The 55,673-nt window shown below is 42.5% G+C and overlaps 5 protein-coding genes and 2 non-coding genes across 11 annotated transcripts; 1 reads left to right on the top strand and 6 right to left on the bottom strand.

The window, feature by feature from the left end:
* Positions 1-206: 206 nt before the first annotated feature.
* Positions 207-13,044, bottom strand: baz2a (bromodomain adjacent to zinc finger domain, 2A). Of its 4 annotated transcripts, none has more exons than XM_054783363.1 (30): positions 12,975-13,044; positions 11,303-11,426; positions 10,403-11,191; positions 8,323-10,092; positions 7,968-8,213; positions 7,462-7,842; positions 7,322-7,382; positions 7,031-7,139; positions 6,830-6,931; positions 6,520-6,742; positions 6,320-6,381; positions 5,987-6,052; positions 5,523-5,909; positions 5,195-5,449; positions 4,883-5,097; positions 4,724-4,798; positions 4,455-4,626; positions 4,321-4,383; positions 4,097-4,241; positions 3,401-4,011; positions 3,003-3,312; positions 2,730-2,885; positions 2,491-2,651; positions 2,324-2,392; positions 1,950-2,233; positions 1,722-1,857; positions 1,499-1,645; positions 1,145-1,389; positions 914-1,057; positions 207-829 (listed from the first exon to the last, which is right to left on the bottom strand). In XM_054783363.1, exons 2-30 carry the CDS (start codon positions 11,424-11,426, stop codon positions 670-672), a joined length of 7,668 nt encoding a protein of 2,555 aa, XP_054639338.1. In that variant the 5' UTR covers positions 12,975-13,044; the 3' UTR covers positions 207-669. The 4 variants fall into 4 exon arrangements, with proteins under 4 accessions (XP_054639338.1, XP_054639327.1, XP_054639316.1 ...); XM_054783352.1 differs by lacking the exon at positions 12,975-13,044 and adding an exon at positions 12,593-12,680; XM_054783341.1 differs by lacking the exon at positions 12,975-13,044 and adding an exon at positions 12,485-12,666.
* Positions 13,045-13,833: 789 nt separating this feature from the next.
* Positions 13,834-18,528, bottom strand: LOC129185847 (prostaglandin E synthase 3-like). Of its 2 annotated transcripts, XM_054783384.1 has the most exons (8): positions 18,362-18,528; positions 16,576-16,689; positions 16,376-16,445; positions 16,197-16,295; positions 15,064-15,153; positions 14,592-14,648; positions 14,454-14,481; positions 13,834-14,374 (listed from the first exon to the last, which is right to left on the bottom strand). In XM_054783384.1, coding segments are annotated over exons 1-8 (480 nt in total). In that variant the 5' UTR covers positions 18,364-18,528; the 3' UTR covers positions 13,834-14,354. The 2 variants fall into 2 exon arrangements, with proteins under 2 accessions (XP_054639359.1, XP_054639367.1); XM_054783392.1 differs by lacking the exon at positions 15,064-15,153.
* Positions 18,529-26,552: 8,024 nt separating this feature from the next.
* On the bottom strand, positions 26,553-34,959 carry naca (nascent polypeptide associated complex subunit alpha). The gene is made up of 8 exons (XM_054791296.1): positions 34,870-34,959; positions 34,263-34,337; positions 27,836-27,921; positions 27,574-27,651; positions 27,328-27,474; positions 27,100-27,228; positions 26,890-27,012; positions 26,553-26,669 (listed from the first exon to the last, which is right to left on the bottom strand). Exons 2-8 carry the CDS (start codon positions 34,330-34,332, stop codon positions 26,655-26,657), a joined length of 648 nt encoding a protein of 215 aa, XP_054647271.1. The 5' UTR covers positions 34,333-34,337; positions 34,870-34,959; the 3' UTR covers positions 26,553-26,654.
* LOC129194642 (small nucleolar RNA SNORD59) lies at positions 26,738-26,812 on the bottom strand. Its single transcript, XR_008573775.1, has one exon. It is a non-coding gene; the product is annotated as a small nucleolar RNA SNORD59 (small nucleolar RNA).
* LOC129194647 (small nucleolar RNA SNORD59) lies at positions 27,728-27,799 on the bottom strand. The gene has a single exon (XR_008573777.1). It is a non-coding gene; the product is annotated as a small nucleolar RNA SNORD59 (small nucleolar RNA).
* Positions 34,960-35,259: 300 nt separating the features above from the next.
* Positions 35,260-38,403, bottom strand: prim1 (DNA primase subunit 1). Its single transcript, XM_054784068.1, has 13 exons — positions 37,985-38,403; positions 37,372-37,529; positions 37,173-37,279; positions 37,025-37,098; positions 36,818-36,954; positions 36,660-36,718; positions 36,471-36,580; positions 36,288-36,379; positions 36,069-36,201; positions 35,924-35,993; positions 35,740-35,852; positions 35,484-35,582; positions 35,260-35,396 (listed from the first exon to the last, which is right to left on the bottom strand). Exons 1-13 carry the CDS (start codon positions 38,094-38,096, stop codon positions 35,377-35,379), a joined length of 1,284 nt encoding a protein of 427 aa, XP_054640043.1. The 5' UTR covers positions 38,097-38,403; the 3' UTR covers positions 35,260-35,376.
* A 5,106-nt stretch (positions 38,404-43,509) lies between these two features.
* Positions 43,510-53,283, top strand: LOC129192483 (rho-related GTP-binding protein Rho6-like). Its single transcript, XM_054796575.1, has 5 exons — positions 43,510-43,784; positions 44,268-44,355; positions 50,681-50,790; positions 50,866-51,000; positions 51,087-53,283. Exons 1-5 carry the CDS (start codon positions 43,665-43,667, stop codon positions 51,330-51,332), a joined length of 699 nt encoding a protein of 232 aa, XP_054652550.1. The 5' UTR covers positions 43,510-43,664; the 3' UTR covers positions 51,333-53,283.
* Positions 53,284-55,673: the final 2,390 nt, after the last annotated feature.

The raw sequence follows: 55,673 nt of genomic DNA, 5'->3' as shown, positions 1-55,673 counted from the left end.
TTCTAGACAAGTCTATGAGGTCATCTGTACAATCACTACAAGCTATTTCTATTAAATAATCCCAGCTATTGTCATCTTTATATATATTTATATAGACTATATAATACAAATATATTGAGCAAAGAAATGTTTCGGTATAAGGTATTACATTTCCGTTGAATAGGTAATAGGTAAGAAATGGACAAGCTCTTTTTTTAGAGAGTTGATCCAATGTGTTTGTTGTGGGTTGCTAAGCAGGTCCGTTACGCAGTCGCTTGGCTGCAAAAAAAAAAAAAAAAAAAAAAAAAAAGTGATGAAAAATGTGAGAGGTAAAATACTTGGGGCCTGAAACTGTGTCATTGCCACAGAAGGGGCTCGACCCAATGCCTCGCTACGATTTGGGGCTTGTGAAAAGGGTGTGGCACAAACAGGAGTTGAAGTGAGGACCCACTAAAGGAAAGGGATGATGCTTGGGAATGAGAACAAGTTCAAGTGAGTTCAGTTGCAGGCCTTAAGATGAGGCCGGTGGAGAAAACAACAAGAGACAAATACCCAACTCTATACAGATATACCTTCACAGGTGAGAAATACATAGCTGGAGGAGCCTCCTGACAGTCTTTGCAGTAACACAGGGTTGGTGAAAGCACCAATAGTTATCAGTTCTACCACCAGGAGGAATGTTGTTGGCTTCTATTTGTCCTTGTTCGAGTAGAACTCAGCCCAGCGGCTCTCAAAGAAGCGTCTCATGGAGTGTCCTGCCATCCCCACCTCTGAGGTGTCCTCATTGAACAGCTCACAGTTGTTGAAGACCAGTTGAGCGTCTGCAGCAAACTCCTCACAGCTGCAATACCTGGGACAAAGTAATGACGTACATTAACAATAAGTGTGATATTGTAAAAGAGACACACAAGACTTGTGGATGAGCCAGCCTTACCCTCCCTGCAGAAGCCTTTCTCTCATGGTGAGGAAGTCCATGGGGTTCTTGACAATACGGCGGTACCCTGGCACCAGGCGTGGATTAACAGGCTCAAGGAATGGCCATGCGTCTGCATGAGCCTCCATCTCCATTAGGATGATCCTTGCAGGAAATCAAATGATTAACATGCACACACCACAGAGAACCATTTAAAAAAAAAAAAAAAAACAATCCTGGGCGGGGACTGACTCGCAGAAGGTGAGGTCCGGCTGGTTACGGGTGGTCATGCGACGTCGTTTGGCGGCCCCTCCTTCTGCTGAGTTACGTGAGGATGAAGAGGCTGCAGTTGTCACTGTTGCCGCTGCCGCCTCCTTGTGCCGCGTTGCCATGCCTGAGCTCCGTCGTGGTGTTGTGTCATCATCTGAGCTGTTTTCTTCATATCTCTTCTTTTTCATCCTGGTCCTCTTTTTGGAGAGTGATGACTGGCTTTCGTTCTGAAAGATTTAATATAGGGGCTGAAGAACAACCCTGACAATCTGTTGGGAAATAACTACTGCAAATGACATGCTCTGGCCTGGAGCTGCTTCTTTCTCGAGTTCTGACCTTGGCAACGCAGGTTGGACAAAACCAGTCCCCTTCAGGCACCTGTGTGATCTTGGGCTTCAGGCAGTACATGTGACAGCCCCGATCGCAGCCATCACACAGCAGCAGACACTCGTCGTTGTCGCCTTTCCTGCACACCTGGCATGTCTAGAAGAAAGTGTCATAGTCAAATTGTGAAGGCTGGACGTTAAAAGTCCAGTTGAATAATGGTGAACCTTCTTACCACTTTAGTCACAGATCTCTCCCAAGCAATCGCTTTCTCCAGCTGCAGCAAACACAGACACAGCTGAGGGGCACTGCGGCAGCGATCTAGAGCCTGCCTCCATGTTCTGAGCCTCGAGGTGATCTCACTTTCCAGACTGGAACAGGAGAGAAGCAGCAGCATATCAGATTTAATATTAGACACAGAAATAAGATCCTCCTGTGCTGTGTGCAAAGGCTGTTCTCCCACCTGATGACATCCATGGGTTGTTCTTCTCCAGGGGTTGGTGTGAGAGGAGCGAGGCGCATCACCTCAGCTGGGTTCCAGAGCGGCTCCTTGAGGTAGCGCCTTTCGATGTTCCGCTCAAGATTGGCGAGGCGCAGCACAGCCAAGTCGAGCGGGTGGGTGGCGATGCGAGGCAGACCAGACCACTCCTTCTTGGTTCGTACTATCCAGTCATCACGTGGGTCAGCATCATGTTCGTAGTACTGGAGGTCCTCGCGGGTGGAGTCTGGCTCTGGGATTGTGTAGGGCTTAAATGGCAAGAGAGTGATTCCATGTCAGCCACATGTGTGTGTGTGTGCGTGTGTGTTGCTGTTGGTAAGGACATCTGATTATAATACCTGAAAGTCCATTGCTGGTACCTCAATGTTAGACTCAGCATCATTGACTATATTCTGAGGAGGAGGAGCCTTAAAGTGAACCAAAAGTAGTTTATTTTGTGTTACTCTACTATCTATGAATTACTTGTATTCCTTAAAGATCTCTGTTCTCATGATTGATTTATCACCTTCAGATGAAGGTCAGAAGCCATGACTCGCTGCTCCAAGTCCTCCACCCACTGGAGGGCATTGATGTCAGTCTCCATTGCTTTTTCCTGGACTTGCCAAGGCTGTTGCAGAGCCTCTATCAGCACCTCCTTCTTCTCCTCCTTGAGCTCAAACATAGGATCTAACCGGAGAGAACATTTAGAGAATTAAATTAAAAGTTCAGATACTTTCACAGTTTTAAAAGTCTGTTTTTGCTCACCATTGATGGGTTTGGTGCACATCTCCTTTAGGCTCTCCATGTGTTTGGCCAGGTGTTTATGAAGTATTTTTTCTCTGACGCCTCGTGGATGGAGAGCTTGCAGAGTACTAAACAGCTCCTCTGGATCCTTGATCCACCACCAGCCACGCACCATTGCTACAAGACAAATGAAGTATTATGACCACTAAATGACCACAGATGCTGATGTTTATCAGTGGCAGGGTTGACTCTACTACACTACTACGACACACATTTCAAGTGTGACCTACGTACATGCTGGGATGGGCTTGACCACCAGTTGTGTAAAGTACTGCTTCTCGAGATCTTGGAAAGACGACGTGGCAGGGCGACCTCTGCGTTTTGCTGCAGCCCCACGTGGCCCCCTGCGGGCAGGGCTACTGCCTCTGCTGCCTCTCCTCCGCCTGCGACCTGGTCTGGCGGGGGTGGTCAGAGCTCGCTTTGCAGCACGAAGGGGTGGAGGCTTACAATCGGGAATAATTGATGTTGAGGGTACTTCCTCTGTAGCAGCCTCCCTCTCTGGGTCAGCAGGAGTTTCGCCAACAGAAGTAAAGGGTGTGTCCAACTGAAGGATGGAGAGAAATTGTGAATTACTACTAGTTGCATTATTAGAACTTTACAAAGTTATTGTTAATTCTTAAACAGCATCAAACCTGCATGAGTGGAGCAGCAAGTGTGGGTGGTGTACTCTGCACCTGAGAGGGGGACTTAGGGGGTGAGGAGGGCAGACAGTTGTCATCACATGGTTGTTCGGGGAGCAGGGTGAACCACTGGCCTTGGTTCTCTGCGGCATCCTTCACAGCCTCTTCCGGTTGACTGCCCTCTAGAGGCTCTGTCGTGTTAGTGTCACTGGGCACTGCATGCCTTGATTGGCTGAGCCAATTCAGGAAAGCTGTCTGTGAAAGATCTTGAGTACAGGCGCTAACCGGAGACCCCGGCCTATCCTCACCCCCTGACCTGACACTACTTCGACGCTGGCGCCGGATTTTTGCAGTGCGGAGGTGGAGCTCCACCTCAGGTTTGATTTTTCGTGGCCGTCCTCGTCCTCTTTGGCTACTCATGAGGGATGCTGTGCCAGGCAGGGGGTCTTCCTCCGGGGATAATGTCTGGGCTTGAGGGGTAGCAGAGGAAGGTGAGGAAGGCAGAGTATGAGGAGGAGTGGTGGCCATTGGAGTGTCTTCTGTTTTGACAGGCATCTCTTCTATTTTGGACTCCTTCTTGAGCAAAGTGACCGGCACCTCTGCTATAACCACGTCTCCTGAAGCTGAATGGAAAATATTGGAAAAAATGAACAAGTGGGCAATTTGTTTAAAGTTGATTGTCAATTAAAAACATTTATTCAGACTAACTCAGAAGCTCCTCTGGACCCTCAACTAGAACTCCTCCAAGATGAGGGAGAGCCAAGTATCTTCGTCTGTACCGGTCCTGCCCCAACATTACAGACCGCATGGAATGAGACGACTGAAGCAGCTTTTTCCGGAAGAACGCTTGCCGCTGAAGACAGCCCAAGGTAGAAGATTATTTCACTGAATGCAACAAAGACTTAATAGTGTGTCAGAAAAGCATGTCTTACCTTAGTTAGCTTTTCTATCTGCCTTTCAAGCTCAGGAATGCTGGCATTGGTAGGGCTTTCACTCTGTAGAAGGTACCCAAAGCTTGAATTAAGAATTTTTATTTCTATTTCATGCAGTTACAGCAGATACATACATCACTGAGTTTGGAGTCTTCTTTGCGACCACGACGACTGCTTCTCTCTGAGACAACACTGTCTTCCAGAATGAGGTTGTCCTCTTCAGCCACCCGAGCACTGCGTCGTCTTTCCTCTAAACAAAGTTGTTCTTCTGAGCGCCCGGTGCGACGAGCCAGTGCAGCCTTTAGTCTGTGAGAAAGTAAACAACAAAAAAAAAATCTCCAGACAACCTTTAACGTTTCACCATCTACAACATTTCCTTAACTTGTAAAAACATGGATCGTACTTGCGCAGTTTGCCCTCAATAATCCACTTGTTCTTCCTGTAGTTTGATATGTTTTCCAGTGTGTTGTCAATGTCACTAAAATGTAAAAAACAATGTAGAAGTGAGAACCATTTGTGGCCAAATACAAATTTGCTGAAAAGGAAAATTTCTTGCTCAAACCTTGTCACAATGTTGCTTCCGTTGAGCTCCTCCACCACAAAACCCAACACAGCTGCCTTGGTTTCAGGTGACAAGACGTGAAAGGTTTTGGTCCTCAGTGTGTTGCACACCTCCGTCTCATAGCCATGAGATTCCAAAAAGATGCGGAGAACCTCAGAAACTGTGCTGCGGGTCAGCTGGAGCTCAACCAGCTTATCGCCAAGAATCTTTACTGACTGATGGTTAACAGCAAAAAAAAAAAAAAAGATGGTAGTAACTCCAGAATTCAGTTTGCATTGATAGAGAAAATGGTCAGAATTATATATCACACACCTGATAATATGATGGCAGGCCTGGATCATGGAGTGCAGCCTCCATCAGCTTTATGAGCAGATCTTGAACCTCCCCCTGGCTTTCGCCCAAGCCAAGCAGACCCTCCTGCAGGGTAGCAAGACTGGGGATGTCCTTGGGTACATTGAGACCAATCAGTTTCCCATAGCCATGAAGAAACTCGACCACAGCTAGGCAGTGAGCAAAGGCTGTGCCAGAGAGAACCACACCAGGCACACGAGACAGCTCTGGCAGTGGCTACAACAGAGAGGGAAGGACATTATCTCCTTGAGATTTGGAATCACATCTTTTGCATAAAAGTAAAACTCACTTTGTGGTCAGTGAGACACATGTCTTCAGTGGGTTTCCTCAACTCTTCTGCTATTAGCTGCTGTCTCTTGCGTTCCTCCAGTCGCCTCTGAGTCTGCGCTCTCCTCTCCGCGGTTCTTTTCGCTGCGAGGTCGGCCCGAGCTGCTGCCTCTGCCTCAGCCTGGGCCTTGGCCAGGGCCTTTGCTTTACTACGAGCACTTAGTACTCTCTTGCCCTGGGCTATTCTCTCTTCATCCGTCTGCTGGGCTGGAGGGGTTGCTTCAACCTTGACTGACCTTCGTCGACCTGGCTTCCTGGGCTCAGCAACAGACTGTGATGCAGGCTCAGGGAGCTGTAGGGCTGACGGGTCTTGGGGACCCGCTTTCACCTCCAAGGTCTGGGTCTCTTGCTGTAACAGGAAACACAGGTGGTGGCGAGTAAGCAGTGATTGTAAGGAATGATGATAATGATCCTTTTGAGCAATACCTTAGCTCTCTTTTTTTCTTCTCTCATTTTCTTCATCTTTACCTCCTCCATTCTCTTCATTCTGGCCTAAGTGATTAAAACAAAAATCAGAAGTTTAGTTTAGTTTATTAAGGACAGTGTGCAGTTTCATTAAAAAGATGTCTGCACCAGATTTAGTTCAGAGCTAATTTCCATCTGTAGTCCTGACATCATAAAATACAATACAAAAATATAATAAAGTGCAATACAAATACAAGAAACTACATATAAATACCAGGTACAAAAAATGCAATAAAGTGAAGGAGACAAGACAACTGTGCATCAGATTAACATCATAAACACTTAAGTACAGACCTTCCTCTTCATCTTCTTCTTGATTTTTGACATTTTCTCCTTTTCTTCCTCCGTGAGTGCTTCTAGAATAATGCAACATAAAAAAGGTATTTGTCAGAGCAGAAACATTTTCATTCAGGGCTCTCTGCACCAGGCCTGAACTATACAACGACATACCCATTATATTCCTTACCCCTCCACGAATCATCACAGTCACTCACCCTTTGACTCAAGTCTCTTCAACAGCTTGGCGTCCACTTTACTAAGGAAGTCAATCATCTTGGCTTTGGGGGGTCTACCTGGCCGGCGGGCCTGCCCTGTCTTCAGACCACGAGCCCTGCTCGGTTTCTCTTTGTCAGGGTTTGGGGGTCGACCTCGCCTGCCAGTGATGGCCATGATCATAGAGGGAATCTCCTCATTAGCCAAGAGAAACCACTTCATACCCTGCCACACATCATAAAGAACAAAGTGTCCGCATTTTTATATTCTTTCAGGAATTTTATATGTATAGTTAAATGTAAAGTTAATAACCTCTGGACTTTCTCTTTCTTCATAAAAGTCTCCAACAGGCATGCGTGGGCTGAAGCTGAAGTGTTCTCTGGTGACAATGCTGTCCTGGTGTTTCTTCAAGTACTAACAAAATGCAATTAAAAGGATATGATCATAAATGTCTGTCATTATATCACCAGAATAATTGGCAATCACAAATGCCTTCGAGTTTGGAAGTACTACCTTAATAATTTCCGGGAACTGTTTCATTCGCCTTCCGCAGGGTGTGTAATACCAGGTTTCGCCCTTCATGCGGTTATCCAACTTTTTCACACGAATCTCTCTCTTCCATCTGTCATCAAGAGAGCTTTATTACATCATCGTCAAAGGTGTTTGAATGTCATGGTAGGGCATGATAACATAGCTTGATTTGCCAGTAAAATACAGACAGAACGTTAAGACCAATAAGCAGAAAGCAGTAGCTGCTTTGAGAAAAATACACAGTAAAAAAAAATTGGTAAACATGTATTTTACCCATGCATCAGCGGAAACTGGACCTGCTGCTCTGTGGCCACCCTTCTCCTGTGAGATTCACCTGTTGAAAAACACACACAGGCTCAAGACTGGACTGTTAAACAGAGCTGTACCTTAAAGTGTCTTCACATCTTTATTACCCGTTGTGGAACTTTGGTCTTCATTGTCATCAGGATCACTGGCAGCTGTTTCAGCATCTTGCTTTGGTGGTTTCATATCCTTTCCAACTTGGTTCTGTTTTCTGGCTCTTTTCATCTTGGGTTTGTCAAAAGGCGAGCTGATGGCAGAGGGATTAGCAAGAACCGCTTCGATTGTGGCTGTGATTGAATCCATCTCCTCAGATGTAGACCCAGTCTTTTCACATTTGTCTGCTGTTTCTATGACCGGTTCTGCTTTGACAGACGCCCTCCTCCTCCGCCTTCCCTTGGCTACCACAACATTGTCGTCATCCTCCTCTTCGGCTTTGATCTTCTCCACTTTTGGGGTTCGACCGCGGGGCTTTCTCTTGGCCTCTTCAGGAGCTTAAAAAAATAGAAGGGGCATGACAATTATATTTAATTCCTAAGTAAAATGTCAAAAACTTAAGAAGGCTTATTACCCAATTTTCTCATCCATAAAATGTCAAAAACTTAAGAAGGCTTATTACCCGATTTTCTCATCCATAATGCCTTTGGAGAATGAGGTTTACAAGGTTTTTCTGGGCTTTTCAGAAGTCCTCCAGTGGCTGACAAAACCTGATCAGTGACTGGCTGCAGTGGGTGTACAGCGGGGCTCTGTGCTGGGGTACTGAAGGCGATGAAGTTCTCGTCTCTCTTCCGGAAACTCGGTGAAGTCATGGTCTCGATTGCCATTGTTGTTCTGCGAACTGCACTAGAGTCTGGTGTATCATGACCTAACAGAGGATAGAAAAAACAGCATTGAAAATGTATATGAACTTCAACTAATGAGAGAAATCACAAGCCACAGTTATGTTGCTTTGACTTTATAATTCCATAAAGTACCTTCATAACATAGATGGGACACCCCAAATGCAGTACTGTTTAGGGAAGACACCAGCATGGATTGCCCTGCCCCAGATAGCTCCAGCTCACGGGTGGAGTCCAGTGTGTCATCTCTGGAGTAATCGACAAAGGAGCCGCCATCTGTAGTTGTGTCGTACACAGAAGACTCTTCTTCATCAGTATGTGAAGAACTGGCAAACCGAGAAGTGTCGTTGCCCAGGTGAACACTGTTGCCAAAGCTGCTAGAGCAATGTATACGTGAGCTGTTGCTGGACATATCTAAGAAGGAGCTCATATGGATTCTTGTCAGCGTGCTGCTAGCTGAGTTGCTACCATAATGGGAGGCAGTATGTGAAGCGTGTTCAAAACTTGTTTCAACTGTCTGGTGTTCGGAACTGGGGCAATGAGCTTGCTCTGCCTTCAGTACGTCACCAACAATTCCAGTGGATATGGGCTCCTGCTGCATATTGCTGGACTGTTGCTCAGTCTGCAATGGTTGTCCTGGAAGATCGGATGATTTGTGAGGGCCGGTATCTTTGTGTGCCTCAAGCTGAGGAGGACCCTCTTCTGCCTTTGTGCCTTTTTCATGTGCCAAGGCTTTCGTTGTGTTGCCATGACAAAGGTGGTCTGGCAACTGATTAAGCACACTGACAGGAATCGAGCTGGCAGGATGCTCCCCAGACCCAGACTTGTGGACCACTTCAGAAGATGATGCAGGATGCACAGTTGCCAAGGCAGGAGGGACAGAAACAGGTGCAGTCCTGGAGGCTTGAGTGGTTAGTAGAGGTAGGGCAGAGAGAGGTCTGGCTGAGGGGCTCTCATGGGCAGATGAGGGTGAATTGTGCCCCTGTGGTGGCGATAATGCTGCAGATGCAATGGCCCCACCAGCACCAACCACTAGGGCAGTGTGCAAGGAGTCATGCTGGGCCACGGGTGCAGGTTTATTACCAGCAGATAACAACACGCCAGGAGACAACTTTCCTGATGATGATGCTATTGAAGAATGAACACTACCTGATGTGTCACAAATTGATGAGTTTGATTTTAGAGCAGGCATCAGAGGAAGTGTGGAGCCTTGAACCATTTGTTGAAGAGATAAGATGGGTGTAGACCCAGAGTAAGAAGATGTGGAAACAATGGCAGGTGCTAATATAGCTGTAAGTGGTCCAGAAACTGAATGTTGCATCCGAGACTCAGATGAAGGAGATGAAGAAGCCGATGGAGGTCCTGAAACTTCAGGCCTTGAACTTTCAGTCAAGCCTGGAGGCGTACAAAACTTAGTATGGGTGGCAGGCAAGGAGGAAGAGGACCCCACCAGCAGATGTTTAGATCCAGGAAGCATCATCTCTGTCGCAGCCGACGCAAGAGACTTCAGGTCATGCCCCATTGGGGGTGAGGAATGCATGGGAGGAGGAACTGATGATGATTGGGGTGGGGTAGATTTAACATCAGGGTACACACCAATAGTGGACACGGGGGAAGCCGTAGGAGAGTCAACAGCTGGAGCTCGAGACACTTGAGAAGGTGTTAAAACCTTATTTTGAGAAGACTTTGAGGAAGATAAAGACGCTGGGTGCGTTGTCCGAGGAGGTGTGCTTGCTGCAGGCCCTCTGACAACTTCTGGCTGCTGAGCCGTTGGCTTTTCAGAACTATGATGATCACTTGTATGTCTAATGTAAGCCGAAGAAGAGCTGGGTGCCCTTTGAGCAACAGCTGTCTCCTCCGTGCAAATGTGGGATGCGTTTGCCTCGTTTTCGTCCATCGTATGCCCTGAGGAAAATACAACATTGAATCAGACAGAAAAATGGTGGTATGATAATAATGGCATTTTTGCTCCAACAGTGGCATCTGCTGGTTAAGCATAGCTTACAAGAATGAAACTAAAGCCCAATAACAAAAAACCTGCTCCAAATCAAGGAGACATTTTGCTTGAAATGATAAGAAGCAAGAATGCCACACAAGATATATTAGTAAAACAAGTAACACTTGTCATTATGACAAGTGTACAGGCAATGGCAAAAAGAAAACAGGAGAAAAACTATACTTGGGAGAAACTAATCTAGCTGTGTTGAGGGGTCACCTTGCATGGAAGAAGACACGTTGCTAGGATGGGGTGTCTTCTCCCCGCTCCTGAGAGAGCCGCCGTCCTGCACAGTCGATGAGGATGTCACCGCTCCTGAGGGTGCTCCCTCTGTGTCACGTGGGGGCGTAAAATTCTGGGCCACCGGGAGTATAATCTGACCTTGAGGCGTCAACTGCTTTGGATGCTGAGGTGATGGCAGAGATGTATGTGTCTGCTGGTAGTAGGGCATCCCATTTGGCATGACACCGTAGTGCTGCGGTTGCTGGTGCTGCGGGAGGAGGTGGGGTGGCCGCTGGTGGGAATGGAGGTGCTGTTGTGACGGAGGGGATACTTGCTGCTGGTGGAGTGGTGATGGAGAAATTCCAGAATGTGACGGGCTCTGAAAGGTACCATACATACTGCGGGACGTGAAACTGGCAGTTTGTGGACCCGGGCTACTCCTGTTCCAAAACTGGCTGCCAGTAGGGGGCATGTTTGATGGGCCTGCCGCAGGGGGCTGCTGCGGTCGTGCCATATCCCCATTGAGTTGGTACTGTCCATGAGCCTGGAAGTGATGTTGTGACAGAGGCTGCATCATCCCTGGTGCAGGCTGCTTTTGGTGCAAGCCATGGCCAGTAGAAGGGGCCAAGGTTAGACTGTACTGAGGCTGTCCCCCCCATAGGTAGCCCACATTGCCCTGGTGGTGGCTGCTGATATGCGGGTAAGGACCGGAAGGTGGTTGAGAACCAGGTGCACCAGACCCGTGTACAGTAGTGACGCCATTCACATTCATTTCGCCATTCATATCTGTCAACCACAAGAGGGAAATGTGTATTTACAGATTTCAGATTTTAAAAAACTAATTTGAGTGGAAATTTCAGTGGTGATTATAATATCTAAAAAAATAATAATACGCACTCTTGCCTTGCTGAGGAAAACTCATGGAGGACCCATTAGTATAAAGAGAATCCCCTGAGGAGAGTTTCAGTCCTGAGTTTGCTGAGGAATGGGTGCCATAGTTGAAATGATTATTCGCCTCCATCTATTAAAAAACACAAACACATTAATACATGTTGAGGAATCACTTCGTGACAATTGTGCAATAAGGTAACAAGACCTAACTAAGCACGCGTGTATCACTCGTTTTTTTCCTGTATTGCTCATTTAATATAATTTCAATTTATTTCATAATAAACTTGGCAAGTGTCGCCTGTTGTCAGCACCATTTTGCTCCAACAACAAGCGTCAAAATGTCGCACCCAGCTACAGCGATGAAGATGCCAGCGAGGCCCAGCGGAAGAGTGGACTAAAAAAGGTCCATCATTACGGCTGATGAGGTTGCTAAATACGTACACAGCCTCGAAGATAAATGCAAACACAACACACTGCCTCGGTCAATTCACCATTGAAGGGTCAGCACTGCTACGTAAACTCAAAAGGCCCGATTCATATACCTACACCATTCGTCTTCGCAACATTAAAGTAACCCTAAATACTTGATTCCTAATTCAACGAGGCCATTACGAGCGCCGCGTTAGCCAAGCTGTGCTAGCTCCATTCTAACAAAAACAATTCACACCAGAGCAATGCTAGTCCATTTTTATACACCATAAATAAAAGTTCAAGTCGGTGAGAAAAAAGGGTGACATGTTTCCATTCACACCCGAGACAAAATATCCCCCTATCAACTCCAAGGTTATTATGCTAAATCGTCACAATGGAACCTAGCGACTCAAAGCTAGCTAGCAAAATAAGCTAACCGATAGCATCCTTGAGAGTCATCAGGGCTGCGATGTTAGCAAACAGCCCGGCATCAAGCACCGCAACCACGCCGCTTGGTATCCATGATGACCAGCGGTAATTGATATAACTATGTAAGCAATGTGTCACATGGTGTGTTATTAAATGCTAACGACACATACGTCGCCTATTAACAACAGGATGCGTGCTGCCTTTTGTTCGTGGGCTAACGTTAGCTAGCAGCCAGATGAAGTTACATTGTTTACGCTGTACGCAAATAGGCGATTTTTGTAACGCATCATCCTTCCCACACTGCGCCGACTTAACTTTGGCTGATATTTCAACTGAGAACTACCAAACCTTTCATTCCGCTTATCTTGGAAGGCACAGGTGTCTCCACAGCCTTCGCCTTGATAGAAATCGGAGCAGCGATGACACGCGATAAATAATAAACAACTCTTCCCTAACCTTTGGGTTTTAAATTAGCAAACATGGCTGGTGTGGTGCGGTGCAGCCATGATCACACAGGAGAGCGAACAGAAGCGGTGTGAGCTTCTCCACAATAGCCACACACATCCGGTCAAATGAGCACTGTTCTTCAAAGTAAAATACCTTACTAAGCTTTAAAAGCAACTGCACACAGTTAATAACAAGCTAATGTTCTATCGCCACTACTAGTGACTATAATTACTAAAAGTAATACTAGTCAAAGTCAAGTTGCCCCGTCATTCTTGTCAATAGGTTTACAACCACGCATTTCACGACACTTTATTGGAATGTATTTGGCAATGGGTTTTAAAAGGTAGATTATCAATAACCAATCCCGGTCGTCTTGTTTGGTGGTACTTACCACGGGCACTATAAATAGCAAAGAGTCACTTTTATTCCAAAGTAGATCAGAGTGGAAACAGGAAATGTTGACTGCATATGCTGAGGTGGACTGGAGAACGAAATCAAACGGTAAAGAGGAAGTACAGTTGACAGAGCTTCGACGTTTCTGGGTCCAAGCGCCGGCTTACAAAGAAACCTAACGTACTACCCCTTTTATAAACGCTTACATATATTAAATAATGCCGCTAAACTCCACGTGAGACCAAAGAAATCGGCCATGTAACTTCACAATCGCCTCGGAATTTCCGATTTCACCAACCTGGCTCGCAACTTTCAAGCAGGGCATAGGCCACGTTGGCGCAAATTAAATCAAAAGACACCAAATTGAATATATTGTATCATTTTAGCAGATTATGAGCAATGAATGAATGCACTCCATTCAACACCCAGTGTGATTCACTGGTCAAATGTAAAAAAAAAAAAAAAACTTTTTCTTAAACTGTTTATTAGAAATATGTTGACAATAAAAAAAACAAATGTTCATTGTAATTCAACATTATGTCTCCCCATACATTTTGTTGAAATTGCAATAGAATTTGGTCATTACACATCACAGCATCTCTCCAACACTCCTTTGCCACAAGTTAGGCTCTGTTCTGGATGGGGGGACGGGGGGAGCAGAGAACCTGCCTGGAGGAGAGCAAGAACTCATGTGATGTTGAAGCCCAACCAAGATTCAAGCCTGCTGCAAATGTTTTCTACTTGCTCCTGCAGGAAGAGCCGTTGACAATTACTGAGTAGATGGTTATTGGACAGATGCAAATATTTCTGCAATGATTTCAGAATATACCAATTACATAGACTTTAAACGCGTAGTACTGGGAAACATGTAAGCTGGAGATTGAAGCTATAGAAACAAAAAGACCAGCTTCCTGGATATCTTATACTAAAGGCTTCAGCGGGATCCCTTCCAATTTGCTCTCTTTTTTTTTTTTTTTTAAACTACACTATTTGTTTGCCAACTTAAAACCACAACAATGGAAAAGAGTGTGCCTAATTTCAATAAACCACAATTCTGATAATCTCTTTAACACATATTGCTCAATTGAAGACAAGCTTTTCCATTCAATAATATGTGCTTCATTGGTAATATTACAGTAAAGCAAGATACCTGACAGGTACAGTACAACAAATGGAAGTGGAGATAGCTGCTCTGTACAATACCATGCATATCAACCTTCACTAGACTGACTGGGCAGGAGCTTGGAGCAGAGGTTATGCATTTTAATATGGCTGCTGGCTGTACACTAGTTTTTCACTGCCTTCAAAATACAATGTGTAGATTTCAGTTGCTTCCTTTCAATGCTGGTCTTCTGTTCTTTGCAGAGTATCAGTCCCTCTATTCCAAATCGGGCATTTCTGAAAGTACAGCAAACAATCAGTATTTTTATTCCACAATCTCATATAATGAAGCGACAGGTAGGTAAAGGTTTCTTACTTTCATCGTCACTGTCTGCAGTGTCATCCTGGAGAAACCAAAAGGTGGTTAAACGTTACACAAAGAGCAAGCAAATCGCTCAATAAAAACATACAGATCTCATTAGCGAAGCTTGTAAAACAAAAAAAGGAATCTTACATCTTCATCACCATCAAGATCAGGTTGAAAATCACCACCTCCCATGTTATTCATCATCTGTAATAGCAAAAGCAAATAATTCACTTTGGGACATTAAAAAACAGCAACAGCGATCTTGTTCTTTTTATCTTCTAAAATGGTGACTATGATCCCTCAATGGATTCTATCGTCATAGGAAACAAACACAAAGGGCAAATTGAATAAAGACTTAATGAACAGTGCTGGTGTACTAAGACTACTGTGGGTCTGCGCACTGGTACTCTCTCCTCCCCTGTGACTATAGATTTAGACTGTACCATGTAAGGAATGCTGCTCCCCTAGATGGTCTCCTGTTGTTTCATTTATGAGCCTTTATGATTTTTTGCACAAAATGCAATCCATCGTCACCCATTTAGGCAGTATTTCCTAATCCAATGCAACTAAAACGTATACTCCATCTCTATTAATAAACAAAAAATGTATAAGTGCTTACATCTGAGAATTGATCAAAGTTGCCCATTTCCTCTTCTGAGTCATCTTCCCACTCTTTCCAGTTGTTAAAGTCAACACTGAGCCACCTTGGCTGTGAAGACACACCCCATCAAAAGTCATCATACCAGTCAGATGTGTTTAGTCCATGTCCACATGAATACAGATATACAGTCGTCCCTCGCGACTTTGTGGTTCAAATTTCACGGCTTCACTCTTGACTTCACTCAAAAGGCTTTTATTTCTGGTTTGAATTATCTCACAGCAGGCACAATAATCAGTAATAAAAACATGGACTATCGTGGCAACATGAAACTCAACTCTCAACCCTACTTCCTGTCCACCACTCACTGCTCCCCTACGGAACACATTTATACCAACACTTTTTTACGTCTTAAATGGCTTACTTACTCATTTAGGTCTAGTAGGGGTGTTAGTTCATGTCTAGAAAGGCTCTAATGTTAAAAACCATATCTAGTAGGTCGTAAACAGGTTCTCTCTGCAAAATCCTTCCATTTATAAATAAGGAGTTAAGAATTAAGTGTGATAAATGAGTGATTCATGTATTAAAACAACACTTCTATGCATTTTGGCCTCTCATCCACAAGTAAACATGGAAGTAAAAGCTGAGCTTTCGGGAATTTTTCAAAACATTTTTTGGCTTCAGTGTTTGTGTGGACGAAAAAAACTGGTTTGTGTAATAAGAAATGTGCGACATGTCAAGTTTTTAAATCTTATTTAAAAACAGAACATTAAGTTATTGATTTGCAGGCTGCAGTTTCATTTCGTGCAGCGATAGACGGACGGGCGATCAAAAATACATCCTTGATATTTCCTGGGCTCCATGTAAATGTGCACACTTAAGATAATGCACATCTAATGTCTCAGTACATTCATGAACAGAGGCGTTATAATGTGCAACCAAATCGGTTATGGCAGCTTTTTCAGGCTTCTGACTGGCCAAAATGTGTATAACAGTTGGTGAATGTGTTTTAATGTGGAGAGAGGTTTTTTTTAAAATACTTTTTTGGGTGTTTTTTTTTTTTTTTTTTTTTTTTTAAATATCCGTGTTCGTGTGGACATGGCCTTAAATTTCCCAAAAGTGCACATCAGTGACGTTGTCAGTGCGCAACCAACCTGAGACTTCTCTTTTGTAAGCCTCGGCCATGACTTCCCTGGTTGTGCTTTCCGTAAGTAGCACGACACTGATCTATCTGTGCGCTTGTGTTTGGATTCCTGCATGAAAAGGACAGAAATGGTGAATAAGGAAACATTTCAACGTAGAACGGCAATACTTACATAATTACAATACTTACATTTTCGTCAATGGCTTCAAAGAGTTCTATTTCGTTCTCATGTCTGACATTGTCAGTTCCTCCAACACAACTGTGAAAAGAAAAAGAACAGAACCACTTAAGTACAGAAGACACGTGGCAATAATGAAAAAAACAAATGTTGTGGAACATGTTTGTGTGAGACAGGCACATCCAATGCTTTCATTATCATGCATACATACCTGAAAATAAACTTGGTTTTATCAAAACTGACATTTACATCTTTGCTGTCCACTACGCAGAACTCTATAAAAACAGAGTCCCTCCGGTCGTACCACTTGGCACTTGCTGGATGCCTGTGAAGGAACACAATGGTGCATCTTAATCTGAATTGATTTAACCTTTATTGTACAGAGTTATTCAAATAGAATGACTTTAATAAAATGAACTGGTTTTATGACGCACTGCTTCAGTTCTCAAGCATCGTAATGGAATGGAATCAGTCACCATTTGAAAGAGGAGTTTTCCAAGTTTCGAATGGCTGCCACTGTCGCATGGCTGGCTGTACAAATGTCACCTCTGGCAATGTTGGTCAAACTGGGGCCAAGGGTCTTGCTTCTTTCCGCTTGGCCTGTGAAATCCCCAGATCTCACCGTGTGTGATTTTTTTTCTCTCAAAAGTTTGCGTTTATGTTCCACCACTACCCACTAACCTCGATGACCTTAAACATTGAATAACAACAGTGATCAACTCAGTAGGCCGATATGCGCCTGGGAGGAATTCTCTTATTGCACTGTTGCCCGTGCTGCAGGTGGTGGCCACATTGAACACTTGTAAGACAGGAAATAAAACCTGATTGAGAGTAGAATACTTGTGACTTGGCTGGAGTTTAAGTGCTTTTCCTTAATAAAATTATGCATAATGAAATGTGTCCATTCCTATTCAATACCCCTGTATGTATGTGTGTGTGTGTGTGTGTGTGTGTGTGTGTGTGTATATATATATATATATATATACACACACACACACACACACACACACACTTACTTTACTTTGTAGCTTTAAACAGAGGACTGGAACATGTTAAGAAGGTCAGAGTTCGAAACCTACTTGTTTGAGTAGAAATATGCATAGGCCCATAGGAGGCAACAGGTGGGCAATAGTTCAGGTATAACAGCCTCAATTAAAGTCAGTAACAGGTGACCATGGTGTCCCGTTACAGTGGGCTCCAATATCAAGACGCCTCTTAATTGAACTCAGTCAACAACTAAACCTACTTATCTTTAAAATAGGGCTATAAATTGGGTATTTACCTACGGTTATGATTACTATTCCACATTATGATTATTACTCCACATTATCAATAAGGACAAAATTCATTGATTCACCTTATTTTAGTACGTCAGAGGCAAGATACAAGTATTCGTCTAAAATGAAACCCTAGCCACTACGCTAAATGGCCAACCCTACTGTGTTCGAGAAACTGCTTGGTAACTGCCATTTTCCTCTGCTAAGCAATGAAGTCGTAGCCCCATGAACCAAATCCCCTTAATCATTATGGACGAAGCAACCAAGCGAATGTAAAAACATAAGAATCGGATCAAATATTTGCTTGGCTATTAACTTTTAAGGTCAAGTGAACGCCACAGTCCAAACTTCGACACGGCTCTGATAGTGGAGAGACTCCAGAAGCTGCTCGAACGTCGTTTGAATGAATTCTTTGCTAGCCAAGCTAACAACAGTAGGTTCGTTGAGCCACGCGGTGCACCTGACACATGCCGTAATGTAAAAGCAAATCGTCGTATTTCCAACGAATCCGTGCATAATATAAACAAAGTGGCGTCTTGTGTACTTAAAAAAAACATTCTAAACCGGTCAAGGAAGTTAGCAAGTTAAAAGGTAGCTCCCAATTCAACGAGGTAAAGGCCAGCCTCCCGCCTTTACCGAAGCATGTTTTCAGGCGGCTAAAGTTAGCCGGTAGTAATTCCCCATTTTCCTCCCGCACCGCACTCATGTCACACAACTTACATGTCTCGACGTGATGTGTGGGTCTTTTAAGTAGACAGAACAATCTAGTGAACAGCTCCGGTGCCTGCCGAGGGTTGGAACGTTGGCCACACACAGGCAACGAAAAACGTCACTCGAGTGCGCAGGTTGTTACGTAGTGAACGTTGAGAATAGCAATGGAGGCGCATGTCGGCCTGCTGCTACGACTATAGTAGTAGTAGCCGTCTGGTCGGAGATTTCAGTCACAGCTGTGAGTGATAGAAGAAGATAACAAGGATGTGTATTTCAGTAAAAGTAAAAAAAATTCAAACCTTAATGCATTTTTTTAGCACTCATCAAAAATAGTAGTAGTATCCTGGTTAGTGATGTTTTTGACGTCTATTGATTTGAGAAGTGAAACAAGATGCTATTTGCCTGCATTGCCCCTGAGTTCATATAATTATGCTAGTGGTGGTAGTAATATTTTGATCCCCTGCTAATTTTCTTTTGTTTACCTCCTTAAAAAGACAGTCCATAATGTTTATGATAGATGTTTTATTAAGAGAAACTACAGTGGCCCACAGTAGTAGAGAATCTGGCTTGAATGACGCCCTGGGCCACCAGAGTTGTTGAGGTTGTTACATGTTTTAATTTATTTATAAGGAATGGGAATGTTGCTCTCTTTTAAAGCGGCTGTATCACCATGGTAACTTAGGCTAAACTCATAAACAACTTTGAGCCTAAAATGGGCTATGAAAGCGCCACCGTTTCACTGCATAACTCATTCGGAGATTGCGTCACCATTTATTGAGAACCCGGTGGACGTGGGAACAAGAACAATTCGGCAGCACTATGACAGAAGTGGCTATAGCCAGGGAATAGTGTTCCCTGATTAAATGCTCTAGAAGAGATATAGATTTTCATCTGTGATAACTATATAATAAATGTACTCACTTTTTGAGCTGAACACCAGGAATAAAATGCAATATGAAATAAATATCAAATAATTAGGCCAATGTTAGCAGACATATATGTCACAGCAGTCCTTGCGTGACTACTCAGCCTGTTAGTCTTATAATACAATATTTGCAGGAGGAATAAGCACTCTGCGGCATCAATTAACTCCAAAAAAACATTTATTCTAACAATAAGGAAATGTTTGTCACAAAGAAAAAGTCACCACAAAACACAACAGTGCCATCTAGTTGGCACCACAAGGTACAGCATCCTATTGCCGTCAAATATAAAAAAAAATTGACATATTTCAAAGATTAAAAAGACAGTTGTTGCTAAAATTTATTTATTTTCTAAAATGGATAAATGTTAATATGTCTTGTTAAAATGTAAGTTGTGCAATGTTGAGCGTTGATAAATGAAAAGACTAGTAGGGTATATATATATATATATATATATATATATGTATATACATATATATATATATATATATATAAAGTAGGGTATAGTTAGTATAATAATCAGTGTTAACATCAGGGGCGGATCTAGTTTTTTTGAAAAGGGGGGGTGTGGCCGAGGCCGTAGGTCGAGGCGCTGGAAATCGAGCGGGGGATCGGGGGGCCCTCCCCCTGAAAATTTTTAAAAATTAGACCTAATTTCCATCCTTGGAATATATCGTTTTAGCCAAAACATTCTATTTATAAAATTACCGGCAGTAGGAGAAACCCATTTTAGCTCAATTTCCTGAAATATTTTCCAATTTGAAGCAGCTGTAAATTCCGAGGATTTGAGTATAATTTTATGTCACTGGGGATCGCTTTTCTGGTTAATTTTCATTGAGAATAGACAACAGTTTTCCTTATAGTCATGATGCCAGTACCTTTATTTTGCACCTCCACCTGAATAGCCATGTACAGCACACGTTCAATATCCAATGTAAATTATCAGCCTGACAGTGGGTTCAGGAATAGCATGCGTCTCGGTTGCATTCTGGCATATGCGTCCACCACGCGCCTATAATTCAGATGCATGTCAGATGCGTGTCCCTATGGACATACTGTACATCAGAATCATACAAAAAAAATCGTGGGTGCCTCAAAACGGGGGAGGCCCCACACCCCCTCTAAATCCGCGCCTGCAACACCGTCGCCACCAATAGCAAACCTTTTAGCAGTCATAATGTTTTGAGAACTCCCCATAACGGTCCATAATAATTGTTGGTCATCTTGTGTAAAATACATTGGCTGGGATCACTTCACTTATGAGCGGAAGTACAATAAAATGACGTCAAACGCCCCCCGTTTATGTGAACGCACACTGAGCACAAAGTCGAGAACTGGACTTGACAACTTGACAGTAAATTGATAACTACCGTTGCAGTACAGTTTCATTGTGTTTAGGGAATTTAGGCCTGGGTTGGTTGAGCCACTTTCGCAGAATACCCCCGTCATCTTCTAGTCCCACCGTCACTCAACTAGCAGTCAAGGCTAAACCAACTCACATTGACTCACAATTCCCTCCTTTTTATTTCACACTTTCGTAATGAAATAACATTTGTTTGAGAAACTTGGTTTGTGATATAATGAATATAATATAATATTAAGAATGAAAGTTTTACCTTTTGCAGTTACTGTTGTAATTTGATTTTTTTATCATGTAATTAACCTAAGGGTCGAGGCACAGCGGCGAACATCCCCCATACTCGCTTTGGGTCGATCCATGTTACGTGGTGGACGTTTGATGACGTCTGAGCAGCTTGGGGGCGCGAGTATCCCGCCTGTAGAGGGTGCCCATCTGCCACACGCATCATGACTTGAGGAAATGAGTGCAATAAATATTTTTTTCTTCTTTCCCCTTGGGTGCCCCCAAGAGAATGCCGCCCTGGGCTATTGCCCATATGGCCCATAGCTAGGACCAGTACTGTTTGCAATCGTCCGAACAACAACAAGGGAAAAGGAAAATCCCCTTTATATATATATACTTTTTATTGTAAGCGTAATGTAAATAGTGAATTAGTGCATGGTGAATATAGGAAGTGAACAAATGTATTAGCAATTGATGTGAAACGGAGAAGGGGTAGGATTATGTAAGCCATACACAGGGATACGGCGGGAGGCAAATATAACGCTGAGCGATTTGTGAGGTCTGATTTTTTTAGTCGGCATTTTTGTGACGCAAATGTATTACTCTTTTGAACGCATATTGTTTTGAGAAGGCAAGTCCTTACTTGTGAAAACCCAACGACTACCTGGAACTATGTCCATCACCAAAATCCTGTTTTTGGACTACATTGCTGATGGGGATGTCATACAACTTCATGTAAAAAAATTCAAACTAACCCTTTAAATGCTGAATTCCAGCCAATTACATATACTTCCTGGCACTGATGTATAATGTAACAGTTCCCCAGGTACCAAATTCACTGCTCCCATTGCATTTCTCAATACCATATACCAAATGTATCAAATAAAAGTTTAGAAACTCGTGGCAAGTAGCTTATTTGTCTCATTATTGATAATAAAAAAAACATGCAATGACAGTTTAAAAGAATTGACAATACAGTTAGCTTGCCTTAAAAGTGTAACTTTGAGACAAATTTGGTTACTGTTACTGCACTTTCAATAAAGCTGAGTCTAAATTTAAAGACTCATGAATCTAAACTTAGAGACTAAAATTCTAACCCCAAAGCACATAAAAAAGTGTTGAAATGCAGAGGTGTGGACTCATGTCACGCGACTTGGACTGGAGTCACTATTATGATTGGATGGACTTTGGATTTGACAATATCAAAGACTTGCAAATCGTCTTATAGTGATAATAATACATTTGATTTTAAAGTGCTTTTCTAAAAACTCAAAAGGTAAATGGCCTTTCACTTGTATAGCTCTTTTCCACCTTCAAGGAACTCCGACACTGTTAGCACATTTACCTACTGAAAACACAGCATCAGGAACACCTGGGAGTTCAGTATCTCGCCCAATGATACTTCGACACGATCACGGGAGGAGGGAACCCGCAACCAATTGATCAATATTGCGATATACAGTGGTGTGAAAAGTGTTTGCCCCCTTCCTGGTTTCAGATCATCAAACAAAGTTGGGACTCAAGCAAACCACAGTGAGAGCCATTATCCACAAATGGCAAAAACACAGAACAGTGGTGAAATTTCACAGGAGTAGCCAGCCAACCAAAATTACCCCAAGAGCGTAGCAACGACTCTTCCAAGAGGTCACAAAAGACCCCACAACAACATCCAAAGAACTGCAGGCCTCACTTGCTGTCACTTAAGGTCAGTTTTCATGACTCCACCATAAGAAAGACACTCGGCAAAAACAGCCTGCATGCCAGAGTTCCAAGACAAAAACCACTGCTGAACAAAAATAAAATTAAGGCTCATCTCAATTTTGCCAGAAAACATCTTGATGATCCCCAAGAGCATTGGGAAAATACTCTGCGGTCTGTCAAGACAAAAATGTAACTTTTTGGAAGGTGTGTGTCACATTACATCTGGTGTAAAAGTAACGCCGCACTTCTGAAAAAGAACGTCATACCAACAGTAAAATACGGTGGTGGTAGTGTGATGGTCTGGGGCTGTTTTCCTGCTTCAGGACCTGGAAGACTTGCTGTGATAAATGGAACCATGAATTCTGCCGTGTACCAAAAAAAATCATGAAGGAGAATGTCTGGCCATCTGTTGGTGACCTCAAGTTGAAACAAACTTGGGTTCTGCAGCATGACAATGATCCAAAACACACCAGCAAGTCCACCTCTGAATGGCTTTGGAGTGGCCTAGTCAAAGTCCTGACCTGAATCCTATTGAGATGCTGTTGCATGACCTTAGAAAAGCGGATCATGCTTGACAACCCTCCAATGTGGCGGAATTACAAGAATTCTGCAAAGATGAGTGGGACAGAAATCCTCCACAGCGCTGTAAGACACTCATTCAAAGTTATCGCAAACACTTGATTGCAGTTGTTGCTGATAAGGATGGCCCAACCAGTTATTAGGTTTAGAGGGCAATCACTTTTTCACACAGGACCATGAAGGCTTTGATTTTTTTTCTCCCTCAATAATAATAAAAATTATTTCAAAACTGCATTTTGTGTTCAGTTGTGTTGTTACTGACAAATATTGAAATTAGTTTGATGATCTGAAACATTTAAGTGTGACAAATATGCAAAAAAATAAGACATTAGGAAGGGAGTGAACACTTTTTCACACTACTGTATACAGTATATACAGTAGCAGCTTCTTGTGATATACACTGTATACCATGAAGAGAAAAACAAAGTATGTATTTTTGAGAATTGGACAGTGTCATGTCAGCTGGAATCAGCACTCAGCAATAAATAAAATGCATTGAAGGTATTTTTATGCTGTATAAATGAATTCAGTTGCCAAGATTAAAAATTATATTTCCAAGCTCACTCCGGTTTCCTCCCACATCCCAAAAACATGCATGTTAGATTAATTGGCGACTCTAAATTGTCCATAGGTATGAATGTGAGTGTGAATGTTTTTGTCTATATGTGCCCTTCGATTGACTGGCGACCAGTCCAGGGTGTACCCTGCCTCTCGACAGAAGTCAGCTGGGATAGGCTCCAGCATACCCACGACTCTAGTGAGGATAAGAGGCATAGAAAATTGATGGATCAGACTTTAACATAGTAACAGAAATTATTCTTTTCATTTTCTTATCCTCTTAATGAGCAACCTGCATGAACAGCAAACAGAAACAACACATAAGGAGTCAGTGCCTCACCAGCCATGAACCTCACTGCAATGTGCATACAGCCAAATTTATTAATTTATACATCATTTCTCCTTGGGCTGTCGTGATGGGTGTGTGTCGCGTGGGAGGTGGTTCTTGCGGTTTTGGTGGTGGTTGGGGCTGCCTGAGAGCGTGTGGCTGGTCCACGGCGTGTGGCGGTTTGGGGGTGGTGTTGTGGGCACTATCTCTGGTAGGGGTTCCTGTGTTGAAGTGGACTGTGCTGAGGTAGCCGTTTCAGGGGGGTTGGGTGGGCCGAACTGGGTGCCCTGACGGACTGGGTTGGGCCTGGGGTGTGGCTTGCCCGGGTCTTTCCTGTGGTGTGCGGCCTGTCCTGTCGTGTCCCTGATTTCTACCCTCTGGTTTCGGGTAGGGTTGGGGGGTGGGAATGTGAGGTCCCTGTCCTTCCTACGTACCAGGAAGGACAGGGACCAGTAAACATTCAAAAAGGACTTTCGGGCGGTCCATGGTCGGGCATGCTGGAGGTGTAGGGTTGCTTCGTGGTGGCCCCTCTGCTCTGGACAGGCCTCAGGCTCAGTTGCCTCTCAATTTTAACCGCACAATAAACACTTAGGGCTTGGTGGGGCTAGATAGGTGAGGGGCTCACCATACATCAGCTGTCCCCAAATTTTTAATTACCTCAATAATAATTCATAATGAACGTATGTAATATACTGTACAAGTTTCAATTTTTGAAAGAAATTACTAAAATCTAAATAAACTCAGGCCACTCGGGGTGGTCTGGCTCACTTGCCCTTCCCAGAGGGGGGTCAGTTGATGCTGGGCCTTTCGCGGGCTTGGGGTTTGCGGCACTTCCCTTGGACTGACCTGGGCCTTGGGTACTTCTGTGCACTTGTTGGGTCCGGCAATCTCCAGAGGGCGTCCAGGCTGCTGAGGGCCTGCATGCCACCGTGGTGGCTTGGGAATGCTGCGTTGAGGCGTGGTCTTGCTGGTAGGGACCATTGTGCTGGGTGGCAGGCGGTCGATCGGGGTCGTGCGTCTTGGGGCGGGGTCTGTCGGGGGTGCGGTGCTCGGTGTTCTACCTATGCCACCCAGGCAGTAATGGTCAATGTGTTTAATATTCTAGTTAATATTTTCATTACCACTGTTACGACTAAGTGATATTTTTGATACAGTACAGTGGCTGTTCATTTATTTCTAGTATGGTCCATATGACAGACATTTGCTGATGTAGTCCTTTTTGTTGCCTGTGTTGTCCCTCCTCTTGTCCTCTCACACCCCTTTGTCTTTTCTCCTTCTCTATCCCCTCCTGCTATGGTCCCACTGCTCCAAATTTGCATAAATTAAAATCCTAAGGAACAGGATAAGACTATCTTACACTTTCCACTGGCAAGGAGAATCTGTTTAGCATGTAAGGGCATCTACATCAACAATACTATACTATCTGCCCCAATGGCTAAACAGGACCAAAATTTTTTTTCGCACCAAGCGTTACTACAAACTTACCTTAAATGGAAGCCCCGAAAGTAAACCGCGGCCAAGCAGTGCGCTGCCGCTTGAGACAGCAGTTGTTCTCCAGGCTCTTCGAGGAGCTCATAATGTGAACTTTATAATGTCCTCCTTTTTGTTGAAATAAAACCGCTTCATGCATTTCCATCTCAACCTTATCTGTTCAGGAGTCCAAAAACAGCTGGTGCGCTCCATTTCTTTTGCATCCATTTTAAATACTTTGTTTTTACCTCCACCAAGGTACTTCATAATGTTCAGCTCTTCTGGTTACTGAAGCAAAAAAAAAGTTGGGTCTCCTCTTCCCTCCAGAAATGGACATGTTGAGTCTCCATCCCATTCCATTCTCCTCCGCTTATCCGCGTCCGGGTCGCGGGGGCAGCAGTCTTAGTAGGGAAGCACAGACTTCCCGGTCCCCGACCACCTCCTCCAGCTCCACCGGGAGGACACCAAGGCGTTCCCAGGCCAGCTGTGAGACATAATCCCTCCAGCGTGTCCTAGGTCTTCCCCGGGGCCTTCTCCCGGTTGGGCATGCCCGAAATACCTCACCAGGGAGGCGTCCGGACTAGATGCCCGAGCCACCTCAGCTGGCTCCTCTCGATGTGAAGGAGCAGCGGCTCTACTCTGAGCTCCTCCCGGATGACCAAGCTCCTCACCCTCTCTCTTAGGGTGAGTCCTGCCACCCTACGAACAAAACTCACTGTTGAGTCTGCAACTGTTTTGAATTACATGGGATCCACTTAAGGGTTACATCCCAAAGTGTAGACTGGCTTGTGTGCAGAACACCAGCTCTGATGATCCATCATACAATGCAATAATTCTTTTTTTCTAGTGCATGTTAACGTCGAGTTAGCATCTTTCCTTGTACAGTATGTGTTATCTTCAGCATACCTGTCAAAAATTGTATTTCGAAAATAAGGGCGATTTTCTGAAGGGAAATTCGCTGCTGTTACGTGGCAAAATACGAGCCTTAAAGCATGCTTTCAATTCCTACAAACAAGAATGAACCGTCCTTTATTTCCCAAAGAAGGACTAACATTTTCATATTGTCAAGCCACAACTTTATTTCCATCTCGGGTATAAATTCTATAAATGAGCCAATATTGAATCAGCAACCACTTAAAACACGTCTTGCCAGGGTCCTCTTTACATCGTCAACTCCTGTAATAAAAACAATAATTGGTCAGCAACAGTGTTATGATTTCCTTCCTCAATAGGCTCAAGACCCTCTTTCTCAGGACAGAAAGGTTGGCTTCAGTTAACTCAGAAGAACGAAAGTCACTGTATTAAATCATCACTGAAAGTTCTTGGTTGAGCACACCATCTGATATGGCCTACTCAAATTATTAAAGCGATTTAAGAGGTAGTCTGGAAAACTTACCATAATTGCATTGACAATGTCATTGTTGTTATTTTTCAGGGCACGCACAGCCTTTGCCCGTGACACGTTAGCTTGTGACATGACAAGTTCAATGTCCTTGACTTCAACTCCAGTCTCGTCAACCTAAAAATAAGGCCAGGATTAATGACTCATATTTAGAAATACTTTTGCCCATTTGTCTAATTATTGGGGGGGGGGAAGAAGTAGTACCTCTTCCTCTTCGCTCTCCTCCTGTACTGTTGGCGTCTGTGTATTTTCCTGGATATTTGATACAGCTTCTCCCTGCACCTTGAATTTTTCTGCAGCAGCCAGCTGTGCTTGCTGAGAAAGATCTTCAATCTGTTACAAAATGGAGATTTAAAAAAAAAAAAAAAAAATCAGTTCACAACAGCCATAACACAAACAATGAAAAGGGTCCATAACTTGGCTACTACATACCTTAGCTTCACCAAATACAATATATGTGTCTGACGCAGGACTCTTGTATACATCTGGTTTGGTTATGACAAACAAGATGTTTTTGGACTTGCGAATGGTGACTCTGGTGACACCTGTTACCTGCCTGAGACCAAGCTTTGACATTGCCTGTATAAAACAAAATACACAAAATGAAAAATTAAAACATGTCATGTGGGTATGGTTAGGGTTTGACCAAAGGAAACAATTGAGAAAATGTGAGATTACCTTTCGTGCTTTCTTTTCACTGCGGCTCTGTTTGGCTTTACTGACAGGTTCCTCATCTAATTCAGCAGCAGCCGCAACCTATTAAAGATAAAAATTAATCCAAAAAATGTATCCTTAAATATAGAAACAGAAAAATACTCGTTCAAAAATGTTTTCTTCTCAGGACAGAAAGGGTGGCTTCAGTGAGCTCAGAAGAACGAAAGTCACTGTAAATCATCATTGAAGTGTCAGAACAAAATGGTCTAGAGCAAAGAAATCTTACTTGGGCTTGCTGTGTCTGTGTTTGTGCTGAATCCTGTTCCTCCAGCTCAGGGACTGAGTCGTCACTCTCCGACTCTGTGCCAGAGCCTACATTAAACCAAAACAAAAGTTGTAACACAAAAACCCTTCCAGGCATGCATGTAGAAAATGCTTTTATCCTGGGCAATGAAGATGGTTTAATAAATATTTCACTTTGCTCGTTCAACCACATTTCTTTTAAAAAGTTGTGTGCAGGTGGCCAAAAACATTAAAAACCAAACATTTTTATAATCCGGTACAGATTAGACCTTCAAAACCAAACAAAAACCTACAACACAGCAAAGGTTTCATGGTATACAGCATGTGATTAACAATATGTCTAGGCACATGGGATACTACCCGTTTAACGACAGCAGGACATAGCAACAAGAAAGAGAGAAGGAAATACCCTCATTGTTCTTGATCACAGGCTCCATCAGGGCTGGGGTTCTATCAGGTGTGGGGGCAGTTTTGAGTGATGGGAGAGTTTCTGAATTTATTACCTCAACGTCAGGTTGGACAGGGGCAGGTTTTGCAAGGGCCTCAGCAAATGTGAGTTTTCGGGAAGTTGGTTCAGGGACAGAAGATACAGCAATAGGTTTGGCAACCAATTTGGTGTCCACAACTGCTTTGGCGCTCTGTACAGGAACTGATTTAGTTTCTGTATCAGGCTTGAGCTCAGCCTTCTGCACAAATTTATCTGACTTGGCAGCCTCTGCCACAGCAGTCTTGGCCTGTGGGGTTGCCTTTGCAGTCTCTACAGGTTCAGGGTTGTCCTGAGGGTCTGGTTTGGCAGTATTGTCTTGTGGGGCAGGCTTGCCCTGGGAGAGTGGCTTGGCGGCCTCCGCAGGTGCGGGCGCAGGCTTGCTCTGGGGGAGGGGCTTGGCGGCCTCCGCAGGTGCGGGCGCAGGCTTGCCCTGGGGGAGGGGCTTGGCGGCCTCCGCAGGTGCGGGCGCAGGCTTGCCCTGGGGGAGGGGCTTGGCGGCCTCCGCAGGTGCGGGCGCAGGCTTGCCCTGGGGGAGGGGCTTGGCGGCCTCCGCAGGTGCGGGCGCAGGCTTGCCCTGGGGGAGGGGCTTGGCAGCTTCCGCGGGCGCAGGCTTGCCCTGGGGGAGGGGCTTGGCAGCCTCCGCGGGCGCAGGCTTGCCCTGGGGGAGGGGCTTGGCAGCCTCCGCGGGCGCAGGCTTGCCCTGGGGGAGGGGCTTGGCAGCCTCCGCGGGCGCAGGCTTGCCCTGGGGGAGGGGCTTGGCAGCCTCCGCGGACGCAGGTCTGCCCGGTGGGGCTGGCTTGGCAGCCTCCGCGGACGCAGGTCTGCCCGGTGGGGCTGGCTTGGCAGCCTCCGCGGACGCAGGTCTGCCCGGTGGGGCTGTCTTGGCAGCCTCCGCGGACGCAGGTCTGCCCGGTGGGGCTGGCTTGGCAGCATCCGCGGGCGCAGGTCTGCCCGGTGGGGCTGGCTTGGCAGCCTCCACGGGTGCAGGTTTGCCCGGTGGGGCTGGCTTGGCAGCCTCCACGGGTGCAGGTTTGCCCGGTGGGGCTGGCTTGCCCTTCACAGGAACAGGCTTGCCTTGAGTGGCTGGCTTGGCAGTGTTGTCCTGTAAGACTGGCTTTGCAGCCTCGACATCAGGTTTTTCCTCTGGGCTTGGTTTGGTAACCTTCATGGGAGCAAGATTGTCCTGTGGAGCTGGCCTGGCAGCATTCACTAGAGTAGGTTTGTCCTGTTGTGCTGGCTTGGCAGCATTCATAGGAGCAGGTTTGTCCTTAGAGGCTGGCTTAACAGCTCCAGGGGAAGTGTTTGATGGTACCCCTGCCTTAATAGCCTCAGTTTTCTCCAGGTTTGCACCTTCAACCGTGGCAGGGTTGGCCTTTGATACCATTTCAGGGGCTTTAGCTTGCAATCCTTTTATGGTCTCTGGGGTTACCGTCGGGGATTTACTTCTTTCACTTTGAGATTTTTCCTTAAAACTCTCAGGCATGTTCTTTGGCTCAGTCTTTATTTCCTCTAGAGGCACTTGCTTAGATTTGTGTTCTTTTTTAGATGCATCCACAGTATTGCACTGATTTGGCTTTTCAGGTGCAATAAGTGGTGGGAGATCATCATCAGCAGGAACAGAAGCAGGTGTGAGGAAAGCGACTTGAGCCAGTGTGGAAGCCGCTGCGCCTGCAGTAGGCTTTGCAACAACTGGTGATTTTTTTGGATCAACTTGGGCAGGTTTGGCATCAATCATTTGTTTGCTACACACCAATTTGCTTGCTTCATTGACCCTGACATCCTGAGGGACAAAGGACTCTCCTTTTTTGACTTTTTCTTGTTTGCCAGCCTTTACTATCTTTGGGGCAGAACGAGCACCCTGAATAGTTGAAGGTGAAGAAGCTAAAGGAGATTGCAGCGGTGACAATGGGGTTGAGGAGGGAGTAGATTTGGGTGAGGTGGGGGAAGAGGAAGAGGCAGACACAGAAGAGCGTTTTCTTCTGCCAGGGACAGCCTTTGGGGCTGAAGAACCCTGAGAATTTTTGGGATCTTTGCCTTTGGACTTTGTAGGAACAGTTGCTGTCTGACGTTGCTGGGAGGAAGCTGGGACAGGAGGTGTAGCTGAACAAGAACAGGATTCTTTAATTTCTTTTGAAACAGGAATCGTTGCCCATGCTAGTTAACTTCTCAAACCAAGATGCAAATATACTTTTAGGGTTAGGGGAGAAAAAAAATACGGGACTTGTGTAACACCTGCATTTGATGCAAAATTTTCCAAATACTTGTTTAAATTCCACACAAAACTAATTTAGTCGGGTGCATACACCTAGACTAATATTTGCTATGCATTCTACAACCATTTCACACAACATGCAAACATTCTGAATTGAGACTTGCATTGTAAAGGAATTGGAAATCAATACACTACTCAAATTTCAACATCCATCTGAATATACCCACTAAATGAGAATCAAAGTTCTAAAAAGCAAATGCAAAGTGCAGTTTCCAATAGGCTGATTGTGTGTTTATTTGTACTTTTGATACTGCTACATTATGTCTGTTAAACTTTCCCTTTCAATTTGGTATCAAATTAATATGCAGACTTAAATCACAGCCATTGCAAGTGGACAAAAGTGAAGCTCAAGTTCAACCCATTCAAACGGAAGGATCCCACAATTGGCTGAAAAATATATGTAGGATGAATACCTATCAGTGCTCATGTAATCAAAATTTGACCATGAAAAATAAAAAATTTGAATCAGAATTACTTAATACAAAATTAACCAATTAATAATATTCAATATTTCAAGTTATGGAAGTTTAAGTTTTTTAAGTGTGTAGAAGTAGGGGGTACATGGCTTCAAGTCAAATGTCTGAAGGAGTGAGTGAGTGAAAAGTTTGGGAATCGCTGGGAACGAACAAGGAACAGTTGGTAATAATAAAACGTTTGTCAATTTTTCACCGACTAACCGTACATGCTGTTCAAAAATATCCTCTTACGGTTTATAGTGTGATTAAGACAATAGAAAACAAAATTTGGGGGGGGGGGGGGGGGGGGGGGAAGCAGGATGAGCAAAGATGGCAAACTCCTCTTTCTGGTGATTGCCAGAAAGAGATGATTGAATGGTCTTCTAGAGAAGTGCCATGGGTTCGTTCTTGGGATTTTCATTTTGAGCTAGCTCGCCATCCACATTCACACCATCACGTAAACGGAGGGTTACATGATGGTGTGAATGTGGATGGCTAAGATTAGTTTGGGATTCCGCCTTCAAGGGATCACATGGCTTTGTCATTACTTGCAGACATCTTTTGAACCAATTTTGGGGAAATTGTGAGGACTGTTTGTTGCTGTTCCACACACTTTGTATTGTATATTTTCATTTGAAGGTTCATCCAAGTCCTGTGCTGTGGAAGAAACGGTAGCCTTAGAAGACAACTGATCAACATGAAAATTAGCTGAGGCCCCTGCTTGGTCAGTCACACCTTTATCAGAGACAGGCACTGCTGCTGATTTGGACTCTTCACTTTGCTTGGTTATGTATTGGAATATGGCTTCACCATTTGGTTGATCACAAGTGGTCTGAAAAGAAGCTTCTCCTAGGAACTTTATTGGTTGGGCAGGGCTAGAGCGTTCTGAAAAATTATTCAGTGGATTGGCCTTATATAGAGTACAGAGAGCAATCTCAGACGTACCAGAGGAATTCATTACACATGAAGTTGACAGAGCAAATAGTGCAACAAGGGCAAGGGAACAACAATTTTGGTTGACAATAAACCAGGTAGTTTCTGCCCAACACAATGTAGTATAATGTTCAGTTGTGAAAATTACTTGACTGTGGTTAACTGGCAGGGGTTGCACAATGCAGTGTCCAAAAAATGCAAAAAAACCCCCCAAAAACATTGCAACGCATCCTTGAGGCAACACATGTAGACAAGTCTTTTTTGTGTTGCTGGGAAAAGACCGATATAATCACTGAACACCAAAACTATCAACTTTGAAATGTGATCATTTTGAAAACAGACCATTGTCACTTTCACTAGCCAATAAGATTGGGCGCTTGCTATTAGGTACTACAGTACCGAGTAACAAAGTCAATTATTTGTGGAAAGGGGTTTTAAAAAAAAAAAAAAAAAAAAAAAAAAAAAAAAAAATCAATCAATGGCATTATGAAACTTTCTTTCAAAATATAACTTTACTGTCTAAATGTCTATTAAAGATGTATTTAAAATAATGTTTTGAGCCTACTGCAACTCTGCTCCACACGGTCCTTAGTGGTTTGCGAAGCAGTTGGGGAAAAGTCAACAGTTAAGAAGCAGAAGCAAACCTGGCCAAACGCTATCACAATTCAAAGCTTTTGTTTGGAATCAATTTGGCTTTGAAATGAACAAAGGAACTAAGATGGACAGAGTATGCAGTTTGGAACTCTTTCGGTTCAGTTAGATATTCAGGGAATATGACAAACTTATCTCACGAGACACCAGATATTTTCACAGCAGCAGTCGCTGAAGCCGGCTGATCCTAAGCAAACTACACTGGATAACACTAAAATGCTCCCACCCACCCCAGTTTGAGCTCAGAGCTGCAGAGTGGGCGCATTTAATCTGTAAAGATTTGCACCCAAACAGCATAGAGCTGCGTTCCATGATGGCCCAACTTAAGTATATGGTGAACACAGCTGTAGCAAAGATGGATGAAGTAAATAAGGCAGTAAAAATATCTCGTAGTTCTACACGGAGGGTTGCCCTGACGTGTGACGGATAGACATCACAAGCTACCGACTTGTGATTACATAACATCGCACAGCATCGATAACGAATGGGAGCTGATTACACATTTTGCAGACAGAATAAGAACAAAAACTACAGATATCCCGATCCTATATTGATATACATCAGGCCAATATCAGGAAAAAAAAAAATCTCTTTAATACCGGCCCACGGGACGGCAAATGGGAAACACTTATCCGCCCGTAATGCCGTCTGGAAAAAAAACCCTCCAAAACGTTCCATTTACATTTGTGTTCATATTAACCAAGCTGCAGCGACTAACATTGTTACGCTGGTTTATTACGGTGATGAAACACTAACTTGAAAGTAAAATACTCTCCACCAATACGCGATTGTATGCTAGAAATAACCATGAACACAAATCTAAATGTAATTTGAGAGCACACTAAAAGGAATAAATGTAGGAATAAAAAAAAAAGTAAAAGTTTCGCTAATTGTTAAATTTGTGATCAACTTGACTTTTAGGTTTATATTTCTAGTATGTGGTGGAAGAACTCCATAACAGACAGCAATTAAATATTTAGAAATGTGCGAGTTAACTCCACTTTGAATAAAACCCCACATCATTCTTGTGGCGGGCAAGCGTTCATAGCGACCTCGCTTTTTGATCCTTCGATCGACTCTTCCTATAATTGTGAAGCAGAATTTGTTCACCCTCTCATAGGGAACATGCGCTGGGTTTAGACCGTCATGAGACTGGTTAGTTTTACCCTACTGATGAATTGTTGGGTTGGCGGTGCCAAATACTCATTTTAAAATGTGAATATAACAGGTAATAACTCTGCAAAAAACTACATGCAACAACTTGATTTGCAGCATATGTAAATATTTGTAAAGTTGAGTTTTTTTAAGACCATTAATGTGCACACAAAACATGCTTTCTAAAAAAAGATGTAGTTGTTGGCGCAAACCACCACACACAGTGAATAAACACAAAGGGATCCTGGATTACTCTGGAAGCAAGGTCAACGAGAGCAACAAATGTGCAACACTTGGCTGCTGACTGTCAAAAGTTATCACCTGTTCCATGCACTCCCAGTATCACCAATTAAACCACACAAATGTGCTAATTCACCAGCCTCACAGAGTACCGGGATCCCACAAGTGTCGCTGTTTGCTACAGCACTGCATGCATAACAAAAGAGTATATACGAACCCGTCTCCACTTGTGGCTGCTGCATCTCCTGCTCTGTAACAGGGACAGTTTCTGTTGCTTCGCCAGGCATGGTTGCTAAGAAAAGGCGGAAGAATTACCTCAAAAGGTACAACAAGCAGTGACGTGTAAATCCTTAATTAGCCATGCCGACAAAAAGCACAAGCGTTAAGGCTTCCTGTCAAACATTGTCGGACTGGTAAAGCAACCCATGCTGTAGCTTGCTCTATGGCTGAGCTCTATTAGCTAGCGAAGGTTGCTTCTTTAAGATAACATCGATTGTTAACGACTACTGTGCGTACGTCTTTAACTTCGAAGCATATACAACTGTTTAAACCAACTTATATGTTGTCAAACAATACACGCCTTTAATTAATAAAAATGCGGCCTTAGGAAACTGCATGCCAACTACAGAGACTTCAGGCTCCCCCATTTTGAACTGGCTATCGGCAGCACAAAGCCGCATATAATGTTGACAAAGGCGACAACAAATGTAAAATAGCTTTACCGAATAAAAACACTACTTTAACTTAACAGATTCGACTGTTGGTATAGACCGTACTGTTTCGAAAACGGCTGGATGATATTAGATTGACAGTGAGATACTCACCAGCTCAAGATGCTATTTCCAAGATGGCTGAGAGAGAGAACTTGTGACTTCAGTTGCTAGGGGATATCCGGTTTCTAATATTAGTTTCCGCTTCCGGGTTACACAAAACTGCAGTTTTTATTTATTCTCACGCTAAATGCAGCGAGCTGGAGTTAATTTGCAAAAGTAATTTTCTGTTACTTTTTCAATGAAAATACTTTCAGTGTAACAAAATACTTAGTCTCTGCCCACATTTTAAGAAACATAACTAATCAAGTAAATACCCAATTTTATTTTGTCAAATAACCCAATTTGACAAAATAAATTAAAAAAAACGTATTAATTAATAATAATAATAATAATTATTATTATTATTAATTATTATTACACAAAACAGAGACAGCATTTCAGATTGTATCACATGTATTTTACAAACTGTGAAGCACAAATGTAGAAATTATCTTTGACATTTTATGGACATGAATATTTCTGTGAGAAATGCAAGTTTGCATCGTCAGCTGCCGGAAATCAAAATTCCTTTTGAAGATCTGAAAAGCAAAAAAAAAGCTAATTAATTCCATGTATAATACAATTTAAGATGTCAATTGTTCCTCATTATTCCAAATACAACATACCACTCTTTTTGAGAAGTTCTCCTTTCCACGACTGAGATACTGCATCCAGAAACTGATCAAAGTACTTTATATACTTTGCAAGGCTGGTTCTTTTGTAATCTGTGCAAAGAGAACCCAAACCTATAATTGACAACTTTGTGATAATATTGATTCACAAAATGACTGCCAACTGTCTGTGGGGAAAAAAATGCATGGATGAATTCCACATTTTCTTTAGTGTCCACAAATATTGTGTGGTGGTGTATAATTAATTCACCTCTGATCTTTCGTTTCTCTGCGGCTTCTTTCTCATTTTCCTTGCCGTCTACCTTTTCCTCCTCCGCTGTTGCTTCACATTGCCTGGCTCGATCCAACTCTTCACAGATCAGGCTACAAAGACATTTAAATATCAACTAAAACGTCGAAAGACTATACACACACACAAGATCATTATTTCTGACCTGATAGTGGGCACAGTGAAAGGATCAAACTTATCCAGGTCTTTGATATTCATGGGAACGGAGATGCGCCCTGACCAGAGTTGAGAAATTGAAATTGTCACCATCATGGTGCCACCATGAAGCTTGCTCACTCACATCTACCTACCAGTCTTAGGATGGACACTGAAAGGGCTCTTGAGCAAATGGTTTACCCCTTTACTGACATTCACATCGAGTCGTGGGTAACAATACTGCAACATAATTTCTTTCTCAAAGTGCTGACCCTTCTTGGCAGTTGCCTATATGTAGAAAGATAAACACATTTGTCATTAACTTGTTTTGAAAAAAATATATAGAATTTTGTGACACAAAGAGCAGCACCAACTTGTTTCCTAGTAGCTTGTTCCACGATGAGTTGCCACCGATTTTCCGGTTTCCTCTCATTTTTGAAGTCCTGCTGTAACTCTTTTCGAACATGTAGAACAGAATTAAGGGTCAGTCATGCTCTCATTTGAACTTTGTAGGAAAAGGCTATGATGACACGCACACACAAAAGTGAAAAGGATATCTTCAGGCACAAGGCCCAGCACTTTGTCAACAGACTCCTTGCGTCCCAGTATGTCCTGGTCCTGCAGCGCGTACATGGAAAAGTAATCCTCCACAACTGTCAGAGACTCTCTGTTGAAAGTATAAACAGTAATTCACACCAGAAATAAAAGTTGAGGTCAAGGCAAAGATCAAAAGGTCATTTTCATACCTGATAAAGGGATGAATTGGATCTGTCAGCACCACTTTCTTTACAGTCTCTTCACCACCCTGTGAAATGATAAAGCAGTCTCACAACACAAGCAAATCCACAAGGACTCATGCAGCTATCTTCTTGTACTGGTCTAGTTAGATCTAGAATGCTGTTACCTTAATCAAACTGAGGTATTCTGCCACGGCAGATCGAGCGGATACCGAAAGCTTCCTGGCAGATTCATCACACACCCAACAATGAACCCCCCTTCTGCCAGAATACACCCACAAGAGGTGCTGGAAACCAAAGTCATCTAGAAGAGCGCACAGAAGTTGTTACATCAAAGTCAGTATTTTGTAAAGGAATTCATGAGGCTTATAAACCTCGAAGAGCTCTGTCCAGGATTCGTATGGCGATGGTCATCAGAGTCCAGCACTTGTGACAAATGTCTGCAGCACTGCAATCAAAGTTTGAGCGGTCTCAATGACTGTCAGGAAATACACTCCACAATTAATCACATGATCCAATTACCTGCAACAGCTTCTGACATCATCATAGTCCGTCATGTCGATATCAAACACCAGCTCCTTCTCCAGAGCCTGGAAGGATCCAGACTTCACCGTGTTGTGCTGACTGGGCTGTGAATAAAAATCAACAAAACAGTCATATGATTAAATGGACTGAATTATACCGTGGATTGTGGAATTTTGTCTGTATTGTGCCGGTATACTCTGTGACTGTAGACTGCTCCAATGTCAATTTTGTATGGATTCATTTTCTGCATTTCCTTCTCCAGCTCGTTCTGCGTGGTAAAAGACTGGTAGCGGACGTAGATGTCATCTTTGAGGGTGAAGGAGAACTCCCGGTTCTGGAAGTAGTTCTTCTGCACTAGTGTAGCAAATAGAAAAATAACATGTTTCAATAAACAGGCATATCTCAATAAATTTGAATGTCGTACGAAATGTATTTGATTTCAGGAGTCCAATGAAGACAAAAAAAGACCAATTAAAGGCTTAGAAAGTTTTTGCAGTTAGTTGGTTGATTAGTGTCTGAACCAGTAATTCTCACAATTGAACTTTTTGACAAATTTTCAAATTTTTAGATACTGAATTGGGGGGGTTTATTGCCTGTAAACTATACTCAGACATCATTAAGAACTATATTCTTGAAATATTTCACTCTGTGAGACGTGAATCTGTAGAATTCACTTTTTGAATAGAACTACTGAAATAAATTAGCTTTAATATTCTAATTCTAACTATATGTGTTCATACATTGAATTTGAAGCAGAATAATGACTTCAACAGGTACGTGCTGTCAAAAATAAAATGCTGAATGCTCACCTCCTCCATAGTTTAGCCAGCGGTGGTACTGGGCGAATGGAAACAGTCGTCGGTAGTAAAGCGGTAGTAAATCCGGCAGACTGGCCTGGTCATAATCTGAAGATGACGGCATAACGTTGCAATATTAAAGTGTCGTTAACTTGTGATTAAAATGTCTCAAAATTGTTAGTTTGATACATCCACCGACTGACAACTCGGCGTGTTGCTTTCCGACTAACACAACGCGGGAAAACACTTCACCAAAGCACAGAGCCAATCAGAAAAAGGCTTGCTCAGTAATATGCCGGAAGTCAGATGTACAGGAAACATTGGTGGGTAAAATATAATTATGAAGAGTAAGCAACTATATTTTCTCAACGACAAAGTCGCACACGGCGTTTAAATGCTAAATACAAAGCTTTACGATGGACGACATTTGTTATACAAAAACGGAGCGGAAGTGTACTCAGTGCTAGCGGAAGAGAGGACGCTTCATGGGATATGTAGTCGATTAATGCAAACAGGACGTACATTGGCATAGAGGAAAGAATTGGTTAAGTATTGCGCATTAAATTATGATAAATACTCGTATGTGTATCCATAAGCGGAGAGCCTATCAAAACTACCAATAAGGCTGTTAACGCTGGTCGACGCTCAAGTTGTCTGTGCCAGTTGAGCGTTCAATCAGGGACCTACATGTTGACAGTAATGCATTTGTTACACCTACAGAGGACAGTAGAGTCACACTTATTAAAATCATGTCCAGGGTTTCGGTTACGGTTTACACAACATACAGTGGGAACCAGGGGCGTATTTAATCATTTGGGGGGCTAAGGCAAAGCCAGTCATTGGGACCCTCCACATCCTTGTACTGCACTGACAAAGGTTTTTAAACATTTATTTGAATTTCCAATTATTAGGCCCCTTTTTTCCTGCTTTTGAAATTTGTTACCGTTATCTGTCAACTTAAGTTGCTTGCCAGTTACATCGCCAAGTTTATTTACAACTCCTCAAAAATATTTTAAATATTAATATTATAAATATGAATAATATTTGTGAATATGAGAAAATTAACCTATTTCCTGAGCTAGATAAAGTCCTTAAAATCCTCCTGAAGGATTCTAATTATCTAACAAGTGAATCATCTCTACGCTTTTACGGTAATTGATAAGAACATTAAGCAACATTTAAGTTGACCATAGTTTACTGCTTTAATACCCACATCTTTGTGATGAACAGCACCACTCTCAGCTTCATCCCTAAAACTTCTCTTCTCAGCTGTGCTGCTGTCAAGAGCGTCTACCTGTCCACCTAGTTTTGATTAAAAAAAACAAACTGTTTTCCTGATGCCCTCTCCTCTTCTCCACTCCACTGGAGTAACTCCCATCAGTTTTCTCCAAACCGCGCCAACACATTTGTTTTGCCCCCATCTTCTGGAATCAATCTGCACATGAGCAGTAACATGGAATAGTCATTTGCATTAGAAGGAATGGGGGAGCAGTTGAAGCGATGATAAATTACGCATTTTTATGGTGTTTTAAGCATGGGAATTAAGACTAAAACAGTAATATGTGCTTTAAATTGAAGAAAAAAAAAAAATCAATAATCAGTTTCTATGAGACTTGTTTGGGGGCCCCTGGCAATTGCCTGTGTTTGCCTAATGGTAAGTCCGCCCCTGCTAGGTACTGATATTTTCATATAATTAGCAACAAAATAAGGAAGTATTCAAAACAAAAAAGGTTAATTAGATTAATCAGATTATTAGGTTAATTATCTCACACATATACAAGAATAAGATTTTCATTGCATGGTATAACTGCTGTTTTACTATGCACATGACAATAAAACTCTCTTGAATCTTGAAAATGGCAGGAAAAACAAAAATGAACATGTCACTGGTTTTGAATAGATCAGGGGTATTTTTAAGACAGGATGCATCGTCCAAATGGGAAAAATAATGAAAAAAAGACAAAGAGAGCATTGGAGAGGTGGCTGTCTTGGTGCTATTGTAGTACTGGCAAAAATGACTGCCGATTGCCTCTTCCCTCTCTTCGTCATTCTTTATTGTACATGAAGATATATATAGCTAGATCACACACACATGCAGAGATACAAGCAAGGAGAGCTGTCATGATGGGAGCAAAGGATGACCCTGAGCTGAGGTTGAGGGAGGAGGTTCAAGGCTTTGCGCCAGGGCTGCCTTGACAGTAGTAGGAAACAAACTCGCAGCTCTTCGGCAACTAGTTTATTCGTGTTTATTGTTTTCTGCAGAGGGACATGAACCATAGCCCTTTCCAAAGCCCCAAGAAATGATGACATGTTTCAGAAGGAATGAACTGATAAAAACTGTGAATACTTCATCATTTCACTTTATGATAATATAATTACATCACAGCCATATTTTCATAATGCAGAAGCCCTCAACCATTCTCTGGCATTATGTAAATGTGAATGGATGAAAGGCACAAGGATGCGGTGATTCTTTCTTTGTTGAAATTGACTTTCAGATGATACCATTTGTCTGTTTATCCAGTTATGCGTTGAAAACTTGAGAGGCTATCGACATATAAAAGCATCTGACCTACCTTATCCCCATCTCTGAATTGTTTATTTTTCCTTGTTCTTATCATGCCAGTAAGTTAAGCAAATATGTGACTTGCTGCTCTTAACATACACTCACACATACATGTGAAAATGTCAGTGGGCATGTTCGTCAAAGTGAGCACAGTAATAAAGTACATTTTTCAGTTGTGTATGATGAAAGTATGTCACGCTGTCATCAGCAAGTTAACCAGAACAATAGGTCAGGGTACTGACATATATGAGGTCATAATTTAGGCATTATACTTTGGATGACCATAAGTAGGCTATGTCATGTGCTCATACTGCTGTCCAGAAACAGTTGGTCAGCAATGACAGTGAACCAGCTTGTTTTGATGCTCCTGCTGCAGATATAAAAAATTTTTTATAACACTGCTCCAGGGAGGCAGTAAAATATGCATGTTACTTGCATATGGCGAGAGAACAGAGCGCTGTTTGCCTCATTTCTCTCTCGCCGGGCAGTATGAGATTGATGTCACCCAATCAAAGATTCCCACTATACATTAGCGGCGTCAAAAAGCCAAGAGCCTCAGTGACAGCTGAGCAATTGTTGCAATTTATGTTGTGCACAACTCATCATGCTCCACTTCCCCTCAAAATGGTTGATACTTTAGTATTCTCTGTTGTCCTTCAGATTGATGGGGCCATCTGTCGTCTGTTTAGGGTTGGCAAGGCAGCATTATACGCCTTCAGTCACCACATGCTCCTCGTTCAATAAGCATATGCAGGCGTCATCTCACTCATATGATAATTGTGAACCTTCAGATGCAGCATACTTACACATCTGACAGACTGAGCAGCACAAATCGGGACTGAATGAACTGTGAAGTCCTTATTTGAACCATTCTGTCTGATGCTCTGACCTTTGAACTAAGATACAACACAGCTCTGGGGTCATAAAGCTGTACAAACATTTGCTATCATAGTAGCTGCTCGTAAGCAAACACACTGTTGACATATGACAGACAATAGATATGGAAGTTTGGATTTGGATACCTGGCCACCTCGTCCAGCTCCTCTTGGCGAATCTCGAGGTGTTCCCAGGCCAGTTGAGAGACATAGTCTCTCCAACGTGTCCTGGGTCTTCCCCGAGGCCTTTTACCTGTTCGAATCCCGGATGTCAGTGCTTCTCACTGTATCTCTAAGGGAGAGCCCAGCCACCCTCCAGAGAAAACCCATTTTGGCCGCATGTACCCGCCAGCTTGTCCTTTCCGTCGCTACCCAAAGTTCAAGACCATAGGTGAGGGTAGCAACGTAGATCGAACGGTAACTTGAGAGCTTTGTCTTTCGGCTCAGCTCTCTCTTCACCACAACAGACCGATGCAAAGTCCCCATCACTGCAGACGCCGCACCAATTCGCCTGTCGATCTCACGTTCGATCCTTCCCTCACTTGTGAACAAGACCCTGAGGTACTTAAACCCCTCCACTTGGGACAGGATCTCATCTCTGACACGGAGGTGGCAATCCATCCTTTTCTACACAATACAACACAAAAGTTTGCAGGACAAGAAGATCTAGAATTTGAAGACTTTTGCTTTACAGACCACAAACAACTGGAACTGGAGAAAGATATAGATCCGGACCCAAACTTTTTTTTCCCCATATCAGAAATGACTGCTTTTACGACACAGACGAACAATAAAACAATAACTTGAATATTGACAATAAATTGTCAATTAGCCACATAAACAGCAGAAGCATGTACACAAACTATAACAACATGAGACAATATTTGAGTCAATTCAACCCTTCAAATTTCAGACACTTGCAATCTCTGAAATTGATTGATGCTGAGAAGGGCATGGATTTTGAGCTGGAAGGATATGAAATGAATTGCATCAACAGGAATAACAAAAGCGGAGAAGGAGTGGCTGTGTACGTGGACAATGAACTACAAAGTGTTAAAGAACATGTCATTTGCAACTGATAGCATTTTAGAATGCATAACGATTTAAATCTGTAAAGAAAAAAGTAAAAATATGTTACTCGGTTGTTTTTATAGAACACCTGAGTCAAGTAGCAAAATGTTCAAGGACTGGATCAAAGCAACCTTCACAGATATCAGCCAAAAAATGATATGTACAGTATGTGGGGACTTCAATATTGATGTTCTGAATCCAAATAAGCAAAGGATAATAGATGACGTCATAGATACAATGTACAGCATGAGCCTATATCCTAAAATCACCAGACCAAAGAATAACACAGAATAACAGAGGGGTATCCTGAACAATATCATCAGGAAGAAAGCAGATTACCCTCAGTATTTCCATCCATCCGTTTTCTATACCGCTTCTCCTCATTAGGGTCGCGGGGGTATGCTGGAGCCTATCCCAGCTGACTTCGGGCAACAGGCAGGGTACACCCTGGACTGGTCGCCAGCCAATCGCAGACCCTCAGTATTGTACTGATGGAAATGCCAACAATTATAATATGAACGCTTTAGTTGAGAGGTTTAATAAATAATAAATAACTTTGTAAATAATGGACCAAATCTAAAAGAAAGGATCTTAAATATCTTGACAGTGGAGGAAAGAAAATTGTAATATAAAAGAATAATTGTATTATTTTGTTTGTATTGTTACATATTGTCTTATACTGTTGTATTTACATTACCAGTCAAAAGTTTGGACACCCTTCCTCATGGTATTGAATGAAAAAGGGTGTCCAGACGTTTGACCGATAATGTATATTGTGTATATAGCATTATACTGCTCACAGATAACTTTGTTGATCATTTTTTTATGTTTCCCTAAAATCTTTTTCTTGTATTTTATTTAGAAATTGCAAGTAAAAAGAAGCAGTATCGGGATCGGGAAAATGGCTCTGTAGTTAACCGTCACGCATACACTCAGTGGAAATGAAGCAAAGGGAGTGTCGATCCGCGTCGTGCACCTTTTTCCTTGTGCCCGCGCACGCACGCACGCCTCGCAGCTCATTGGATGGCGCCACAATATAAAAGTCCCGCAGTGGTCCCCACACTTTAACGCCGATCCTTTCCAGCTAACGTCACCCCTAAAGCGAGGCGAGAACGGTGTGGATTTAGAAAGGTGTCGGTCTGTGCACTGCTGAGCAATTGTTCCGTTATTGATTGGCAGGATGAAGGAGAGACGTCTCCCGCAGCCTTTTGTGACGCGGTGTAAACTAGTGCTGGTTGGAGATGTCCAATGCGGTAAAACAGCCATGCTACAAGTCCTGGCGAAGGATTGCTACCCAGAGGTAAGTGATTTATTTCTGCACCACGCCATCATACATGCATGCAATGATATCTCTGAGTGATCATCATCACTGCTCAGCATTACTGAGAGGTTAAACCACCTCTTCATCTTAAACTAGACATATACTGCATTATTTAAAAAAAATGTTTGTGTCAAAACTTGCGTATGGCTATAGCGCTTGGGCAATCTAATGAAATCCATGGGAAAAATTGCTTTTACAAAGACAATTCTCTTGGTTTTTGTCAGAGAGGTACTCAATATGTTTATTATGGTGGTAAAGTGATGCAAAACTAGAGCTATGTTTAATATTTTGACTGTATGCATCTAAGTATGCATCATGGCATCAAAGATGGTGATAACATCAGCTTTAATACAGTGTATTGGCCGTTAATCATCATCCATCACAGGTAATGCCCGCCTGGCAATAGGACGATTGTGTTTTATTAGAAAATGAGTCTCATAAAAGGATTTCTTTAATTTGTAGACATATGTCCCGACTGTGTTTGAGAACTACACTGCCTGTATGGAACTTGACGGCCAGCGTGTTGAGCTGAGTCTTTGGGACACATCAGGTGAGCATTTGCTTTGACATTCTGTGTCCTTTACCTTAAACAACTCACGGCTCCTCCAAAGGGATGGCTTCTGCGCGAGCATCCACTTGGCTAGTAGTTTCATTCTTCATCGTTGATTTTTGTGGAACTAGTTGTCCCTCCCTACAGAGACGGTCTGACGGTCTGCCTGGAGACAAGAATTATATTGCTCCAGGTCATTCATTGTTATACAAAACACCGGCACTGCTGTTGGCATCTGTGATTGTCCTGCTTTTTTTTGATTAGTTAGTGTCCTGTTATTTTGTGTTCTAGGCTTTAAATGGCCATGTGTTGACAAGATGACTCAGAGAAAGTTTGTTCTAGATGTTTGTTCTGCTGAACCTTATCGCCATACTGTATATTTTGTTTAGATTTTACATTTTATATATATATATATATATATATATATATATATATATATATATATATATATATATATATATATATATATATATATATTATACCTGTTAGATTTGGACCATTTAAGCTTCAACATGTCTTAATGTGGCTAGAAATGAAAGTGGAGCCATCAAACTAAGTTTCGTTGTATATTGTGTGCAATGACAATAAACCTCTACTGTGTATAGTGTCTGTCTAGTCAATATTCAACAAATATTGGCTTATACATCTCATTGAAAAGACCAGTTGTGTTTTACTGGTTAAAATTTGTTTTCTGGAATCAAACAAACTTGAAGCTTAAAGAAACAAGTAACTGTGTTGCAACACCATGTTTTGAAAGGAATATTGTCCGGTCATTTTAGTGTCATGGCCGGGCCACCACGAAAGCAGTTTACTACTTTATTACTAAGCAGGGCACTATCAAGGTGGTTTTAGAGTTGTTATATTAACATGCGATTACATTTTTGTTTTAAATCAGGTTAATTTCTCTTGGAGATAAATACAGTATCTATCTATCTCGCTATCTAAATCAAACAACCTAAAACAATCCAAATTTCTGATTAAACAACCTCCTACAATGGGCATTTGACTACATTTCCTTGATCAGCTATGGCCAATATTAACATTCCACTAATCCATATTATTTTTAATAATATGGGAGAATCTCTCTCTGCATGCTCAGAATACTGCTGGCCGGGGAATTGTCATAGCGTGGATGCCGTTCAATTTCTCATAACTAATATACAAAAATGTTACACTTCAGTGTTTTTCAGTCATTTATTTGTGGCAGCTCGCCACTACTGCCACTAGCTTGGCACTACCGTAATCCGTTGCTTATTGGGGTTAATTGGTCACGTAAGTCACGGTAGGGTCTGGAGACCCTACTGTGACGTGAATTCACGCAAAGTAGGATTCCTTATTTGTAAATGGAATATTTTCTTGTAGCATAGAAAAAACTTTTTATGACCTTCTAAATATGGTTTTCAACATAATTAGAGTCCTCTAGGCACGAAAAGACCCGTATAATCACTTTTACACTCATATTACCCAATATAGTAGAAAAAATAATAGAAAAATAACACATATTAGACATAAATAGAACATAACATAAACCAGTGCGTCTCAAATAGTGGTGCGGGCCTCCCTGGGTGGGAGGGAGGACTTTCAATAGACCTGCCAACATGTATGAATTTGTCGTTCTCAGCATGCAGTTTGACTCTTGAATACGCTTGTATACTTCACTGCTCTCCATTTTGTTCCAATTTGCTGGTTTCAGATTCAAGTTCAGGCTGTACAGTTCAGGTAAATAAATAAATATTATGTTTCTCAATAGTATTTCAAATCGGAGGGGCGCGAAAACAGGGGCATGACAGAAAATAATTGAGAACCACTGACACACACGTTAGATTGGGAGAGTTGTCAATGTAATGTAATGGCGGCTGAATGACACCACGTCAGGTAAATTAGTCAGCCTTTTTAACTGAAATAAACGCAGGGCGCTATGTCTTACAGACATCCGCTCAAAACAACAGCATAAACAGCTCAACACTTCCTAGTGCTCTTCTTATATTATATTTTTGTTAATTTAGCAATTTTTATGCTTGAAACGTTGAATTTAAGCCAAAACTACACAGAATGTGCTTTGATAGGCCATATTCCACAAAACAGTGATCATTTATGAATTCATTAAGTTTGAAAAACCGCAAAATTTGAACAGCGAAGTGGCGAGGGACGACTGCACCTTTTTGCTCTCACTCATAAACACATTATGATGGAACTGCCTCCACGCCTCACATGCACTTGGTGTGCCAGAGAATAAGAAGATGTAGCAGGACGGATCTGTGTTTCCAACTTGCAATACGGTAATTAGTGAGTAATCAGAACCGTCGAGGTACTCTTTTAAAAAAAAAAAAAAAAAAAAAAAAAAAAGATGTCTCCTGGGATTGAACTGGTCTACTGTGGCAAAAGTTATAGATGTTTGTTCAACTTCAAGAACACGGCAGTTTGTCGTCTAATTGGTGGATTTAATAAGCTGTGGCAGCGTCGGAGAAAGTTATGTATAGTTTTTACTTTTTGCGTCTCATAGCACATAACTGTGGTGCGTTCTAGGACTGCTGAACAAAGTGTGAAATCTTAATGCTTGAGAAAACATTATCAATGAATCAAATACATAAACATGACTCCGACAGGAAAGCATGTATCGCTCTTCTCCACGAGTGGTGGGTGCTGCTGTGGGACCCTCCCCCATCTCAAAGCACTCACAGGCAGCTCTGTCTTGTTTGTGACATTAAAAAAACGACAAAAAGAAGAAGCCATGGAAGAAAGTTCATTTGTAGTTCTAAACATATTAGTTGTGCTTTTCATGTTTTTTTTTTGCTCACTTTTTTTTTTGCTCCCATACCATTATTCCTCTCTCCTACAGCGTCTAATACAATTTCATGCAAATGCGGCATGGCCAATTATGCAAATTAGATGGTGACATCACCCCCCACAAATCGATTGCAGTCCTGTGGAAAACACTGCACTTTTTTAGACTTCAAACTAGTTGCGACTGAATCAACTGCTCCTTTTCTGGATGCTAACTTTTGCCTTAATTGCTTCAAGACGCGATTAGTCAAGTAATAATTCCACACAATTGTGATAATTCTTAAGAATGAATTAATTGATTGTCATATATCATTACAAGGCTATCCATCCATTTTCTATACCGCTTCTCCTCTTTAGGGTCGCGGGGGCATGCTGGAGCCTATCCCAGCTGACTTCGGGCGACAGGTGGGGTACACCCTGGACTGGTCGCCAGCCAATCGGAGGGCACATATAGACAAACAACCATTCACAATCACATTTATACCTATGGACAATTTAGAGTCGCCAAATAACCTAACATGCATGTTTTTGGAATGTGGGAGGAAACCGGAGTACCCGGAGAAAACCCACGCACGCACGGGGAGAACATGCAAACTCCACACAGAAATGCCCAAGGGAGAATGCCCCATCTCCAGACTGTTACTGTGTTGGCCAACATGCTAACCACTAGACCACCGTGCCCCCCAATACGAGGCTATTGAAAACAAAAAAATGTGTTATGATAATTGAATACCATGGGGTTCTTTAATTTGTGTTCACTTTCTATCTTGGAAAATGAATACGTAAATGGTTGAAAGAGTGCATGGCACAGTGACATAAAGACAATGTTTAAAGTGTTATGCAAATAAGGTCATTAAGGTAAAATGCGTCCACGTCGTTATGGATTTCTTTCACAGCAGCATCGACTACGGGACGGTGCTCGAAGGATGTTGAACTGTGCCAGTTGGCTTGTGGAAGGCTTGTTTTACTGGAGAGAGGGGCTTGCCTGGACCACGCAGGGGGTGGAAGTGTGTGTATCCTATCCTGTTATGAGAACAGAAGGCACAAGTGTGGGATACTGTGAGAAAACAAATACATGACCTGCTCGCTGCCTTATGTTCTGCGCGGCCCAAAAAAGGTCTTTGTTTTTTTTTTGGTGGTTTGTGTGCTTTGGCAACGAAGTTCACAATTTTTTTTTTTTTTTTTTTTTTTTTTTTTGAGATCTTAGAGATGGCACACTTTCTTCCTTTTCAGTGATAAAAGTTGCTTGATACAATCAACAGTGCAAGGCCAAAATGTTATTTGGGTTAGAAGATGATAGTCAATAGCAGCAGGGAGAGGTCATGAATGTTCTAGGTATCTTCTATCAATACATTTGCTCAGCTAACTTTTATGTTGTGTATGCAGGCAGGGGGGCCTCTTTGGTGTAGGTGGGTGGTGGTGGTGGGTGCCTAGTTGTGTCTTCTTATATCTTTCTGCTTCTTCTTTCTCAGGCCTTACATCATTCCTTGGTTGTTATGTGAGCCACGCTTTGATTCCCGGGAAAGGATAAGAATTGCATAAGTATTTGTATTTTGCAGAGTTTTTTTGGTAAGATCCCTTTTTAGAAATGTCTCAAGACGCTCACATTCCTCAAGATGGCATGATTGTTAATAATGTCTGCTTATTAGAAGTATTCCTTTGTGATATAATTATTCCAACAAAGTCTTGCGGTGCATATTTAACCCCCTGAGGAAAAGCAGAGGAAATTAAATCTGTGTTGGTGTGTGGGAAGTTATTAGGTAGCAGAGGCAAGACAATGGACAACGGACATCCTGTCTGCTTTTAGCACAGGAGCATTCCTGGGGCTCAAAATAGCATCTTGATAGTGTTGCTTTTTATGGAAATGTAAGTTAAATAGGTTTTCTCCGCACCTCACATTTGTTTTATATTTTTGACAAGACATGGATTTGTCTGATTTAATATGGGAATGCTATTCATCCTGCCAGTATCGTGCCATTACGACTAGAGATGCTTGATATTGTCTTTCTTTCTGATATTGTCCAGCCTTTCATTACCGATACCGACCTGGGCAGCAGCTCTTCCCTCAAACTAATCTAGTGTGATGAAAACAATATGCTTTTTCTACTGCATTTCACAAATACACCCAGGCAAATACTGCAATATGCAATACAAGTTATAGAAAAAGTGCCAAAATGCCGTGTGACTGTGAGCGAGTCTTCCTGAGATGTGATATTAGATTAGAAGTATTGCCGGAAGACCCCTTACCATTCCCTCGCACAAGCAGCACTTTGTCATGTTCCGCTTGATAGGTTGGACTTGGATTGGACTGGATTTCATTCATTTTCACATCGTTTCCTGTTTTGTGCTCTTATTTTGGTTTTCTGTTTCCCGTTTTGCGCAATGTGCAGCTGGTTTGCGTTCACTGTAAAAAGCATGCAGCAGTACCTTTCGTAGTAATTAGCGCTGTTATTTAGGTGAAGCCGTGTGACTCAGAAAGAGCAAAATGTAGCACTTTACAGTCTTTGCAGATTGTGTATTTAGAATTTGAAGGAGAAATTTGGAAATAATTCCAGGGTGCGGACATACTTGTTGCTCTGTGGAGCACCGTGCAGTTTGATGAGGTTTCACTGACACATATCTCATTTTTATGCCAATGCAAGGATCCGCTGTACAGTTTAATTAACCCAATTTGCGCAAAGTTCAACGTTAATAAATATTTTCATAGAGTATAGAACACCTGTTTATGACCTTTTATAACTATTTTTTTTTTTTACCATTACTACAGCCCTTTAGACATGAAATAGCACCCCTACAGTCACCTTTACACTCGTATTACCCAATATAATAGACATAATACTAGAAAAGAAGCCATCATAGACATAAATAGATTCATACATTAGCATTAACAGCATACTTCCTGGTCTAATTAAGGTAACGATACTGACACCTAGAGACCAGTGTAGAATACCAATCTACTGCCCTTGTTTATGGTTAAGGAGAGACTCACGATGCACTTCATTTGCTTTATTAACAAGCAGAGAACACATGCAGTGAACATTCACACAGGAGCTGCTGTCGGCCACTCTAACAGTCAACTCTAGACAGTTGACAGCTGATATCACGTCTTTTGAATGCCTTATATTTGTGTTTTTGTTCACGTGGCCATTTTTATGTTTGAAAATGCTTATGTCAGGCCATGAATATGTACAATTTGCTCAAATATGCATATATTTTAAAATAAAAATAGACCATATTGAACCATGAAAAAAGCGATCATTTAATAAGTAATTTTTCAAAAAACGCGATAGAGTGAGGGCGCGATGTTTGAACCACGATGTAGCGAGGGATGACTGTGTACCGCTTGGGGAAACATGGCCTCTGAGGGGAAAAAATAGGCATTTGTTTGGGGATGACTTATCTGGCAATTAATGGAGGCTTGACGTATTAGAGTGAAGGTCATTATTTTGAGGAAATTTGCTTTGTAAAAAATACAGAGATACTGTACAATATACAGAACCTTGCCACTATCTCATGTTTGTATCCTACTCTGTCCCTGAAGGTTCCCCGTACTACAACAATGTCCGGCCCCTCTGCTACAGTGATTCCGATGCAGTCCTCTTATGCTTTGACATCAGCAGACCAGACACAATAGACAACGCGCTAAAGAAGGTAACCACGCCCTGAATATGCCACATAACATCACTGTATGCCTTACCCCTCCAAGCGATGTAACCTTTTTTGCAGTGGAAAGCAGAGATCCAGGACTTCTGTCCCAGCACACGGATCCTGCTAATAGGCTGCAAGGCAGACCTGCGCACAGATGTCTGTACACGCATGGAGCTGTCTAGTCAGAAACAGACGCCAATCACCCATGAGCAAGTGCGTTCTTTTTTTCCCTTTTTCCACATACATTGTGTGTGTTTTGGGGCCTCTAATATTGATGACAATTTCGTTCCTCACTGCAGGGTTGTTCCTGGGCCAAGCAGCTTGGAGCTGAGGCGTACCTGGAGTGTTCAGCCTTCACGTCAGAGAAAAGCATCCATAGTGTATTTCGTGCGGCGGCCCTGACCTGCATGGACAAACTTCAACCTGCAAACAAGCCCAGTCCAGTCCGCCGACTCTCCAAAAGACTCCTACACCTGCCCAGCAAGACAGAGCTCCTCTCCTCCACTTTCAGCAAGGAGAAGTCAAAGAGCTGCACCATCATGTGAACACAATGCGGTTGCACACGAGGACAAGTATTCTGCAATGATGTGGATTTCAAATCCGCTATACTCGCTTCACCGCAAACACACTGTCATTTCTCCCCCTATATTCAACGGCGACAGGCTGAAAATGATCAACAAGTTCCCCATGAATCGACTGTAAATCATGCATACTGTATGTGCAAATGTAGAGGCCATAGACTCCTTGCACAAAGGTTGTTGTAAGGAAGGTCATCCAAGATTTTAATGAGTGAGGGGAATGCTGCATTTGAACACATCACCTTCATTATCACCCATTTGAAATTCTACTAGTGGCGCAGTATCCATCCGTCTGCCTGGAAGTGTCGATATACTGTGCACTCACTGGACACGTTATTAAGTACAGCTGCACATTGTAATGAGACTCATTATCAAATTATAATGTCATTTCTTGGGTTGTGCAGGTGTACCTAATGATTTGGCCGTTGCGTGTGACAAACGGTAATGTGTTTTACAACTGCTTGCCCCTTGGCGGGATCTGCATTTTCCTTGGCACCATGGGGCACATTGAAGCTGCAGTTTGAGAACACTCTAGAACAGCAGTCCTTGAAGAAACGATTCCCTTGCTGTCCTCGTACTGTTTTTCATTTGGATTAAAGCTGACAGTGGAGGAAGCAGCAGCGAGGGGGGGGCGATATGGCAAGAAATAGTGTTCATTCTCAACGGAATGGGAGGATGAAGTCAAGGGACACAATATATAATAATAACAGCTCTCACACGAGTCCCCTAGTGTAGATGTGAGCCATGCGAAAACGTCATTTATTGTCGCAGCAATAGCGTGATACACATTAGTGGTATAACATGAACACCGAATGCTTCATCTCAAGACCCCTGCCATCCATTCCCTTTTGCACAGTTGTAGTTAAGTTTCACATGGTCCTTGATGTGAACCTGGTACCTGGTTATGCAATCTGCCTGCCTTGCTAGCATTAACACAAATGTCCTGAGGTGATGCTGTGTAACAAGGGGGAGCGGAATCACACAAACAGGCTGGTCCTGTCTGGGAAGATGATAGTGTCATCCGCTTCTTCTTTACAATTTTCTTTTCAAGTTGCCCTCAAAGACATTTCCATTTGTAACATAAAATGTACTGTGTGGATGTAGCTTACAGCTACCCTTACTATTGCTGTTGATGTGTTCACTTGAGCATTAGTGTCTGTTGACAGCTCAGCTAATGGAGGACTTGATGATTTGTAGGTTTGCACCAAGAAGACCGGCGTTGTCTGGTAATAGAGAACACTGGAATTTAGCATGTTGCCTAGCAACAGTGGAGCAGGGTTAGGCGTAAGCGCAGAGATGGAGGGATGGCTCTCGGAGAGGGGCGCCTCACCTTTCATTTGTAGCATTAAACAGAAGCCACAGCCGAGGTGACAGCCAGCTCATTGTCTGCTTCGAAAGGCACCAGTCAGTAGCAGCCAAGGGAAGTGGGAACGCCCTCTAAAATTCACCCGTAGCTCTATTGATGATATTTCTTCTGAGAGCAATTCAGTTTCCCAAACACAATGTTTTCTCCCTTGCTCAATTTTTGTACATACCTTTTCTTGCCTGTTATAAAGCAAAAGTATTTGTGTGAACTTTCCAAAAATGGCTTAAATTATTGACTCAATTCTGTATATGCTATTGCCATACAGTACACTATTTTCATCTTCAAAACTTTATTCAAATAAAAATATTCAAAGTTCATTTTCTTGCCAAAGTGTATTTCTGTGTAAAAACTCCAAATGTGTATAAGTGATATAACGTTATTAAAATTGTGGGAGATTTATTTTATTCTTGAAGCACCTTTTTAATCAAATTGGAGCAAAAGATTATTTGGGTAATCTAATTCAAGGCACCGAAGAGAAAAGCAATGATAGCAGTGTTATGTCTATTTTGTCTCAAGCAAAAAACTGATAATATATCCTTCTTCCCAGGTCAAGGTTACAGCATTTTTTTTCATTTTACAATCTAATAAAGGCTGAGACAGCCTTTTTATCTCTGCTGTATTGTATGTGTTCACGGTTGGCCAACTCATTCCTATTAACCTTTTACACTCAAATGTATGATAAAACCAGTGTTACGTGTGCTTTCAGACAATTTTTTTGTCCCTTCGCGAGCGTGTGGTTTACAGTCAGATGAAGATATGTCAGAACTAGCCTGTAAACGTGATATCTCTGAAGCATGAGTGCAGCCTTGAGGATCAACCCTTCCCCCAATACACACACACACACACACACACATGCATGTCCAATGCCACATGCATACATTAGACCGGGGACACCAACGTTTTTTCTTGTGAGAGCTACTTTTACAAAATGAAAAAAATGAAAAAGAGCTACTCATTTTTGTAACAATTATTTTTATAGCTTATTTCAACCCAAACAATCTGAATATGCTTGTTTTACCAGAACATTCACATCATGCTGGTATCCACAACTCACATTTTGCATTTCAGAATGCATTTCTTTTTAGTGTTCTCACTTTATTAACTGAAAAGCTGAATGAAAAGCAGGCTTGAGGGCGCCTCATGTGGTCCTGGGGGGCTACCTGGTGCCTGCGGGCACCACCTCAGTGACCCCTACATTAGACCTTTTTGCATGTATGATTTGATTTGAAAACTTGTCAGTTTAGTGTTTTTCTCAAAAGCAAAAAAAAATCAAATGACTTGGTCAAATTGGTTTAGCTTACTTGAGCTGCTCAGGTGGGCCGAACTTGATATTGTACATAGGGCTCACCTCCAGGAGGAAGGTAATGCACTAATCCCTGGTAGAATGAAGTAGAAGTAGAATGCCTTATTTATAAATGGAATATTTTCGTAGTTCGAGCATAGAAAACCTGTTTATGACCAATTAACATTATTAGAGCCATCTAGACATGAAATAACACCCCTAAAGTCACATTTCCATTCATATTACCCAACATAGTAGACATAATAAAAGTAAATAAGCCCTTTCAGACATAAATAAGAACTGTGCTTGTGTGTGTTGTTTGTTGGTCTTTGCTGTGTTATCTACTTACTTATACTCACCCCACCCCTTCAGGATGAGGAGAGCACCGCAGCGCCTCCTGTATGACATTTCTATATATTTTATTGTAGGATTAAAAAGAATAATGATGTCACACTTACATTAACAATATTACACAGGCTGCTGAAAGTCATTGTGTATAATAAATGTTTCTGCAGCATTATATTACTGGCGACATGATGACAAACAGAAACTGGCAGGTTCTATGATCTAACTCAGTAGTAGCTTGCACACTAAGCCGAGAAGAGACGCTCGTGGCAGCCTCATCTTAGGTGTCTGGCCTATATTTGATCAGCAAATGTGCAAATTCAGAGATTTTTATAAGTAAATGTTAAAAACAATTGGAATCATACAGTACCTGTAAAAATTCAACCTCCTGACTGTGAGGCCAGCATGCTAAATAAACCACTCTGCTGCCACGTGACCCCTTATTGTACATACAACCAGAATTTGTAAAGACCCCATTTTTTTTAATGTAACCAACTATCTGCCCTTACTTCCTTTGATTGGATTTGCTTTGTCTTCCCCTTAATTTCTATCAACTCTTATCAGGGCCTCGGCCATCGCCTGCTCTCCATGGGACATGGATGTCGTGCAGCTGAATGTTTGGCATTCCTCACCTATCACACTCAGGATACAGTGGTGACTCATGGCCTCCTTATCCATTAACACAAAAGTCACTTGTAAGGATATGTGCCGCATCACACTCGGATAAATGTCATCTCTTCTCTGTTCAAACACTGATTCAACATCAGAAACTTGTAGTAGTTTCTGACTCTGTCTTATCTGTTTCTGTCTTCATGTCACATTCAAGAAAACATCCTGTGTGCATCTCTTTACATTTGATACATCTGGGATGAAGTATAGTACAGGCGTGGGCAAACTTTTTGACTTGAGGGCCACATTGGGTTAAAAAATTTGGCGGACGGGCCATCTTTAATATAGGTGGTCATCAAACAGAGCGGCATACTTGCTCGCGGTGCAACGCAACGAAAACACAATACATTGGCAGCAATGCATCACATAAATTAACTATTACTACTACTAAGTGGGTGATAAACTAAGCGCTAAATATAACACATAATTTAACACTGTTATTTTCAAATGCCCGCAAGGCATGCTGGGTAGTCCAGCTGCAACATCAATATGCGCTATGAACAATAAAATACTGGATATCAAGAGTATGTTAACTCCTCCATGTTTTTTTCTCTGACGACCTCCTCAACATATGTTGAAACCAAGCAAAAATGCGACAAATACAGCAAAATGTTGGGAGAAAGAGTACCAGAAGCTACTCAGCATG

This window comes from Dunckerocampus dactyliophorus, chromosome 1, assembly GCF_027744805.1.
Source record: "Dunckerocampus dactyliophorus isolate RoL2022-P2 chromosome 1, RoL_Ddac_1.1, whole genome shotgun sequence".
Taxonomy (NCBI): Eukaryota; Metazoa; Chordata; class Actinopteri; order Syngnathiformes; family Syngnathidae; genus Dunckerocampus; species Dunckerocampus dactyliophorus.
Note: the sequence above shows the minus strand (reverse complement) of the source record. Positions and strands in the feature narration are given on the sequence as shown.

Bases quoted from the DNA above. Each gene is read 5' to 3' on its own strand.
- baz2a (XM_054783363.1), bottom strand. From the start codon at position 11,426: ATGGAGGCGAATAATCATTTCAACTATGGCACCCATTCCTCAGCAAAC. The intron at 6,743-6,829 runs GTTATTAACTTT...GATGTGTGGCAG, and splicing joins AAGAAAGAGAAAGTCCAGAG to GGTATGAAGTGGTTTCTCTT. The intron at 1,646-1,721 runs GTAAGAAGGTTC...ACTTTCTTCTAG, and splicing joins AGAGATCTGTGACTAAAGTG to ACATGCCAGGTGTGCAGGAA.
- LOC129185847 (XM_054783384.1), bottom strand. The intron at 14,649-15,063 runs GTAAGCACTTAT...TTGCTATTACAG, and splicing joins ACTTTGATCAATTCTCAGAT to ATGATGAATAACATGGGAGG. The intron at 14,482-14,591 runs GTAAGATTCCTT...TGGTTTCTCCAG, and splicing joins ATCTTGATGGTGATGAAGAT to GATGACACTGCAGACAGTGA.
- naca (XM_054791296.1), bottom strand. From the start codon at position 34,332: ATGCCTGGCGAAGCAACAGAAACTGTCCCTGTTACAGAGCAGGAGATG. The intron at 27,922-34,262 runs GTTCGTATATAC...GGTTTAATGTAG, and splicing joins GCAGCCACAAGTGGAGACGG to GCTCTGGCACAGAGTCGGAG. The intron at 27,229-27,327 runs GTATGTAGTAGC...ATTTTGTAACAG, and splicing joins TTGTATTTGGTGAAGCTAAG to ATTGAAGATCTTTCTCAGCA.
- prim1 (XM_054784068.1), bottom strand. From the start codon at position 38,096: ATGCCGTCATCTTCAGATTATGACCAGGCCAGTCTGCCGGATTTACTA. The intron at 36,581-36,659 runs GTATGAAAATGA...TACTTTCAACAG, and splicing joins CCAATTCATCCCTTTATCAG to AGAGTCTCTGACAGTTGTGG. The intron at 35,397-35,483 runs GTATGTTGTATT...TTTGCTTTTCAG, and splicing joins AGAACTTCTCAAAAAGAGTG to ATCTTCAAAAGGAATTTTGA.
- LOC129192483 (XM_054796575.1), top strand. From the start codon at position 43,665: ATGAAGGAGAGACGTCTCCCGCAGCCTTTTGTGACGCGGTGTAAACTA. The intron at 50,791-50,865 runs GTAACCACGCCC...CCTTTTTTGCAG, and splicing joins TAGACAACGCGCTAAAGAAG to TGGAAAGCAGAGATCCAGGA. The intron at 51,001-51,086 runs GTGCGTTCTTTT...TCCTCACTGCAG, and splicing joins CGCCAATCACCCATGAGCAA to GGTTGTTCCTGGGCCAAGCA.